Consider the following 72,089-nt stretch of genomic DNA (forward strand, 5'->3'; position numbering starts at 1 on the left):
CTGAGCCTTAGACAAGGATACCAAGACATTTTCTGGACCAAAAAGCTTTCACAGGCAAGCTCTCTTTGCACAGGGAACCTTTGTTTTGGCTTCCTCTTTCCACTCTACTTGGAGCTGTAGGCTTTCATCCGCTTACCTGGACACTAACTCTTACCCAACCCCTAAAACAGTCCTGTAGACTAGCTTCTTTTGAACCCACTTTTCCACTGCCCCAATCCCTATCTCATTTTCACTCTGCCATCACTGTGCAGACAGGATGTATTACTTTCATGAAGGAAAAGAGTAAGCAAAATGCATCATGCCCAGGCCCAGCTCCATATTTCAGTTGACCCATGATAGTTATTTATCTTTCATCTGACACTGGTCTCCTTCCTGTAAATTATACCATGCAGGAAATGCCTGGTTTCTGCTTACCAGTTTCAGATGATCTCCTTGTCTTCTGCCATGAGCTCATCCTCTAAGATTCAAGCTCCAAGTCTATAGGACCAGGATCCCATCTCCAGTTTCAGAAGATCCCTGTCATGCATTCAGATGCTCAGAGAATTAGAATATCTTAGCCTAGCCTTTAAGACAATGGAACTATATTTAAAATGCATTTACATAAATTCAGATATCTCCTCCTGGAAAGGTGGGCACAAAAGAAGTATTTCCAAGCCCAAACCTTGAAAGTCATGAATCAGATTAGCCAAAACTCTGGCTTTAGAAGAATAAAAGATTTTTCTATTTTTCATTTAGCATCGGTTTGTTATTATATTTAGACTGTGTTTTCAGGATTTTTTCCTAAAAAAATACGGGGATTAAAATGAATTTTGAAATGAAGGAAGGGATTTTCAGACACTCACATCACTGGCCTTTAACATGGGCATCACACATTCAGAATAAAACCATGACTTCCCAGAACTTCATTCACCTGCCCTAGGCTGGTGGAGCAGCAATGCAAGAGAGTGGAGGAGGCATTTTCTTCTCAAAAACAATGCATTAGTCTCTCAAAAGTTTATTTTTTCTGGCAATACCACATCATGACCTGAACTCCAAGAGGAATTTTCCTTTAAATTAGATACCTTTTTGAGGCAGGACTTTGGGAAATACACAATTGCTGCTCAGTTCCCACCTCCAATGACCTTCTTACCTTCAAAAGACTTTCAGAAATTGTCAAAAAGCCAAAGGTTCTGATTTGTATCTACTTACATGCAGCTGTTGACTGCAGCAACATTAATTCAGCCGCTAGGGGAAACAAATTCTAAAACACAAAATGTGGATGTGTGCAGAACATCAATGCAAAGGCATGAGCAAATATTTTTCTCTGTCTGCTGTTCCCAGTCAAGGAGCTGCAAGACATAAGCCTGCAAGGGGGTGCCGGGGAGAGGTGTCAGATGCGCCAGGCCCGGGCGTGGAGGCATGGAGGGTGGGAGCTTGCTGGAGACAGGAGGCCAGCAGAGGGATGCCCAGGTGAGTTGGCCATGGCCGTGTCTCTGCACCACCTCTCGGCTCCCTCATCTTCCCCTTCAGCTTGCGATCGTAGCCACCCTGCGAGTGTTTCAGCTTTAATGGGGAAATAAATAAGAGCCCAGTATCGTCAGCCATTCAGGCAACCACATCTGTAAGTGAACACAAGTGGGAGCAATACTAATACCACAACAGGCTCCTGTTCATTGACAAGAAAGTCACTAAATCTTTGCTATAAGCTGCCTCCCTTGTTCCTGAAGATCCTTGTGCTCTTTCAGTGACAAAAAGAAATGAAGTGTAAGGCTAACATACTGGTATATCGGGTTGCTTATGCTATTGCAAAAGGATTTTTACAACCAAACTCTGCTGGACTAGCAAAATCTTTTGTGAAGTAGGGCCCTGCTTTCTGTTTCATATTAGTGATAAGTAATGAGAGATTCAAGTCATGAAATCCAGCAAACACTAAAGTAAAAGGCTTTTTCCTTCCATACGTGCTTCCAGATTGAAAGCTGTATGATAAAAACAGGTTTGTATTTATTAAATGCTGAATATAGACATGCTTCTAACAATTTTATCTTAACTCTCAATGTACAAAATATATAAGTTACATGGCACTTTAGCTGTGACCATAAATGAATGCACCAAGTTTCCTAAGGGTTGTTTTTTTTTTTTTTTTTTTTTTTTTTTTCATAGCGTAAAGGCTGACAGTGTCTTAAGAACACAACAGCAGCAACATCTAGTGGCAAGTGAGACGGCAGCACCTATACCAGACCAGAATCTGTTTAATAGGGAAGGAAGTAAAGCCAAACAGACACGTATGTATACAAATAATAGCAACAGAAGATGAAGGTATTTTGCAAAAATTTATATTTAAAAGGTTTCAAATGTTATTTAAAATTTACTCATTTTTAATATATATGAATATATATCAAATATTAACTACTCTTGTCTTTCTCTTTACTTTGCATAGCTAAAGTTATTTTACACATCAATTGATTTGATGATAATATGTATCTTGTTTAGCATTCTTAGATTTTAAACATATAGCTGCAAAACAGCAGACTCTCAAGGGAAATTATATATGTAGTTACTGTTTTTTTAGGTATTCAGGACATGAACAGTATGACACTTTAACCTTGAAAGGAATATTAGATGTGTAATAAGATATTCAATATTTCTAGATAAGATATATAAGTGTATCTTGGCTTTTCTATGCAAGGTTCAAAACAACTCAATTTTTTCCTGACCCTCTCACACAACACCCCCCCACTTTCTGGCGCTGGTCATGTATTTTGGATGTCAAATACCTATTATTCTGGATAGATTGTTTTGAAGTAAAAAATGCATCTAACTTTCAAATTTTTATTATCTTATCTTTATACTATGTCCCTTGCTTTACGCTCCCTTTTTAATACTTACGTTACATCGTACCCAGAAGCGCTAAGTGAGATATTTCTCGGCGAGGCCCTGGAAAAAAAACAGACTAAGGACTCTCCTTCACAAACAGGAAAATTTATCAGTTTAAAACTCATGATGTAATAATATCTATCATTAACAAATATATTTGAATATACACAGTTATACACAGACCAACATTCTAACATCTGTTTTTTACAGTCACACAAAATAAACAGACTGTCCTTACCGTATTGTTTTCCTAAGGACTCTGGTCTGTCCTCGATCTCCCAAAATGTGCGCTGTAGAAATGCTGCGAGACCCAGCTTCTGCTATCTATACCTTATTTTTAGCTTCGTACAGACATAAAGAAAATTTTGAATACAGTATAATGTCCTATTCAACTAGAGTGAAGTGATGGCTGAAAGAATAAGAACATCCCTTGGGCCGTGTTGACACATTCTATTGCATTCAAAGTCCCTGAGCTGAAAGGTCACCAACACTTCTGAGAGATGATTTGGGCAACCCATAGCCTGTATCTGGACAGTGCCATTCAGCTGTGATGTCTTTGCACTTGACAGCAGTTCAGTACAGACTGGGTCTGTTTGTCTCCTGAAGTCTTAATCTTTCCAGCATTCCTCATGCAATCACAGAGATCCACAGCAATAATAAAGAATTAGAGCTGAGTGCTGAGAGAACAACAGCCTTCAAATGAAGCTCCCAGTTGAACTGAGACTACATGCTAAAAATAACTAACAAACTGAAGTAAATGCTGCAATAAATGAATATTTACTTTGCAGTATCAAGTACTCAAAATGTAGAGCATCAAAATTAAGGTTGTTTGAGCTGCAAGAATGGGAAAATCAAATCTTAACATGGAAATAGACCCCTACTTCTATTATATGATATTTTTCTATTCTGTGTTAAGAAACTACAAAAGTTGCTGCAGCTGCAACTACATGTGGCTTGAGCCACATGTTCAGAGCCTCACTTCCTACTACCTTCTCCATACAGTTCCTGCTCCAGTCCTCTGAGTAGACCTCCAATAGCAAGCTGCATTTCACCAACTGATTTAAAGAAATAGCAGAAGGCAGACAGCAAGAAGATACCTGCCGCATGACTGGATCCTCCACTCCTTAACTCCACCTCAGCTGCTCCACCCTGGGCTCTCAAGAGAGTCACTACTGTAGACACATTGTTGTGCTCTCAGCAGTCAACAGGCTGGGCTATAAAATTCTCTTTTTCACAAGTAAATCTGAAATCCAAAGGAAATATAACACTATTTTTCATACCAGCTTCCTCTGAGCCTTTTTGGTGACTCAACTTCTCTGTGGCTCTATCCTCAAACATTGACTTGACTATGAGTCGGTCACTTACTTACCACCAAAACTACCATACTCCATGTCTGCCAAAACAAAAACCAGGCTGGTCTTGTGTGCCCCTCTAAGTCCGTCTCATCATACAAGGGACTCTTTCCTTTTGCAGAAAGCGTATTTGCCATGGATGAAATGACTCACAACCCAAAGACCATCTTGTCTCTCTACCTAATTTCTGGCTGGTTACAGGGAAACTGTTTTCAGGAACAAGTTTCCCTCTAAAATCTGGTATTTATAGACTGTTCACATCCAGAAATTCAGGGCCTAAATCCTAAGAATTGGAAGAAGTATAGTTATTTCTCCAATAATAAATCACATTGCTGCCCTGTGAGTGTCCAATCCTTTTGTGAATCCTGTTGTATACCCTGCATGAATGTGTGTCACAGACTGTGGCAGGGGAAGGGGAAATGTTTTGCTTGCTCAGTTTTTTCTTTCCCACTTCAACTAGCACTGACTGCCTTCCTCATTCCTACCCTCTGAGACAGCATTACAAGTTCAAAAGTGACAAACCACAATGAGTTAGAACTTAGTCTATTCAGGGTACATTTGTCCCCGGGGAATATGAATGTATGCTTCAGAGCTCAGTGCCATGATTGTTCCTGTTTTGCAGGAAACCAATAAAAGTTTTTATTTGTCAGAGACCGTGCTAAACTAAGAAAGAACTAAGAAGGAGAAGAGGGAGAAGGAGGAGGAGAAGAGAAGGAGGAGGAAGAGGAGGAGGGGGAGGGCAAGGAGAAGGAGAAGGAGAAAGAGGAGGAGAAGAAGGAGAAGAAGAAGAAGAAGAAGGAGGAGGAGAAGAAGAGATTCTTGTAGTGGGGTTCAATGCCTTAGCTAGAGCTAAGCTGATGACTATTGCCTACAAAAAGTTTGTCACTTTTCCCACTTATGCACTAACAAGATAGAGGAAGACAGAATTTATTTCCCTCCTCAAATAACATCCTAGAAGATTCCATTTCTCTTGACTTGAATCTATATGAAGTCAGCTGCCTACAGGAGACTGCTGTACTCTGCTGGTGTTCACTCTTTCCCTTCAGTCTGTACCGGTATATGCGTAGAATACAGATGGCTAAATATAAATCCACTTTTATTTTCATTCAGAAGTAATTCAATCAGCAGCACTCCACCACGTGGTTCCATAAGGAGATATAAGACATGTTGAGATGTGAGAAGATAAGGTATTTTCACCTGAGTTATTAGGCAGGGTCCTAACCTTTGGTTTCAGTACGAAGCAGTTTAAGGTTAAGTGAGATTTTAACGTCATAGAAAACAATAATGAGCAAGCCCCAAAGGTTTATTGTGATGCTTAACTGGATTTCTACTATGACCTATCTGCCTGAGTACCTAAACACTGCCCAAAATCTGCAATTCTTACCCCTAAATATCTTGAAAGAGGAGATTTGTATTTGAGAGGGGCCTAGAATTGGAATACTAGATCGGAAGAAGAAATACTGAAATTTATGGCAGGCCAGAACTCAATATAGAGTATATGTGGTAGAGATGTTCTTGCTGCATTTAACTTTTCCCATTCACGCATATTTATGACCTGGGAGGTGAGTGTCACTAGATCTTCTTTTACAAAGTTTGAAAGGCAAGGAATTGGAAGAAGTAGAACTGGGCCCCATCCAACTCAACTGCACACCACTTAGGAAAGTGATGGGCTAAAACAAAAAACATCTACACTGAAATCCTACTGGCCAAATTGTCCATCAAGACTATCTATTTCACCTAACTGACAGATGAAACTCTCCTGGCTCTTCAAGAGCTCATGCTTACCAGTGTTGGAAACCTAGGGGACTTTTGCCAGGAACTGCCTGTGTTTATCATCATCCAAGTCATGCAGTATCTTTGCGAGCATATAGAGATCAGTTTCAGGAATTCAGTGTTTAAAAAGTCCTCTGTAAAGCAAGAGTATATATATTATATAAAATCTAGAAACTTAGAAAGCTAAGTTAAGCAAGTATTTTCATTTCATTGTCACAAGTTCTAAATGTTAAATAAAATATTTTAGGAAAAAGCCTCTTGAGGGAAGGCTAGCCTTCTGCACTGTTGCCTTTCCAACCAGATGCTTCACAAGGCAAGGTCGTACAAATGCACTGACAGCCACAAACTCCCAGCCTCTGCCAGGTGAGCGAGCAGGCTTACGTGGCCTCCAGCACCCAGGGCGCTCGCTTGCATCCACCATCCTGCAGCCATACGCTCCTCCAGCACACACCAGCACCCTCCCCGCAGCAGTCGGCACTTACCTTCGTGGAAAGCGATCCGATGCTCCTCCGAGGGAACAAACCACTCTTTGGCCACTTGCACGACTTTTGGCAGGTCGTAAATTGTGACCGTGGAGTTTGGGTACACAGAAACACACTCCTGCGCCAAAGCCCCTCCACCTCCTTTGGAGAGAGCAGAGGTGGTCAGTGCTGACACAAAACCACCCCGCTCATCAACATGCCTGTGCGGTGACGCAGGCAGCAGTGCATTCGGCCTCACGGCACCTCGTTCGCACGTTTGTCCCTCAGCTGTCATGGAAGCAGAGGAAGAGGGACAAGCGTGGCCACGGACTCCGTCTGCTCTGCAAGAAGCCCCTGGGCTCGTGGCAGCCAGGCCTGTGGGCTAAGCCCCTGGCCTTGGCAGCTCTTACACACCTCCTCAGCTAGAGCTGCTCTGGCAGCTGGAAGAGAGGAAATGGTAAGAAAAGCCGCTAAACCACGCAGTGGGAAGGGAGTGGATGGAGTCCGTGATGGAGACTCCCAGCTCCCATGAGTCCTGGCAGCGTTCAGCAGTGCTGGAACAACGAGGTCCTTTGCGGTGAGAGGCTACAGACAGTCTCCCTACCTAACATGACTGAAGTGGAAGAGGGAGAGATGCTGGCACCAGAGGGATGTACCAAGCAAGGAAGGAGAAGAATATCAAACCCTGCCAAATAAACAGGCAAATGAGCTTCTGCTTATACTTACAAGATGTTCTAGAGAAAAAGATGCAGCTTTCTAATATTCTCACTACTATATTTTCCTTTCCAACCCAACCCAAAAAGTAGAAAGCTCTATTTATTGCTGACAAGATTCTTGGATACATCCTGCTATTTTTCCTTTCAAACCTTGTAAAAGATCTAGTGACACTCACCTCCTAGGTCATAAATATGCCTGAAAGGGGAAAAGTCAAATGCAGCAAGAACATCTCTACCACATATACTCCATACTGAGTTCTGGCCAGCCATGAATTTCAGCATTTTGGCTTCTGATCTAGTATTGCAAACAGAGACAGCAAGTGAAAATGTAGCTTATAATGTCCTTGGTGATTCTCAGTGTACAACTCTTATCAAGAGTATTAATTCAAACACTAATCTCTGATTCTACTGCCATGCAACAAATCCTCTTTGCGTATAAAACCCACCTTAAAATGTACAGTTCCAGACAGGTACTGCAATGCATTCATTTGAATAGAGAATTAAGACTAGTGAATTCCAACAATGCGTGGCACTTTTTAGGCTTCCAAAGGATTTTTCCTTCAATGACCATTGTGAATGTGCCAAAGACATCTTGTGATATGTTTTTCAGAAGGTTGCATACACATTTATCTATTTCTAATCAAAACATCAGAGTGTCCAAAAAATGGATATTCTTGATGCTGCAAGATATTTCAGATGAGTGGGACTCTCACATTATCAAATGCAATTGTTCTGAGTCCTGTTTCAGAATAAAATCTTTATCTGCATTAACAAGTATAAAATTTCCAGTGCTATGTTAATTAATTATTTCTCAGAAATATGAGATGAATGTGCTACAGTGAAAGATTCTCAGTATGGAAAAAGAATGTCTCATTTTTTACAGAAACTTCTCTGGAGTGAAGGGGTGAAACTGGAATCTGCATGTGTCAGTGGTCAGGCTCATTAGCTGCGCAGGCTGGGAAAGTGAGAAAGTGAGCCTCCAGCCCCATCTTCACACCTTCTCTTCACAGCAGAAATATCTTTATCATTACTCGATAGTCTTTATTCTCCTGACAGGCTCCTCCTGTAAAAGCTACTGCAATGATGAAGTCTTCTCTGTCTGAATGGAAAGGTGGGTAAGTGGGATACTCAAGTCCCCAGAAAACATCATGCTCCCCACACCTACCCCCTCTCAGTGAACTAGGGCAGCCCTTTCTGCAGACAGACAAACATTCAAAGCACACACTGTGGAAATCACTCCTGCTTCCTCCAGTGCAGCCCCAGTGGCATCACCCACTCTGGTAGCGTAAAGGACCTGAGGCTTCAGCTCACACTAGGGCAGCAGCGTGATGTGGAGAGCACATCCAGATCCTGCAGGGCTACCCATGCCCCTACTTGCCTTGGGACAGGCCCAGGGAAGACATATAAATAGATGCAAAGGCTCATGCTGTTCTCCTTGCCACTGCTGGGCAGCTGCTGTAAGCCTTGAAACAGCTCAAGAGAACACAAGCCAGAGCAGGACATGAAACTGTCAAGTCTCTGGCTAGTCCTGATCAGCTGTCTGATGGATGCAGATTCCTTCCTGCCTACTTGGACTGGAAGTCTCAAGGGCCAGCTCAAGTTTGCATCACTCTCGGTTCTGACCAGCAACTTAAATAAACGTTTTGGAGTATGGGAAAAAAAATAACAAACAAAATCAAAACAAACTTTGAAATCATGACATTCCACATCTACTTTGGGGTTTGGTTTTGAAGTTTCAAATCGTGCTTACACATCAGAGTATTCTTGGGGCAAGCTATGTAGAGATAGTAAATATCTTTGTATGAGGTCACCTAAGGCTATTGCAAAAAATAGAAGTTTATGGCTATAAAGTTTTTTTTTTTTTCAGCCAAAGAAAGGCTGCTGTTCCCAAGCAATTATCTCTTTTTGCCACCTACAGTCACTGGCCTAATCCTGGAGCTCCTCTCTCCACACACACACCTTGCTTTGCTTTCAAAACCGTCAGACCTTTCAGTCTTTTGGCTTCTTCCCCTTCTTCTGCCATTATTACCTCCTCCTCTTGTCACCTCTACTGCCAACAGCTTCAGTCCCACGCAAGCATCCAGAAGTCTTTCTGTCCCGCTGGGGCTGCTACCCAAGCGTGCAGCAATGGCATCCGAAGACAGGGGCTCTCCTGACTCCAGCAGTAGATCAAACAGTCCCAACTCGCAGGCAGTAAACAAAACCTGGATGTCAAGAAAGGTGTCAGTGAGTGGAAGTGAATCAGGAGAAAGTGCCAAGGCCTATTGCATTTCTAATGCTGTTGTGTTGGAGAGAGCAGATATTTCTTGTTAGATGCTGGGGAGTGTTTTGTGTTTTGCAGTGATGTGAGATATTCAAAACCCGCCTAGAAATAATCCTGTCTAGGTGACTCTGCTTGAGCAGAGGGGTTGGACTAGATGATCTCCAGAGGTCCCTTCCAACCTCAACCATTCTGTAAGTCTGTGATTCAACTATGAAGAGGCAGTAGGAAGTCTGTCAGCCCTCCTTGGATAACCCTTACATGCATGACTAGTCTAGTTTCTGTAACTGAAATCCCTGGCTAGAGCAGCCTCTCCGAGGCAGCAGTTTCTCTCAGTCAAAATCAATGCCTTCTTCGGGTCAGCAGAAGCAGTTTTTCGAATGAAAGAAGAGTGTGAGTACCAACTCCAGAAACAAGCCAGCAACCTTCTGGCAAACAGATATAATCTCAGTGTACACAGTGAAAATATCCTTCTTTGACTGTACACACTGAAGTTCATAAATAATAGCATATTTGAGTATTCATACAAACTCTCCTAAACACTGACCCATGCACAAGCTGTAAACAACTGCGTATGTCTACAATGATTTGGTAACATCCACAGAGATTCCTTTCCCCTTTTGAAAGAACACTGTTGAGATTATTTCTCAGAAATATGAGATGAATATGAATTTTGAAAGCATCATAAATTGTAAAGGAAAAGTATGAAAACTGAATTTGCATAGAAGAATTTTATGCACACACACACACACACACACACACACACACGTGCAAACAGCATCAGCAAACATTAAGGAAATTAACACTGGCTCTCTGCCATTATTAGATGCATTCTGGAAAAGAGATCATGTTCCAGACCATGTTTCTTCCATTTGAAGTGATATAATAAACATATGTTATCAGCTTCAAGTTTGATTAGGGAGGTGGGAGAAAGAATTGTTCTATATGAACACATGAAAAAATTTGCTGTTTGGGTGGTATGCTAGCAAAAACATGGCCTTGAACATTTCAGTCTTAGACGTCTATCCAGTATCGATTTATATTTCTTACCTTTGAGACTAAAAATCTATTCATGCATTGGAATATGATTTGAGGGTAGTCAGGGTCTTCTGTGGAGCCCATCTTCCTCCTGTACTGAAGCACAGATCCTCTCCTCCTCTTAATTTAAATAAGCTTCTTTCCATCAGGCTCAGAGCACACCAGGTGATCCGCTTAATCCTATTGCTTCTGAGAAACACATCCGTTACAAAATACATTGGATTCAGTGGGTTTGAACTTCTTGAACTTCTTGAACTTGAACTTCTGCTAGGTTCATTGCTGTTTCTTCGGAGCTTTCGTCCTCAAGTACAGGGCTCAAGAAGCAGTGCAGACTAAAGTGGTATCATCAGTTCAGTGGTTAACTACTCAACCTACTATTTCAGAAACAATTGAAAGCTTGCGACAAGCAAATAAGAAATCACTGCAAAACAGCCTTTTTTTTTTTTTTTTTTTTTTTTTGCACAGCCTTTTTCAGGACTTTTTCAAAAACAGCTTTGCTCAGAGGGGCTGGAATTGTGACACTGAAAAAAGATCCTTCAGCTAGAGATGCTTGCATATATCAGCCAGTCTGATGGCCTCTGACACCAGAGGAATGAAGACAATTTGGCAACACGCTTCTTCACGTAGAAGTTGCACCTTTCGTGGAGGTTAAGGAGGAGGGAGTATGAGCTCAGCTGAGAATGGTCAGGGCACACTCCTGAACCAGCCTGTCTCCTCTCAGAGCACGCTAATGCAAGTCACCTCTCCCTCCCCATGAATTAGAGACATACGCACAGTGGTTGCTTTGAGCCAGCTACAACCCAGAGACATGTTGAGCCATGGGTTCTGGATCACATGTCCAAGGCCTCAGACCTTACCTGTGCAGGAAGGAGGATCAGCATAACTATTATGGAGTGAAGAAGAGCCATGGCGGGATGAATCTGAGAACAGAGTCCATACAAGGAGCTGGAGGAGAAGAACATACCCCACCATAATTAGGCCCATCAAGTCACCGGAATAGTCAAGACACAGAAGGATTTCTGCCTGGATACTAGTTTTTTCTATATGAGCAAACATTTCTATTAAGTCTTCATTTCCTAGATATTACTGAGTTTTATGTATATGATAGGGTAAGTCTAATTCAGCAGATTTTAAAATCCAGATAATTTTTATACACCAGTTTGTTGCTTTTTCCATTTTTATGTACACGCACATGTAGCAGTGTCCTGCTACATCCAGACTTTAGGGAACCTGGGTGTGCTTCCCACATTGGCTTGCAAGCTCTACCCCAGGAAGGGAAAAGGAAATTCAGAGGAGTAGCCAGTGGGGAGCTGAAACTTGCTGTAGCATGCGATGGTCTAGGTAACCCTGGGACTCGTTATGATATATACGCATATGTAAGTCCAGAAGCAGTCATTCTTAGGAAGAGGTAAGAGAATCTGTTCACTGTGCTGCCTTATTGCAATGACTGATTTGCTCTGACAACATTCACTCACATGAAGTCTACTAGGAATTAAATCTATTTTTTTTTCTTTCACATATTTTCCAGGTGCCTTTCCATATATCATGGAGACCATACCTGACTGGCATTTCATCAGAAACTTAAAACTCTGTATTCCTTTCCTTAGACCTTTCTGCCCTATTATTTGTTACTCAGGTTTGTAAATGTCTGTCATCTTCCTATCAATTTCTGTGTGCTAGCAGATGCACATATCAGTGAGGACAGACCTTTTCAATCAATAAAAGATGCTTTCAATGCTTTTACATTGCTTAGTGACCTTTCAAGTAATAACTTTAAATCAGATAATGACTCAGAGGATACAATGCTGAACTTGTGAGGACAAAACAGCATTTTTTCAGTCGTGACTTTTCTCCATACTTCAGTGATTAAGTAATCAAAGATGCAAAACTTGAGCAATATAACCTGATTAACATATGGTTCAGAACAGCTACTACGATTTTACATCTTATATAATTTAGCTAGGTGTGTCTTTAAATATTTATGCTTCATCTTGTTGTCCCAGCACAACATTTCTATTAAGTCTTTATTTCCTAGATATTACTTAGTTTTATGTATATGATAAGGTAAGTCTAATTCAGCAGATTTTAAAATCTAGTAGTAATTGATTGTGATTTGGGTTTATACCCTTGTGGTCTCTGGTACCATCCTGTGCTTGTACCTCAGGGGCATTTGAAAATGTTGTTGTGGGGAAGGGTGGTTCAGCAACACTTAGGATGAGACTTCCTGATAACTAATGTTTCATGAGTAAAACCTAGTAATGCATTCAGCTCTGTTTCAGAGCTGTAGAATAGCTGAGACTACAGAAATAAAGACCTATGAATGCAGAGAATGGATAGATGTGGGGTTAAAGGTTTCACCAAGATTGATTCATTGTTGCAATGACTTGTATATTATCAGAATTGTTTTACTACAATGGTATGCACATGCAAAATACTCACAAAACTGGTATTTGAGGGCGTATCATTGCTATTTCAAGAGAAGCCCTAGTTCCTGTTGAAAATATGCTTGCTGAGTCGCCTAGTGGGCACTGAGGCAAGGAGATCTGAATGAAGTCGCTGGCTGAAAGGTCTACAAGTGAGAAAAGCCACAGAGAGGCAGCAGCACACACTAGGATGGCATGCACAAGCTCCTGGAGGAAACTCAGGAGCTTTGGCTCACAGCTTTCCCACTCCCCTTCAGCTCGGACCCTGTTACAAGAGGTCTCTGTAGACTGGGATCATCATCTTCAAACACAGACAGGTCACACACTGCCTTGTATTGTTACATACTGTTCTGGACCCTAAACATCTTCAAGGATTAGGTATGTTCCCTGCATTTTCAGAAAGTTTCTCCCCTCTCTCTACCCTATGGTCCTGATGCCATGCATTCAGGAGAAAAAAACTGATATACAGGCTCCAACTTCTTAAATGCTGGACTAGCTGAGGGGAGAGGGAATAAAAAAGGTTTACAAGTTCCTCATCCAGACCCTCAGTAATCCACCACCAGTGGAAAACAAATATGTATGCTCCTAGTTACTCCTAGTTGAGAGAGACCTGGAAACCAACTGGAAAGTAGAATAAGGTAATTAACTGATACAGTAGGACAAGAATTAAATGTAAGCCATGAACAAACAAAAGTGGAGATAAATTGTGAGTCAGGTTAATACTGAAACTAGTCACTGAGAATTATACAACAGAAGTGAAATAGGCAGATAGCTGTACAGATATTCAAATATTTGTATTTCTGGCAACTAAGGGCCTGAAAGAAAAGTTTGCATAGTAGTATTAGACTATTTAGTCTCCAGATAAAAATGAAATTCTATCAGCATTTCAAAAATTCAATGTTTTAAAATTCATTTGTTTTATTTTTTTTTGGGGGGGGGGATAGTTTTTCAATAAGCTTTAAGAGCTAAACTCTCATCTCACACTAAGAGTTATCTAAGAAATGTCACACTTTGGCATCCTTGACATTCATATTATAACCTTAGACTGCAATCTTCCTTTTGCACTGTAAATATTGAAAGAAGAAATCAGCAGTGTGGTCTACTGGCATTGCTTCATTTATTAGACCAAACATTTGCTGATCAAAGATTGAATTCCATTTCAAAAAGTCATGCCTGTTTTAAAGCTACAAGAGATGGCAAAGGATGAAGGCTAAATATGTATCTTTCTAACTATATGAAGCTTAAATCACTCTCCAAAACTACTCTAAAACAAAAAAATATTGAGTTTTATCTGCTTTTGTCAGCTCCTGAAGGTCTGATAGCTTTAATTTGTAACACAAATAGTCTTTATTTTAAGCAACGTGTTTCATCCTGTTAGCAATCAAACCACTTTCAGCAAATCAGAACATAGATGCAGCACTTTTTTGGAAGATATAAAGTATTAGCATGTTCAGTTCTTCAGATGTACCTCGACTTTCTGAAAACCATTATAAACCCTATTGGCAGTTTCATTAAAATGTTGTTCCTGCCCAGAACTGAGTTGATGTGCAACAAGGCTTTATTGAGGGGCTAGAATACTAGGGAGGAGAAATGCACAGAGTTTGTGAGGGAAAATACATGCACGCATGCTCATACAGTGATGCATAGTCCCCGACGAGTGGCTGACCACCCCTAAATCCCTTGGGTGGCCAGGCAGGGAGCAGGCGAGGGAAGCTGGGAGAACCAGGAACCAGCAGGGAGTGCAGGGGGCGTGCTCCCCACAGTGCCCGGGATGACAATTTCCCACTCGTCTCCCCTCAATTTGTCTTTTTGTTAGATGTTTCCAGATGGTTTATAGCCTTTGTAACCTGGGTTACATAACAGCTCAGCCCCAGGAATGTTAATTTTCTAGGCAGAAGTCCCTTATTTTGCTTCTCCACTATTTTCTGTTGCGCAGCTGCTGCTTCTTTTGTTTGTTATATTTAAAGCAGTCTTTTTGCAGTGCTCAAGGCTATACTACTTCAGCGGTGACTATCAGTAACTTCTTTATGATCCTGGGACATCTGCTTTCAACCTGTGCCCATATTTTCAAGGCCTTTGTTATGATGGCAGATTTAAGTGTGGGATGGTAGATAGCAACAGACATCTGGCATCAAGGTCTGGTTCAAACTGCAGTTTCTCAGAACGTACTGATAACAAGCCTGATAGGCCAGAACTGGAGCCCTGCAAAGATAACTGAAAGCAAAGTTAGCATCAAGCCTGTGGCTCCTCACTAGCAAAGGCAATATTGTTTTTATTGAGCCACCAGGCATCACTGTTATGGGCAAATGTAGAACATCTATGCAGAGCCAAAAATCCACCATTAGTCTAACAAAATCCTAAAGGGCTGAATCAAAGAATTGTTATTAGTCCAGACCTAATTATCACAGCAAAAGAAAGGCTTCTTTAACAGAAAAAAGTCTGAATAATAATAACAATAATTTTAATATTGTTATACACACGTTCACAGATATTGACCCTTTTCTATGCTCACTCTTCCACTGTCATTCTAGGTCCAAGCATGAAGGACACCAGGGGTGCAAGTGCTGTGGACATGAGGCAGGCTACCCCCACGGACGCTGGAGAGGGCACTGGGGCAGGGGGAGCAGGACCTTGTAGGCCAGCAGGTCTGGCGGTGGGGATCCCTGTTAGGGTGCTGTGAAAGGCTTGGGGAACTGAGGAGTGGTGCTAGATGTGCCACAGATGTGGCACAAATAGAGCAAAAGTCACTGGGAAGGCGTTGCTTATTTGGGCAAGACTGGGATGAAGAAAGAGAGAGACAAGTATAGGTGGTAGGGGGGTATCAGCTGTAGAAAAACGGACAGAAGGGGGATAAAAGGTGGTAGTTTTGTACAAGCAGGTTGCCAGTTAGCATATCCATCTACTGAACCCTGCGTCTGATCACTGCAGTCTAGCTTACCTTCTTATTAAGTTATATTTCTGACTATTCTTTCCTATGTAATCTCACTCTCTATTCTCCATGTGAGTGCTGCAAGGTCTAAATGCCAGCAAGTGGAAAAGGGGATGGAGGTCGTAGGGGCTGTAAGTCTGGGAAGATCTTGGTGTGTTTGTATAGCTCTATGAATTTTAATCCTGTGTGTGTGTGTGTGTGTGTGTGTGCGCGCGTGCGTGCATCTCTGGAATACGTGCTGAGCCCTGCTGCTGGCTAAACTTGTAAATGGGAACAGCAGCAGCCACATCTATTGGACTGGGACAGAGAGACCTTCTGGGTCTGAAAATGCATCTGAGTGAGTTTCAGCAGACTTTAGTGTTGAGCAACAGTCTAGGTCACTAAGTGCTGTCGCCTGCTGTTCTGAGTGGTTATGTTGTACAACCTATTGCTTATACCTTCACAGTAACAACTACAATGTTTCCTCCAGATATGTAAAGAGAGGAGAAGGAAACAGTGGAGGAGGAAGCAGTCTTGAGAAATGTGAAGAGAGCAGTCAAGGGACAGTAAAAGTAAAGCTTTTAACATGCAGTTGTTTGAATTTGGGTTGAGAAAATTTCAAATCTCTGGAATTGTTGTTGGACAGAAAAAGGAACTCAGGCAGAGAGGTCACATCATTACATACACGCAGAATTAAAAAAAACCCACTATTTTATGGCTCCCGATAACCAGAATGAAAACCAAAGATGATAAAAACTAGAGGAATTTCTCTTATTTTAGTTAGGGAAACACTTCTTGATCACCTCCCCAAGGCAAATAGGAAGTTTCCAGGTACATTGTTCAGTCTTGCCCCGAATAGCAAGGGAAAACATGTTGAATCACCTAGGCAAACTAACAGGGAAAGGTGGGTAACAGCTTTGTGAAGCAAAGGGTATAGGTAGTCCCGTAAACAAGTCCAACAAAACAGATGGACCAACAAGGAATCCGTGAGCTAGCATCGAGCAGACATGAGCATCACAGCAAGGAACACAAGCAGCAGGCATGAGCAAGCATGCTGGACTTGGCTCCTATGCAGCAGGTATGCAGGCTGAAACTTTCCATAAGGGCCTGAAGGATTTGGAAAGATCACTTTGAAAGATCCTGGCTGTGGCATTTTCTGCAGTACTGCACTCAGCTGCAGTCATGGAACAACCTGTTACCCAAAGAAGTAACTAGTCAGATTCAAGCTTAAAATCTATTTTTTATTGGGAATAACTGGTAAGACTACAGGAGAGAAGTGTGCAGAATTCAGGAGGAAAATGTACTTAGATACACATACATATAAAATCACACTTCTGTTGCAACTGAGTGATTAGCTGCCTAGGCCACAGGCAGGACCAACAAGAGTCAGGGTTCACAAAAGAAGTGGTATCCTTCAGCTGGAACCAAACTTCTTTCACAAGTGTAAAGGAAGTGGAAAAACAGTGTGTCAACAAGACAGATTACCCTGGCTACCCCTGGGAAGCCTTCTGCCTTTTTATGTATCTCCTAGGTCAGATGATAAAAGCTTCTGCCCTACCAAACTGAGTCTTCTTGGGGACAGCTGTCCTCGGATAGCCCAGCTGTGCACAGGCTGTCTCAGTCTGGAGTTGGTTTCCTGCATGGTGCATTCAACCCTTCTGCTTTTTTCTGATTAACCCCAAATTTGGTCAGGTTTTACTCATTACTCCTAAGTCATTAGTGGGAGACAGAAAACTTATCACAGCCTATGTGGCAACAAACTCCATAGCAGGGGGGATGGAACTCTGTCCACAAGAGCCATGTGCATCCATTGGAGAAAACTTCCAGCTCCAACACTGTGAAAGGGCCTGAATTTTAGAACTGCCTGCACTACATGGGCATCATCCAAAACATAGAAGTCAGTATCTTGTAAACCTTCATCCTATTGCTTGGTTCCTACAGAATCTCTTTAAACATCACAAAGAACAATAAAATTCCCTTTACTTCTCCTGTTGTGCTGCTCTCAAGAGCTCAGTCAGTTCAGACCACCAAGAAAAACAAAATAACACAGAATAAGTGGGCATAAGTCATTATTCTCATATGTCCAGAGAGAAGCCCAGCAAAATGCCTGGCCTCAAGTCTGTCTGTCTGTCTTGCAGAGGACCTTTGCATAGTTGACCTCAGATTTCTCTGCAAAGGCTATCACTGCTCTTCAATCTCACAGCTGGAAGAGCAACACAGCCAAAAATTCACCAGGTGGAAAAACAAAGAGCTAATTATCAAGCAGCGAAGATGCTTTTTGTGAGAAGTCTGAAGATTGTATTATCCAACTATGTGTAGCAGCCTCACAGATCACATTCCTCAAAGTTTTGCTAGAACAATGCTAAACAGTGCTGGTGGCAAATTACTTACAGAAAGGTTAGAGGATCACACAATCACAGAATAATTGAGGTTGGAATGGACCTCTGGAGATCATATAGCCCAACCTCCCAACCTCTTTTACAGGGGAGCCTAGAACTGGACGCAGTACTCCAGATGTGGCCTCTACAGGGCAGAGTAGAGCAGCAGGATCACCTCCCTCAACCTGCTGGCAACACTCTTCCTAATGCACCCCAGGGTACCACTGGGCTTCATGGTACATTGCTGGCTCATAGTCAACTTCTTGTCCATCAGGCCTCCCTGCTCCTTCTCCACAGAGCTGCTGGTCAACCTCTATCATGTAGTGGTGCATGGGGTTATTCCTCACCAGGTGCAGGACCCTACATTTAGCTTGGCTGAACCTCATGAGGTTCCTCTCTGCCCAGCTCTCCAGCCTGTCCAGGTCTCTCTGAATGGTAGCACAGCCCTTGGGTGTGCCAGCCACTCCTCCCAGTTTGGTAGCATCAGCAAACTTCCTGAGAAAGCACTCTGTCTCTTCATCCAGGTCACTAATGAATAAATTGAAGAAGATGGGAGCCAGTATTGACCCCTGGGGGACACCACTAGCTATCGGTCTCCAACTAGACTCCATGCCACTGAGCACAACCCACTGAGCTCTGCCTTTTAGCCAGTTCTCAATCCACCTCACTCTCCACTCATCTAACCCACACTTCCTGAGCTTATCTAGGAGGATGTTATGGGAGACAATGTCAAAAGCCTTGCTCAAGTCAAGGTACACAACGTCCACTGCTCTTCTCTCATCTGCCCAGCCAGTCATTCCATCATAGAAGGCTCTCAGATTGTTTAAGCAGGATTTCCCCTTGGTGAATCCATGCTGGCTACTCCTGATCACCTTCTTTTCCTCCATATGCTTAGAGATGACATCCATGATGAGCTGTTCCATCACCTTTCCAGGGGTGGAGGTGAGGCTGACTGGCCTGTATTTGCCTAAAAGATGCTGGGAGGATGCAACTATACCTATTGCTGAATATTGCTTAATATTCATTAAAATATTCAAGAAACCCTTGATCTTTGGGTCAAGGAGAAGGAACTCAACAGATGACAGAAAGGGGAAAGGCACACTAGAAAGGACAGAGACTCAGAAAGAAAAGCAGACTAAAACTGTGTAGAAAATACGAGAAGTAGAACTGAGGATACAAATAAACATAATCCATCTGTAATAGCACATGAGACCTGCCATAATATTATTCTATGGTTTCGAAGCTCTGGGTCTCTCAAAATGCATATAGAGAAATGTTTACTTTTGCTATCCTAATGTTTTTTCCTATTCTCTACTACACCATTTCCTTAGCCATCTAGCAAGAGAGGGTGGTTTGTCACCATCTAAACACTGACCGCTCTCAAATTCTGCAATCACTATTCTGCACTTGATTCATTTCCTTGTGTATTCCAGGTAATGATGGGTCATGATGGGCATTCTTTAAACCTGCAGTGTCTTTCTATTTTGTTACAGCTAAAAGATATGTCAGAATCAAGTGAGCATCTTGCCTATTCAAATTTTTTTTCCAAGCTACTAAGTAATGTCTAAGACATGCAGACCAGGGCACTTTCTCAGAGTTGAGAACTAACACACACAGGTACTACATTTGAGGAATTAGTTTTGACAAACCAAAATGACCTGGTCTTGCTCTTTTTCAAGGGCAGAATTACCACTGGCATCAGCTGAGATGGGAATTCTCTGACTCATCAAGGTTATGCAGCCGCACACACAACCCGACACATCACAGCATACTGACCAGAACTCGCCTGTCTGCTGGCTCAAGAAACAGTGCAGCCACATAAGCAAATGACAGTCCACAGACATAAGTTTTCTCGAGGGGAAAAGATGTATAGGAGAAAGGTCAGGAAGGATTTTTCTTTTTCTAGAACACAACACAGGCTGTTTTTACTGCGCTCCTCATTCAAGGGTAAAATTAATATTTCCTTGGTGAAAAAAGCACAGGGTTCACGTTTAGCCACTTAGTTGATTCACTTAAAAGGGTAATTAATTCACAGATTCCACCGCTTCCTTCAGGCTATTTTTAGCATGAAATAATACTACTGGTGCAGCTAAAGAAGCAAAATCATTTCTCTGAACTCTTTTTTTAAGGATGGGAGGGTGGGAGATCAACAAGGAACTGAGCCAGCCCCACACATCGCTGCTAGCTGCTTGGTCAACCTCATTTCTTCATTTTGTGCTTGTGTCTGGCTGCTGCAGGATGTAACACCTTGCTTTGTCTAGAGAGCAAGCGAGTGTTCAGAACAAATTACTCACAGGCTGCAGCTCCTGGCAAAGTCACCTTCATGCTGCGTAACCCACAGGTAGCAGCGCTGCAGAGGGACAGCAGCTTACAAGGGAACTAGCTGAAACCCACTGCCCAGCTTCTGGCCTACCCTGTAGATACCTGTACTGTGAGAACCTGCTTGGGCAGAAATGAGCTGCCTGCTCAGTGGCTCAGGGACCGTGCGCTGTTGCTTTTAAGGATGAAAGGACCATTGAGGCCTTGCCACGTGATTTTGTAGCTATCACAGAATATGACAAAAGGCCAACTTTTCCCTGCTGAGGCGGGCTGATCCCTCTACAGTTCTTTCTACAGTCAAAGAAGAGAGAGGGCTCCTTTAGACGGCTGCTGAGGAGTCTATCTCAGCTTCCTCTAGTAACCTAGTCAATATGCAAGGGCAACTAGCCTTCAAGTCACATCTCTAGAATATGACCTTTTGGTGCCTATTCCAAATGTTTCTCACTTCAGTAATCTAGTTTTCTACTTCCAGAAACTAGGCAGGTTATTGCAGATTGTACTTCACCAAATGATTTAAAGACATCATCAGAGGTAAGTAGGAAGGTAGCAAGCATGTTATTGAATTCATTGGCTGCTTTGTTCACCCACTCAGTTGATGTCTCAAGGTCTGTATAGAGCATTGCTGTGCTCTAGTCACTCATCAAGCTAGGCTACAAACTTCTATTTTTCAAAAGAAATTTAAAACCTAGGGAAAAAATTGTTTTTCATATGCAACTTATCCGGGCTCAGCTTTTTCTGAAACTCAGAAGTGTCAAACTACAGGGGGTTATAACTTAGCCTACTTACGCTATATCAGTCCCAGAGAACATGAATGCATGTAGCATAACAGAGCTTAGTTTTATTTTGCAAGAGGTGGAGTACAAATTAGACTGCATTTGTCAGGTACAGTGTTAAACTTGGAAAGTTGGAATGAAAAAAACTTAAGTACAAAAACGGCAGAGTAGGAAGTACACACTTTCCTTGGTAAATTTCTTTCATGGGCCATTCTCAGTGGAACTGCTCTTGATTCCTCTCTTCCCTATTCAGGGCCAGAGGCAAGCCATCATCAACCTGCCAGACTCGCAATCCATGCACACTCGAACTGCACCAGTAGAGAGTCTCATAACAGCGTACCAGCTTACAAACGAGTTCAATGCCTTAGCTAGAGCTAAGCTGATGGCTGCTGCCTAAGAAAAGCGTACCATATTTGCCCACTTATGTACCTAACAAGACAGAAGAAAGAAGATACGATTATTTCCTTCCTAAAATAGCATCATAGAGCTTTCCAGTTCTCTTGACTTGAATCTCTGTGAAGCCAGCTGCCTGCAGGAGATTGCTGTATTCTGCAGGTGTTCGCTCTTTTCCTTCAGTCTGTACCAACATATTCATTGAATACAGTTGGGTTTCTAAGGGTCCACTTTTGTCTTCATTCAGAAGTGATTCAACCAGTAGCACTCCACCGCCTGGTTGAATAAAGACATATAAAACACATGCTGAGCTGTAGGAAGATAAGGTAATTTTCAGCTGAGTTAGGCAGGATCCTAACTGTTAGTTTCAGTAAAAAGCAGCCTTTAAGTTGTATCACAGAAGACAATAAATGAGCAACAACCTCAGAGCATGTCTCTGCTTGACTACTTCAGGTACTTCAGTACCTTCAGTACCTGAAGTGGATGTTAAGGCTGGGATTGAAATTCTTGTCTCTCTCAGCTGAAATCCCAAGAGCTGAGATTAACAATTTCACTGAAAACTACATCCTATTGGCTGTACTTTGAAAGCTCCAAAGGTTTGATGTGATGCTTAATGGGATTTCTTCTATGACTTGTGTATCTTAACACTGCTCCCAGGTCCCATTCATGTGACTTTTTATGCACCTAAATATCTGGAAAGGATTCCAGATTCACTGTGCATTCACAGAGAAGATGACTAAACCTAGAAGCCGGATATGAGCATTTGCAACTGGATTTGGCCCTGTCTGGTTCAGCTGCACACCGGTGAGGTGAAAGGCTAAACCAAAGCACATTTGAACAGAAATCCTGCCAGCCAAATTGCCCATTACAACTGCTCTGTTTTGTGTAACTGATAGAGGAGAATCTCCCTATTTTTCAAGAGTTCAAACCTACCAGGTTTGCAAGCCTTGTGGACTTTTGCCAGCAGCTGCTTGCATTTGTCATCGTCCCAGTCATGCAGTATCTTGGATAAAATGTAAAGATCAGCTTCTGGAATTGAATCTTTAAAAAAATCTCCTGTAAAGCAAGAGTACATGTATTACAGAATATCCCAAAATATAGAGGGCTGAGTTAAGCAAATATTTCCAGTTCTGTTCGGTCCCAGAGATTCTAACTTGCCATTTCAATGACTCAAGTTAGACAGTTAATAAAGTTACCAGGTAAAAGTCCTTTCATGACATTGCATAGGGATTTTTGTTTTGTTTCATTTTGTTTTGTTTTGTTTTTTTGTTCCTTGTCCAGCCTGTAGGAGAATTGAAGTGTTTAAACAGCAGTTCATTTGAAATAATTATTGATGCACAAGGAAGCACTGGAGTTTGATGTTTCATCCAAAGACATAGGCCTTCAGTTTCATAAAAAAGTAAAAAAAAAAAAAAAAAAAGATTCTCATAAGTCGCACAGAAAAAGGAAGAACTTCTCTTAGCTATACATGGTTTCAGTTCTTAAAAACCTCCAGGAGGCATTGAACCACTGTAAGTCCACAAGGAAAAATGCAAATCTCGCACTTCCTAGTACTGGCTACATGGTGATGCCTTTTATTCAGCACCTGGCATATTGAATTCATACTTTTATGTCTGCATCTTCACTCTCATTTCTTTGTATCACTGGCAGACGTAGCACTTCCCATATATCTCCCTCTCCCTTTTATATACTCCTTCCCTTCCTCAAAGCCTTCCTTTCACTCTCAGAAGGTGAAGCATTATTATGTCATTCCAACATTTTGGCAACTTTTGAAAACATCAAAACCCAGATCTGCCTACACTCAGTTTCAGAGATGGTACAAAGACCATGCAAGATCTGAAGGCTGAGCAAAAGGCATTAGACCAGCTCACCCATGTTCAAAGCCTCAAATGTCTGGGAACTGGAAAATATAACAATTTGACTAGAGAAGCGAAAATCCCTTGCTCAGAGCAGGCCTGCTGTCCCATATAGCTACTGGAGGTCTGCACAAGAGAAAAGGGAATGTATATGAAGCTTTGTAACATGCATGACAACTGTCCACAGTTGCAGGGGTTGTTTTGCAGTGTTCTTGTTCTGAAGAAATAGAGTAATTTGCAGGAGTAAAGAGTTTCTTAGTCACTCTGTAATTGTGTGTCTCTCTTGAGGGAAGGTAGCTGGAGGTGCACAACCAGGACAGCCATCCTGTCATGTTCTGCAATGAGTTGCAGATATGGGCTATGGAGGATGCTGTCTGGGGAGAAAGAACTAGGAGATCCTCCTCAAGTAAGGGGCAACTGGAGGCCTGAGCTTCAAACGAGAGACTTCCAAGAAGACACAAGGGCTCAGAAGCAGCAGTTGTGACAATACAACTCCAGAAGAATTCCTTTTGAGAGTGCCCAAACACATTAGGAGCACCTCTGTGCACCCACCTTGGCTGCTAGTACTCCTCCATTCTCTAAACACACAAATAGCTCTTGAGGAAAAAGGCTATGAAAACTGCTAGCCTTCTGCACTGTTGCCTTTCCGACCAGATGCTTCACAAGGCAAGGTCGTACAAATGCACTGACAGCCACAAACTCCCAGCCTCTGCCAGGTGAGCGAGCAGGCTTACGTGGCCTCCAGCACCCAGGGCGCTCGCTTGCATCCACCATCCTGCAGCCATACGCTCCTCCAGCACACACCAGCACCCTCCCCGCAGCAGTCGGCACTTACCTTCGTGGAAAGCGATCCGATGCTCCTCCGAGGGAACAAACCACTCTTTGGCCACTTGCACGACTTTTGGCAGGTCGTAAATTGTGACCGTGGAGTTTGGGTACACAGAAACACACTCCTGCGCCAAAGCCCCTCCACCTCCTTTGGAGAGAGCAGAGGTGGTCAGTGCTGACACAAAACCACCCCGCTCATCAACATGCCTGTGCGGTGACGCAGGCAGCAGTGCATTCGGCCTCACGGCACCTCGTTCGCACGTTTGTCCCTCAGCTGTCATGGAAGCAGAGGAAGAGGGACAAGCGTGGCCACGGACTCCGTCTGCTCTGCAAGAAGCCCCTGGGCTCGTGGCAGCCAGGCCTGTGGGCTAAGCCCCTGGCCTTGGCAGCTCTTACACACCTCCTCAGCTAGAGCTGCTCTGGCAGCTGGAAGAGAGGAAATGGTAAGAAAAGCCGCTAAACCACGCAGTGGGAAGGGAGTGGATGGAGTCCGTGATGGAGACTCCCAGCTCCCATGAGTCCTGGCAGCGTTCAGCAGTGCTGGAACAACGAGGTCCTTTGCGGTGAGAGGCTACAGACAGTCTCCCTACCTAACATGACTGAAGTGGAAGAGGGAGAGATGCTGGCACCAGAGGGATGTACCAAGCAAGGAAGGAGAAGAATATCAAACCCTACTCAGACTTATGAGATGCTCTAGAGAAAAACAAGCAAACAAAAAAAACCACTACTTATTTTCCTTTCCAACCCAACCCAAAAAGTAGAAAGCTGTCTTTATTGCTGACAAGTTTCGCAGATCTATTTGCCTTTACATTGCTATGCACATCTTGTAATGCAGGTGCTGTTTTGCTTTTCAAAGCTCATAAAAGATGACAGTTCAGAGGCTTGTAAAAGAAGATCTAGTGACACTCACCTCCCAGGTCATAAATATGCCTGAAAGGGGAAAGGTCAAATGCAGCAAGAACATCTCTACCACATATACTCCATACTGAGTTCTGGCCAGCCATGAATTTCAGCATTTCTGCTTCTGACCTAGTATTGCAAACAGAGACAGCATGAGGAAATGTAGCTTATAATGTCCTTGGTGACTCATAGAGTACAACTCCCATCAAGAGTTTTAGTTCAAACACTAATCTCTGATTCCACTACCGTGCAATAAATTCACTTTGCATATAAAGCCTACTTTTAGACTTACTGTGATGTATTCCTTCATTTGAATAGAGAATTAAGACTAGTGAAGTCCAACAGTGTATGACATTACTAATTTTTAGGCTTTCAAGGGATTTTTCATTCAACTACTATTGCGATGTGCCAAAGACATCCTTTGATATGGTTTTCAGAACAGCAATTTCTGTTTTTCTTTTCAAAATATCAGTGTCCCAACAATACATATACATAAAAGGAAACACTGTAAAAAGGAAATACTTAAAATATTTCAGATGAGTAGGACTTACACATCAGCATATTTAAGTGCTTTGGGTCATAATTCAAAATAGATATTTTTTCTATGTTAAGAAGAATGAAATTCCAGTTTATATAGTAATGATTACCTGTACATTGCTCCAAAAGGATCTTTAGAGGAAATGCCAAAAGCTCTTTCATATTGGTTTCTTCCTTCTCTAAAGGAGTAAAACGACAAAAAAGCATATTAAAGTGGATTTCTTTTTCTTTGCCCCTGGAAAAGAAGTTGCAAATTTAATTCATCACTGTGCATAGGAACTACCTTGGGCAAGATATATGCCAGTCTGTTTGTAATAGCTGAGATCATTCTGACACCCTTACCTGCTATCCACAAAAGGATAAAACAAAAGGTTTTTTTAATGTTATTATTTTGAACAGGAATATCTGATTCTTTATGAGACCACATCTGGAGTGAAAGGGTGAGACCATGGTACCCCCATGCATCATGGTCATCAGCTGCACAGACTGAAACAAGTGAGACTCCATCTCCATATTAACCTACCCTTGTTCTCACTTCTTTTGCAACAGAACTATCCTTGTCCATTAGCCCTTACCATTTACAGGTATCTTCCAACAAGAGCAGCTGTAATGATCAAGTGCTATCGTGAGGGCCACCAAACATTCAGAAATCTGATTCCTAAATTTGCTCTACAAACAGCAGCCCCACTGCCCTCAAGAACACGCGATGCAGTAATGACAACACCATACTTCAGCCATTCGTATTTCTTTCCAAGAACCAGCCAGTGTCTTTCTTGTGTTCTTCCCCCAAAACACTCTGCTCACAGCAGCCTAACTCATGCAGCAAAGCAGGCTGCAATAGGCAGCACACAACACACACTCTCCTCCTTACCTCACAGCATCGGTCAGGTAGTGCCAGCACAAATAGACTGTGTTGGAGTAATACATCATAATATGATACTGAGACTTGGGACTTGATTTTGTAAGGTAGAGGTTGGAAATTTCTGTGTTTCTGTAGTAAGCTAAAGAGATGAAATGAATATATTTACTAATATGTATACTATCATCTTGCTCAGCCTGTCGCACAGCATGATATTTATCACCAAAAAAAAAAAAAAAAAAAGATATTTACTTGCAGATAAAAAGAAAAGAAAAGAAAACAAAACAAAACAAAAGGTATACAGCAGAGTATACAGCAGTAGCATACAGGCAGAGACAGAAAAACATTGCATTTATAATCAGTTCTTTCAGGTATTATATTCCAGGGTAGGTGAGCAGTAGTGAAATCTGTGTTGCTCCATTCACCGTAGGTAAACACCATGTCCCTACACTTACCCCAACATCAAACATTTCTTTGAGGAAGAGAAAGAGGAAAGTCTTATGATGAGTGTCATTATTTATCTATAATTTTTCCTTTCAGAGAAAGGTCTGTGCTCTATGTAACCGAAAAGCCTTTGCAGAAAAGTCTTTTTTTCTAAATGGTAAAGTAGTCAAGTGTGGACTCTCATCCCCAGAACATTGTACTCGCCCCTTTTATCCCCTCTCCATGCACAAGGGCAGTCTCTTTCTTTGGGCAGACAGACCAACATTCAAAGCACACGCTGTGGAAATCACTCCTGCTTCCTCCAGTGCAGCCCCAGTGGCATCACCCACTCTGGTAGCGTAAAGGACCTGAGGCTTCAGCTCACACTAGGGCAGCAGCGTGATGTGGAGAGCACATCCAGATCCTGCAGGGCTACCCATGCCCCTACTTGCCTTGGGACAGGCCCAGGGAAGACATACAAATAGATGTAAAGGCTCATGCTGTTCTCCTTGCCACTGCTGGGCAGCTGCTGTAAGCCCTGAAACAGCTCGAGAGAACACAGGACAGAGCAGGACACAGAACTGCGCTTCTTTTACATCTTTAGTCGTGTTGACATTTGCTGCTGCCCTTTCAGCCAAAGAAAGGCTGCTGTTCCCAAGCAATTATCTCTTTTTGCCACCTACAGTCACTGGCCTAATCCTGGAGCTCCTCTCTCCACACACACACCTTGCTTTGCTTTCAAAACCATCAGACCTTTCAGTCTTTTGGCTTCTTCCCCTTCTTCTGCCATTTTTACCTCCTCCTCTTGTCACCTCTACTGCCAATAGCTTCAGTCCCACACAAGCATCCAGAAGTCTTTCTGTCCCGCTGGGGCTGCTGCCCAAGCGTGCAGCAATGGCATCCGAAGACAGGGGCTCTCCTGACTCCAGCAGTAGATCAAACACTCCCAACTCGCAGGCAGTAAACAAAACCTGGATGTCAAGAAAGGTGTCAGTGAGTGGAAGTGAATCAGGAGAAAGTGCCAAGGCCTATTGCATTTCTAACTTTGCTAAATTTGAGAAAAAGAAAAATCTATATATTCTATAATGATTTTGATGGAAAGATGTTCCTTCTGACACTCAAGTGCAATGATTAACCTAAAGTTCTTTTGAGTACTGAATATACCATACACTGCTTGCAGTGCACTCTTTTCATTTCTCTTTCTTTAGTGGCTGTGATACTGCATTTGCAAAGGGCCACATTTTAAGACTAGGTTTTGTGTGCAAATGCTACTGCCTGTACCTTAGCTTCAGAGCACATTTTGACAACAGTCTCTCTTGCTTTCTGCCTGGAGAGCACAAGCACAGCACTGTGTGATCTTTTGGCTAAAGATCTAACATGCATTACAGTGAATCCTGGGGACTCCAGAGTGGCTTGCAGTGGGAAGCATGTCAATCCTCCCAGGATAAATTCCACATGTACCAACTCCTGGAACAAGTCTGCAACCTTTGGACAAACATACATAACCTAAGTTCACACAGTGAAAATATCCTTCTTTGGCTGTACACAGTCAAGTCCATAAATAATAGTTGTCCAGTTCACCACTCATACAAACTCTCCTAATACACTAAGGAACACAGTTCGCGAATTGGCTGTCTGTATTTATGGTGATTTGGTAACATCCATGGAGCTTTCTTTTCCTCTCAGTAAGAACTGTTTAGGCAGGATCTCAACATTACTGAGATAATTTCTGGAAACATAATACCAATGTGAATTTGAAAAGTATTTGGGCACCCATCTTTCACCCCAAATAAAAAAGAATTGTCCTCATCCTTTTTTGCCACTCTTCGCGGACAGCTCTCCCTTTCCAGAGTCTTTGAGTAAGCAATATTTGCACACCTCAGCAGAACATTCCTTCTATTACCATTTCTGCCAGGGTTACAATGAGGAAAAATAGTAACAACAATTAAATTGTGGAATGAGGAAAAAAAAAAAAAAAAAGCACCAAATAGGAGTACAAGACTTTTATGCCCTTCTGTGCGCACAGACACACACACATGCACAAACATCATCAGCAAACATTAAGGAAATTGAAATGACTAGCTCTGCGTCTCTCTCAATTAGATGCTGTCTGGAAAAGTGTCATTATACCAGCCTATGTTTCCTACACCTGAAAAGTAGGTAATATACGGAAGTTACCAAGTTCAGCCCACCGCATAATGCACGCAGCCAAGCCTGAGAGGGGGAGGAAATTATTCTGTGAGAACATATTTGAAAAACCTTGCTGTTTGAGTGGTATGCCAGCATGGAAAAAAAAAAAAAAAAAAAAAAAAAAAAAAAAAAAAGTGATGTAAGCCAATCTTCTGTTTCTCAAACTGAAAAATATAGAAGAAATCCCACTACTTAAGGAACCTTGCACAGCTGAGACAGTAAACATCAAGCCCTAAGCCATAACCCCCTGCTTTTTCAAAGCCTCAAGGAGACAGTACTTCTGCACATCCAAGCCCCCAAAATCTAGATGGGTACCAATAAATGTTATGTCCATTCTGAGGGGTCAAGGTCTCTCTCAAACCTCTTTCCTTTCCAAAATTCATCCATTAATACAACTAATTTAAATCCAGTGTACTATTAGGATGCTTTCTTATCAGACTGTTTTTTCTTCAAAGAATTACACTAAGGATATGAAGTGAGACTTTTGAATATTTCTTTCTGCATAATCTTAGACATCTATCCAATACTGACTGATACTTCTTACCTTTGAGACTAAAAATCCATTGGTGTATTGGAATATGATTTGAGGGTAGTCAAGGTCTTCTGTGGAGCCCATCTTCCTCCTGTACTGAAGCACAGATCCTCTCCTCCTCTTAATTTAAATAAGCTTCTTTCCACCAAGCTCAGAGCACACCAGGTGATCCGCTTAATCCTATTGCTTCTGAGAAACACATCCGTTACAAAACACATTGGATTCAGTGGGTTTGAACTTCTTGAACTTCTTGAACTTGAACTTCTGCTAGGTTCATTGCTGTTTCTTCGGAGCTTTCGTCCTCAAGTACAGGGCTCAAGAAGCAGTGCAGACTAAAATAGTATCATCACTTCAGTGGTTAACTACTCACCCTACTATTTCAGAAACAACTGAAAGCTTGCGACAAACAAATAAGAAATCACTGCAAAACAGCATCCAGAACCCAAACTCAGAGTGCATAAACCAAAGCACAGCCTTTTTTTTGCACAGCCTTTTTCGGGACTTTTTCAAAAGCAGCTTTGCTCAGAGGGGCTGGAATTGTGACACTGAAAAAAGATCCTTCAGCTAGAGATCCTTGCATATATCAGCCAGTCCAATGGCCTCTGACACCAGAGGAATGAGGACAATTTGGCAACACGCTTCTTCATGTAGAAGTTGCACCTTTCGTGGAGGTTAAGGAGGAGGGAGTATGAGCTCAGCTGAGAATGGTCAGGGTACACTCCTGAACCAGCCTGTCTCCTCTCAGAGCACGCTAATGCAAGTCACCTCTCCCTCCCCATGAATTAGAGACATACACACAGCGGTTGCTTTGAGCCAGCTACAACCCAGAGACATGTTGAGCCTTGGGTTTTGGACCATGTGTCCAAGGCCTCAGACCTTACCTGTGCAGGAAGGAGGATCAGCATAACTATTATGGAGTGAAGAAGAGCCATGGCGGGATGAATCTGAGAACAGAGTCCATACAAGGAGCTGGAGGAGAAGAACATACCCCACCATAATCAGGCCCAAGGTGAAACTTGCTGTGACATACACAGGTCGAGGTGACCCTGGAGCTGGCTATGGGGTACACCCATCTTTAAGTCCAGATTGAGCCATTCCTTGGAGAAGCTAAGAGTCTGTTTGTAGTGCTGTCCTGTTGCAGCAATTAATTTGCTCTGACAACACTCACTCAGGTAAAGTCTACTAGGAATTAAATCTACTTTTGCTTCCTTTCCATATTTTTCAGGTGTCTTAAAAAGCAGTGCTTATCCCTGGCTGCCAACACTGGAAAACATATCATCCTTGTGATTTTCCCTGTTTTGGCAAAGCAGCATGCTCAGTAGTGTTCTACATTTTCCTTCTGGCTAGCATAGCCTTGCTCTCCCTTCTTTTCAAAACTAATGAGGGACATGCAGAAAGTGCATGTGGGGAAAGAATGAAAGGGCCGTCAAGTTCCAAATGTGAATTTGAATTAATCTGAGAATAGATTACTCTTCATGGAAAGGACACCTGATAGGCATTTTGTCAGAAACTTAATGCCTTTAATTACTTTCACAAGACATCTCTGCCATAGTATTCATTAGTCAAGTTCATAAATGCCTGCAATTTTGCCCTGAGCATTTGTGGGCAAAAGCATCAACTCTCAAGAAAGGTCAGACCCTTTCCATCAAGAAAAGGCTCTTTCATAGTTTTACATCATTTAGTGATAATTCAGGTAGCAACAGTAATTCAGACTGTGATTCAGGTGGCAAAACCATGGCAAAACATTAGAAAACAGCTGTTTTTTAGTGGTAGCTTTTTCTCTATGCTTCAGCAATACAGTTAATACATGAAGTGAAACTTGAGCAATACAATGATTAATACATGTGTCACAATGTTGTGTGTGTCTTAACTTGGTTTTAGCTTTATCTTTAAAGATTTGCACTTCTCAATGTTGTCTCAACACAATATTTAGGTACTTTTTTCCTTTCCTAGGAAACAGAGTTGTATATAAGCTACTATAGAAGGTTGGTTGTATGATTCTCTTTTTATCCTGACTTGTTGTAGAACAATCAGGCTAGTATGAAGTTTTCCAGATGTCCTTTCGGACAACACTGTGGATGCAGGGAAAGTTTCTCATCAGGTAGGTTCCATTATGTTATCTTGTTGAGACTCTTAATTTTCTATACTGGTCTTTAAATTTCAGCCAACTTTTTAAAAAAATTAATTTAGCCAGTAATGAAATAAATCTACTTCACAACTAATTAAGTTTGTTGTAGAAGTTAGCTAGTCAAATGCTATTCAACCTTTTCCTCCTGCATAGAATTCAGAAACAGTATTTTTTCTGTGTTCTAAAGCCATAGGGTCTCCCACGTTACTGAAATATTAGGTCTGAACACAGAAACGTTACAGCAAACCCCACACTAAAAACACTTAGAACCACTCCTCTTGGACGATATAGCCTGTAATTACATTGCAGCTGCCTAACTAATGCAACACACTTCACAGTTCTGTGTAGTTTAGATGCTATTATTCTATTTTGTACTGTTGGTCCTGGACATCACAACAATTCTCTCCATAAGAGTGACTGTCAAATCTGTGCTTCAGTAACTGCGTACCTTACACTTAATGAGACAAGGTTTCTCTGAAAAACCTGGACTACAGGTTCAAATGCATGCCTACATTAATAAGGAACCTCTTCCCCACCTATCCTCATGTCTAGGTTACTGCACTATCACAGTTCCTATTTAGAAATTTCCTTCTGCATATGCATTAAGCATGATTTTGCAAAGATTCATTTATTTGCTCAAATTTACTACCCTTCTTATTGAGTATGCTATAACTCTTTCAGTTCATCATATCCATCTCAAAGACAATTCTGTAGGGAAAGAAACCTCCAGTTTTCACTAACTCTCTATCCATACAGAGAACAAAATCAATGCTTTCCCCAGCAGTTTTTTCTGTCCTCCAAATACAAAGAATAAATTGCTCTGAGATTAAAAGTTACTAGCCAATATCTTAGAAAGTTCTTGGAAGGCAAAAATATTTTTCTGACAAAGGCCAGTTCTGCAATTCTGTCTGCTACTGAGAAACTTCACAGCAAATTGGTGGGATTTTACACAAAAATAAAGATTCCCCATTCCCAGGATAATTAATTTCATACCGTCCATTAAGACCAGGCCATCAGCTGCACTGGAAATAAATACTCTCAGAACTTAAGTACAGATTTCTCTTCACTTGAGCTAAACAAAACAACTCCAGGAAGAGCTACCTGCTGCTCACCAGCTTATAGATTGCTTTCTTCAAATGCACAGATGCATAAGCAGATATTAGTGACATTTAGTACAGCTGCATTAAAGATTCATCTAAGTATGAAAATGCTCAACCCTTAATTTTTACAGCTTTGTCTAAATAATCAGATGGTTAAGTGTACAAACAATAGACTAGGGTGTTCCTGTAGAGCATAAATTCACTTTACTTAAGAATAAGGTATAGAGTAAAAGAGGCTCTGGTTATAAAATGACCACGTAGTTGATTAAACCTGCTTGAAGTACTTTTTTTTATTATGGCTAAATCTGTCTGTTGAGGACATTAGATGTAATCATCTAATGGGATTACTACCAGTAGTGAGATGCAGAGAAAGACAGTTGCAGACAACCCACACCAGACTGATGAGAAGCCACACACAGTATGTTGCTGATTCCAAATAAACTGTTGTTGAGGCTTAAAGTCTAAGCTTCTTTTAACCTAGAAATGCATTTGTGAAGATGAAATTGCAATTGATTTCTTTCTCTGAAAATCCCATCAAGGTTTTTTGTCATAGCATTTAAATCATGCACAGTCTAAAGCTGTTACTTTATTACATCTCAAGATTGTTTTGACGACTGAACTCATCCTTGCTTCAGCGACTCATTACAAACAGACATTACATTAAAAAAGTTACATCATTTTTGCATAATATTACAAAGTTAAAAATGATCTAAGAACAAAGTAGATTTAAAGTGAAATTAATGTGCCTGCCAGTGAGAAATGACAGATAATACCACATTTTTACATGTGTAATTTTCCTTAGAAGCAACAAGGACAAATCTCAGGGAAGTGGCGAGGGTAATGAGTTTCAGTTATGTCAGTATTGAAACTGCTATGCCCACTATCACTACTAAGCCTCTAAGCATGTCCAGGGTAAATCAGTTGCAAATACATCAAAAAGTTCATGAAGATGATTCACTTTGTGCCCCTTGATTTTTAGGATCTTAACAAACAGTAGCATATTTTTGACATAGAATGTCCAGTTCATACAAATTTTCAATTTTCTTCTTTATAATCCTTCTCATGTTTAACAATAGATGTTTCCTAGCAACATGAGTAGAGTTTCTGTCAGATTTTGAGACTAATTTTATTTTTTATGTTTACATCAAATGTACTACTGGCAGACATATAGGCAGAAAATCCCATATACCCAACTCAATATCTGAAAAAAAGTCCTCTCTTGGCTTCAGTTTCCCTTTAGTAAGAACTCTGACTGAGAATGTCTTAAGAGTAACACCAGTCATCCAAAGATATCCTTAGGTTAATTTCCCGGCTTGCAGAGAACCCCTCAACAAATATTTCAACCAAATAGCCAGTCATTAAGATCCATGTCAGAACAAGGCCCTTGCAGAAAAGAGGCATAAGCTACATGAGGTTAGACAGGTTTGCTAGCTAAAAAATGGTACAGGTTGAAAGTTTAAAGAGAGAGAGAGAAATGCAGAAAGAGACTCAAGTGGGACAGCAGTTGAGGCAAGCTCTCAGGCTGGAAACTACTTCCCTCTATCAAATATGTCAAGGGTAATAAGGAGATACACACAACTGCCTTTTCATAGGCCATTTCATACTTGCTTATCTGTCATTCCTCTCCTTTGTTGCTTTGAAAAAGAACTTCAGGGGAAAATCTCACTCCAGCTTGGCAGGGGCAAGCACCCCTATCACCCTTTCCCTTGGTAGATCACCTCAGACATTTGTTACAGCCCTATGCTGCTTGCAAGCTCTGCCTGGTACAATGATGAGAAGAGACCTTGACAGCCCTTCACTTTCCCAGTTAAGGTAGAGAGCAACAGAATCAGAGAATGAGTAAGTTTGGAAGGGACCTCTGGAGATCTTCTAGTCCAACCCCCCCTGCTCAAGCAGGGTCACCTAGAGCATGTCAGATAGGGTTGCATCCAGGCAGGCTTTAAATATCTCAAAAGAAGGAGACTCCACAGCCTCTCTGGGCAACCTGGTCCAGTGCTCTGTTACTCTCACAGAAAAGTTCTTCCTCATATTCAGGTGGAACTGCCTGTGTTTCAGTTTGTGCCTGTCGCCTCTTGTCCTGTTGCATAGCACTACTGAAAACAGTCTGGCCCATCTTCTTGACACCCTCCCTTCAGGTACTTGTAGACATTGATCAGATCCCCCCTCAGGCTTCTCTTCCCCAGGCTGAAGAGGCCCAGCTCTCACAGCCGTTCCTCACAGGGCAGACGCTGCAGTCCTCTGATCATCTTCATATCCCTACGCTGGACTCTCTCTTACAGGCATTGCTAGCAATTCCTTGTACTGGGCAATTTCTCAGAGCACTTGCATGTGAACAGAGTTGTACACAGAACTGCAGGGAAGACAGAAGTGACCAACTCTGTCTTGGCAGATGGAGTCAGTTAGATGGAAGTGACTGTAGCACCCCAACAAGGTTATCCCTTCATATTGTCCTACAAAAAGTCTAGTTTCAAAGACAGCATCCTGCCCAGACCATCTAGCTGTCACTTAGCAGTTGCTGCAGTTCAATGTGACTATATTAGGTATCAGTTCAAAAATGGTTCTAACCAGGCAATCTAAGGCCTGCAAAAGTTTTTTTAACCTACCCCTATAGCAAAACATTTAACTGAGCTAATTTATGAATTTATTGCGAGGCTGCAGGAAATACATTCAGGGGATAAGGAACGAGAGAGAAAACAAGGCCAAATTTATTTTCTGTACCATGATTAAAGAAAGAACTGTACATGCAATTCCAAACAAGCCTTGAGAACACAGTACCAGACCAAGTACAAAACCAACTGAAACATTTGCTTATAAAAGCAATAAACCAATACTTACTCATGTAGGAATATAAGAATACAAGATACCAGAGGGGTCATTTCTGCGTACCCAGTTCTGAAGTAAGGATCAAGTGCAATTGGTCCCATTGCTGCTTTATATACTCTACAAACATCTCTAAATTTATTGTGTGAAAGAAGAAGATGCATTCTGCGAATGACACATTCACAGATCAACAGAATGCATCATAAGCTTAAGGAAATGGGTGTTGCATCTGAATTATTTTGCAGTCCTCAAAAGTAGGACATCAGACCAAAAACTCAGGCAATAGAGTTTTTTTAATTATATATTTCATTATAACTTTTTAATTATAATGCAAAAATACATAGTGTATCATTAGTGAATTCTGCATAGCCAGTTATGAAGGCATCTGCCAAATTAGCTTGTTTAACTGCTCCCTTGCATAGCATAACATCTCTGCCTATGCTATCAAACATGAGAAGCTGTAAAAATTTCTTACGCAATCCTACACTTACTCAAGTACTTCCCTAAGGCTTCCACTAGTCCAATGTCCAGATAACACTAATCAGTGATTAGCTATCATTGGCTTGTATTTACGCTTTGGTTCCCCGGGGCAATCCTGTGTTTGTAACTGGCAGCAACTGCCAAAATTTAGATTTTCTCTAACAAAGAGAAAATCTTTCAAGATGACACTTCCAGATAACATGTCTAATATTTTATTACCACAACCTATTTATACATATATCCTTGTCCTAAGTCATCAAACAGCCTACTCTACAAAAGTAACAATCAATTAGAAAAGGTATGGATAGGATCATGGCTTCAGTAACTACTTGTTAGTAATGTACTAATTGTATTGCCAAAAGTAATTGATATTATCAACATTTCTTTACCACAGAATTAGCAGCTGGAAAGTACCCACAGCAATAACCTAGGAGGGTTTGGCTTTGCTTTCTGTTGGGAAACTCTAGTTCCTGTTGAAAAAAGCTGCTTTCTGAGTCATCTAGTGTAGGTTGAGGCCAAGAGATACAAAGGAAATTGCAAACTGAAAGGTTGGTAAATGCAGAGACACAATAGCCCTCAGACAGAAAGGGGAGGAGGCGTTCTTCTTTAAGAGTCAGAACAGGAATATATGATAACACTATCTATAGCTATAGGAGCTTGGATTTCCTACCCCCTCTAAGCTGATGTTTTTCTTTGTTTCAGAAGGACTGAAGGAAATCTGTCACAAACTGCAAGCACAAACAGCCACAGAGAGGCAGCAGCGTGCACAAGCTCCTGAAGAACACAGGGAAGCTTGGGAGCTCTGACCTACAATCTTCCCATTCCCCTTCAGCTCAGATCTTGCTACAAGAGCTCTTTCTTGACCGGGGTCATCATCCTCAGAGACAGGTCACATTTTGTCTTGTATCATTAGATGACTTATAGTCTTCAATACACCACACATCCTTGCAGACCAGGTGGTTCCCACTGGCAGTACCCTATCCTCTTGGCACTGCTATGAGGACAAAAGGGTAACGATTGTTCTCTTTTGTGGTGACAGATGTTAAATCTCTGCTAGAGCAGAGCACAGGAAGAAAGCTTCATCTTTACAACCAAAAAAACTCTTCCCATCTCATTCCATCATTGATTTTCCTTTAGTCTCACGAGAGGAACTAGAGCATCAGGGCATGAAAAAATCCTGAGCCATTGTGGGGAGTAGGTGGAGTTGGGCTCAGAGGTTTTATTCACCACTGCTAAGGTTTTCCAGCAGTCAACAACAGTGCTGTACCATGCAGTTGCCAGATCCACGGTCTAATGGGAGTCACCTAGAGCATGTTGCACAAGATCGCGTTCAGGCAGGTTTTGAATATCTCTAGAGAAGGAGACTCCACAACCTCTCTGGGCAAACTGTGCCAGTGCTCTATTATTTTACAGTAAAGAAGTTCTTCCTTTTATTCAGATCAAACTTCACGTTTCCGTTTGTGCCTGTTGCCTCTTGTCCTGTCACTTGGTGCTGAGAAGACTCCAACCTCATCCTCTTGACACCTTCCCTTAAGGTATTCATAGACACTGACAAGATCCCCTCCAAGTCTACTCTTCTCCAGGCTAAACAGGCCCAACTTTTGCAGCTTTTCCTCGTAAGAGAGATGCTCCAGTCCCCTAATCACCTTTGTAGCCCTATGCTGGGCTCTTTCCAGTAGCTCCATGTCTCTCTTGTACTAGGGAACCCAGAACTGGATGTAGTACTCCAGATGTGGCCTCTACAGGGCTGAGTAGAGCAGCAGGATCACCTCCCTCAATCTGCTGGCAACATACTTCCTAATGCACCCCAGGGTACTATTTGCCTTCTTGACCTCAAGGGCACATTGCTGGCTCATGGTCAACTTGTCCATCAGGACTCCCTGCTCCTTCTCCACAGAGCTGCTGGTCAACCTCTATCATGTAGTGGTGCATGGGGTTATTTCTCCCCAGGCGCAGGACCCTGCACTTGCCCTTGTTGAACCTCACGAGGCTCCTCTCTGACCAACTCTCCAGCCTGTCCAGGTCTCTCTGAATGGCAGCACAGCCCTCAGGTGTGTCAGCCACTCCTCCCAGTTTGGTAGCATCAGCAAACTTCCTGAGAAAGCACTCTGTCTCTTCATCCAGGTCACTGATAAGTTGAACAAGACAGAACCCAGTACTAACCCCCAGGGGACACCACTAGCTACAGGCCTCCAACCAGACTCCGCACCACTGATGACGACCCACTGAGCTCTGCCTTTTAGCCAGTTCTCAATCCACCTCACTCTCCACTCATCTAACCCACACTTCCTGAGCTTATCTAGGAGGATGTTATGGGAGACAATGTCAAAAGCCTTGCTCAAGTCAAGGTATACAACACATACTGCTCTTCCCTCATCTGCCTAGCCAGTCATGCTATCAGAGAGGGCTATCAGATTGTTTAAGCAGGATTTCCCCTTGGTGAATCCATGCTGGCTACTCCTGATCACCTTCTTTTCCTCCATATGCTTAGAGATGACATCCATGATGAGCTGTCCCATCACCTTTCCAGGGGTGGAGATGAGGCTGACCAGCCTGCAATTTCCTGGGTCTTTCTTGCCCTTTTTGAAGACTGGAGTAACGTTGGCTTTCTTCCAGTCCTCAGGCACCACTCCTGTTCTCCATGACCTTTCAAAGATGATAGAGAGTGGCCTAGTAATAACATCTGCCAGCTCCCTCAGTAACCGTGGGTGCATCCCATCGGGGTCCATGGATTTGTGGGTGTCAAGTTTCCCTAAATGATCCTAAACCCAATCCTCTTTGACCAAGGGAAAGTTCCTTTCTCCAGAATTTCTCCCCAGTGTCCAAGGCCTCGATCCCCGAGGACTGGCCTTAAGAGTAAAGGCCAAAGCAAAAGTGACATTCAGTATCTCTGCCTACTCTGTATCTTTCATCAGCAGGGTACCCATTCCATTGAACACTGGCCCTGCATTTTCCCTAGTCTTCCTTTTGCCACTTACGTTTTTGAAGAAGCCCTTCTTGTTATCCTTGACAACCCTTGCCAGATTTAATTCCAAATGGCCCTTAGCCTTCCTTGTTGCACAGTCTGACCACATTCTTATATTCCTCCTAAGTGGCCTGTCCCTTCTTCCACACTCTGTGTACTTTCTTCTTCTATTTGAGTTTTGCCAGGAGCTCCTTGCTCATCCATGCAGGTCTCCTGCCCCTTTACTGTAATTCACTCATGAAATTTGCTTAACACTTCTGGAGGAATTACTTGTACTGAGGATTTCCTACATCTTCAAGGAGCTCTTTCTCCATCTCTATTCTGAATTCCTGGGGCTGCCATGTCTTCAGTCAAGATGAAAGCTGACACCTAGGCTCCCACTCTTCAAACAGTAGACCGAGGGTGAAAAAAATGAAGATTTACTGTCTTGCTCATCCAGACCCTTGATTTTCTGATATAAATCGTGAATAAATATATGCTCCTAGTTACCTCCCAGGAAAAGAAACCTGAATATTGACAGACAAATGCAATAGGTTATGCAACTTTGCCAAACGAAAAGTAGTAATATGCAACTAATAGGAAGACCAAGACATTAACTGAGAGTCAGATTACTACTAAAATTAGTTGATGAGGATTACATAATTGATGCAAAACATTCAGGTACCTTTGCAGACATTCTAATAGTTGGATTCTAGCAGCTAGCAGCCTGAAAGCAAAGATATCATAGGTTCTAGCCAGACTAATACTCAACCATGTGTTCCAAAATTATTTGCTATTTTGGTTTGTCTATGTAAGTATTAGTTGCTAAACTTTATACTCTTCCGCTTCCTTGATTCACAGTGGAACCTGTCACTGCAATACTTCAAATGCTGTAAATTTACTAAATAAAATATCTAATTGTGTGGATTATTGGAACTGGTTCATTAATTAGACCAATGTTTGTTGATCAGAGTTTGAATTATATTTCAAAAAAGCCATTGTTTTAAAGTAACTAAGATTGCTTTAAAAAGGCATTAAATATTTATCTTTTTATATTAACTCAAAGTAACTCAACAGACATATGCCGAAATAGAAGACAATAAATCTACTAATTTTATTCCCTTTTAGTTAGTCTGCTCCTGAAAGTTATTCTTACATATCCATGTAATCAGGTTGAATTTAAGAATTCAGCATCACAGTATTCTTCCAGAGCAGGAAAAATGTCAGTAACCTAAGTACTTAGGTTTCTAGAAGTCAGTATGCAGCCTTGCTCACGTGCTAGGTGCTTTTTTGAAAAACAGACTCCCAGAAAGTATTTTGTAGAGATGCACTGACTCACAATCACTATGGAACAAAGAACAGTTGATTACCACTAGAAATAATAATCTTCAGCACAGCACATTTCATCAGTGAAGTTCTTGCGGTAATATAAACATGCACCTCAGTCAAAATAAAAATCTGAATAAATAGTGTTGGGCAGGGCATAATTTGTATTTGTGAGGTAGTTTTAGAAGAGTTTAAATTCTTTTCAAGCTTCCTTGCAGTTCAAAGCCCATCATTAACACAGACTTTGGAAACAACGGAGGACAGCCATGGTGGTATTCAGTGGTATTCCAGAATACAGCCACACTATAGGCAGCAAAAGGACCTGGAATGTGGAAGACACCTAAATGGCTTTTAAATTGACCAGTTGGTCTACACTGTAGCAGGCTACTTGCAGCATGACAGCATTGAACTATGGACATAACTATCAAACCCACACATGACCAGCTGAACTAGAACATGTGTAGTCCTGGGTTAGTAAGAGAAAGAACGTAAGTTTTAGGCACAGAATAGACAAGGGACTGTCTGAAAAAAATCACCACACAAGTCAGTGAGCTTACACACAGTCATCTTGCAGCCCAAGTCACTGTAGGAGCATAATTTTTGAGAGTCCCCATCACTGTGCATCTAAGTGACTAACAACCTGTACCTTCATGGAATGGTTAAAAAAAGAAAAGGTGAGTTTCAAGTAGAGTGGTTGTATGATTGTAAAGCAGTTCATTCATATTTGGCACTAAGTCAAGGGAACACTGACACATCAATGAATTTGCTTCTGAAATCTCTAAAGTAGCAGTTTGGAAAACTCTGGAAACAGAGAAACTGCTAAGTGTTAGACTAGATAAAAATACAGTGAGCATTTACTGGTCTACTTTAAGAACTAGGAGCTTTGAAGGATTTTGATTGGATTGAGTTGGCTGGCCAACTGAAAGATGACTTCTCCCACATTCCCTCTGCATTTTGAAAAATAAGCATTTGCAAGTATCTTTTTTGGCTTTTCCCAAACCTGCCATGAAAAAAAAAAAAAAGACAATTAGTTTGGTTGAGCACTATAGAAAAAAAAAATCAGTTACATTATATTACTGCACTTTCAGGATATTATATGCAGCCAGCACTGGATATGGTGTGCTAGGTTAAATGATTAAGAATCTAACAGCTAAGACTGTCTCAGTAAGATGCTACTAGGAAAAGAACCCTCCAGAGCCTCTAGTCTAGATTTATCTTCTCTGGCTTCAGCAATTGCCTTAGATAACTTAAAAGCTTGTGGAATAAAATCATTTGGAATAGGGGGGGAAGATTATCAAACCCGCTCTTAATAGTCTTTCACCCCAGAAGAGGCACCAGACACTGCCTTTTTTTCCACATAAACTAACAAAGCTGTTGGATTTTTCCAGCAAGACTTGTGAACACTTTCTTTTGACTGCTACTGCCTTCACTGCTTCCAGACTTGGCAATGGCACTACGTTCATGCCTGCATGCCAGACATTATAAACTAGAATCTCCCTTGTTACTTTTATTCAATTTATTTTGCATCAAGAGCCCCACCCAACAAGTTGACCCCAGGGAAATCCACACAATACACTGAAATACTATACTAGTAAGACTCCTAATCCTGAGCTCAAAGACAGTGCCATTGACAGCCATTAGCACCGTCCCTGACAGGACTGCAGAGGGAACGATACACCTTTTCAATAGGTGGTATTTAGCAAGAAGTTACCACAGGCAGTGCGTCAGTACTTAAGAGCAGACTAAGCAGCATCAGAAACAGGTGTCCTACAAGCCTTATCAAATACTCGCAATCAATATTAGATTGGATTTTAGCTTAATCATTAGCAAAGATGAACTTCTGTTCAGGCGGATAGGATTTTAACATTTAACAAAGATTGTGGAAACACTATCCACAGAGGGCAACTGCTTAGAATTCAAGAATTGAATGGTGTAAAAATGATTAGATAAATCAACCCAGGTCTCAGCCTCCAACATATTAGTGCAGTTCACAGAAGTCTACGAAAACTTGAAAGGTGATAAAATTAGCTAGTGGGCTTTAAAAACATGAATTACCAGAAGGAGAAAAGAATGTCTATCTTCTTTTTTTCTTGCAGATAGAGACTACAAAGATTTCAGCAGAATAGTCTGGTAAGAAGTAAACTCCAAATAGATTCTGTGAGACCAGCACAGTCAAATTCAGTCAGCTGTGAACCAAGCTGAGGAACATGTGCCACTCAGGCACTCCACAAAAGGGATACACCTTGAATTTTTTGCATCAGTGTGAGGAAGATGGCATTTCAAGGCTGTACGTAAAAAACACAGACCCTGCCAAATTAACATTTGACATAGCTGTACATCACAAGATCATCAAGAATGGCTGAGCCTAATTACTCAAACATGTTATCAAGTGTTTTTTTTCAAGAAACACCAAGCAGGTTTTTCATATGATACTTCTGCAGATTTTAATATATTCACATATGAAAACAGCCATTTCAGTTCACTGGAAACAGATTTTTTTTTTTTTAATTTTACCATAAAAAGGCAAAATAAACTCTTTCACTATAACATTATAGCTTTTAATATTCCTGAGCTGCATTTTAGAAGCAACAGTATTCTTAAATGGATTTAACAAGAGACACTGCAGCCTTACTTTCCAACACTGCAAGTAAAAATAATTTAGCAAGAAGGCCTTTTTTAAAAGCTAATTGCTAGCTCTGTATGTACCTGAAAAAATGCTTCAAGTGACTCTCTGCCATCTGAAGTAATTACAAAGCCAAGTCAGTCAACAAAACAACAGAACAACTTTTCAACTATTTTACCACTGCTTCTTACTTCCCATATCAGTGTGCCTTTCTTACATGGAAAGAATTGTTATGTAAATGGCATTACATGCCAGAGTAATTTGGGCCACAAAGTTTGGCACCATGCAGATAAATGAAGGAATCGTAGCAGTTTAAAAGATATCCTGTGCATCTGTATAGTCAAATTTTAAGAAAAATACAAAAGTACAGCTCACTGGCTCAATCAGCAAAACCTCTACTTTGTTACATGCGATTTCATTGAGTGCACCAGAAAGCATTTTATACTAAATCTGTGTGTATGCAACAGCTCATCATGCCTGGAGCTCCTATAACTGGCATCCATGTACCTTTTGATCCCAATTAGGGGATGAAGAGATGAAAAACTAAATGAACTAAAAAAAAAAAAAAAAAAAAACAAGAATTGAAAATCAAGAAAACAAGTTGGCTTTTAGCACTATAGGAACTCAAGCACAGGTGGCTATACCTACATTATGGGAAAAACTTAGACAACAAAGCACAAAAACTTCAACAAAATCAGGTATCTATTTTCTTGGTTTCAGGAACCAGATGCAAGTTAGACACTGGTTGAAACTAGTGTTTTCTATAGTAGTCACACTGATGAGGTCTGGTTTAGAACTTTCTGGCCTTTGTGTCCAACCACAGCCTTTCCAAATGGCCGAGGCCTCTACTATCGACTCCAAGTACTTCTTTGTTTACTCAGTGATCTCCTCCGATATCTTCGTTTCCTGCTGACACTTCTACGACTACGACTTCTCTCTCTTTTGTCCCTTCTACGTTCCCTACTGCGAGTTCTTCTATAACGGGAACGTCTGGGGCTTACACTTCTTCGTCGAGGACTATAGCTTCGTCGAGGACTGTAACTTCTGCTAGAGTGTTTATAAGATCTCCTTTCTTTCCTGTGCTTTTCATCCCGGTAACTCATATCTCTTCTGTGTTTGCTCCTCTCTCTTTTACCCTTACCCTCATCAGTGTTTATGCTGCTACATGAACGGCTCTTTCTTCTCCTTGACTCTGTGCTACGTTTGCGCTGCTCACAGTGCGAGTCTTTCCTGCAGGTATTCTGGTCATAGCTGGAGACACTCTTCTGCTGCTGCTGGTTATTAGCAGGAATACATGAAAGCACTCCTGAACTTCTTTTCTCAGAACATCTCTCAGAGTTTGCAGTATGAAGTTTCTGGTCTTCCTTGACATGACCTCTGTCATGAATATTGCCATTCAAGTATTTGCATTGAGTATTTATACTCTCAGGGGATACTGCTTTTCTCTGACAGCCTGGAACCACTTTGCCTGCAACAGGTTGTCCTGAGGTAGAAGTGATGCAGCTGGACGACACAGTATGTGGAACACCACCAGCAGTTTTCAGCATACCAGACTGAGATGCTTCTGTTTCTTCTTTGTTTTGATGAGCTGCATCCATTTTCTTGCTCAGAAGATTGTTTAGTAGTTTCTCCCTCAGTTCCTTTTCTTTTCTCTGCAATCCTAGTGCTCTCTCTTTTTCCTCTTCCACACGTCTGAGTTCAGCCTCCTGTAGCTTTCTTCTCTCCTCTAACTGCTGAAGACGGATCTTTTCTTCATTATGTTCCTGCTCCAAAAGCTTTACTGTCTGAAAGATAATCAAAAGGAAGGTGAGAGTAAATGAGAAAGTATTTGTAAACCTACTGGTCTTTCCAAGTTGCACCATAATATGAAGGCAGTAATTTGGTAATATAAAATGTCTTACATAAAAAACTTAATCTCTCAAAATAAAAATGTCCCCGTGCTCCCCCCTACAACAAAAAAAAGAATGCTCTAACATACAACCGCTTTTAGGGGAAATATTAGTATTAATCCATAATCTCTTGTGTTAAATTCTTTTGGCAATTTCACAATGCAAAGATTAAAGAGCCACAAAGACCAAGCTTTATCTGACAAGTGTAACACACAAGCTAGAACAACATATGAAATTTGAAGTTTGAAATACATTTCTCAGGGTCAACACTTGAAGGTGTTAGTCAAATTTAAAACATAAATTTCTCTTAGAGCTCTGCAGTCTGTGATTTACAGACCACTTTACAGTGTGTCCAAAAAAATGGAACAATTAAACACATGCACCTTATAAAAAAAATGATTTTCATTTTGTCAACCATTTTAGAAGCTCATAATGCTAAAAAACAAGGTATAAAAATTTCTTTTTTATTCTGCCCCAGACAAACTGGCTCAGTGCATTCCTCAGAATTCTGGGAGTGAATGAAACACATGACTATTGCATCAGTCTATTTTACAACTAGAAAGTTACAGCAGCTGCAGTGTATTTCTTCCTTCTCCTAGCATATAACTGGCCACATAACACCATATGAGCTCTAATTCAAAACTAGTCCTGAGATACACTGGCATCAAGAAATATAACTATGTTTTGCCACACCCTTTTGCATTACTACAGCAAAAATACTTAACATGCATTACACTATCTCAACATGACTTCATAGTCTTAAGTAAATTATATCCTGTTCTAGGGAAAGACAACAGCAATACCAATGGAGAGAAAGGATTGTAACATTCAAACCCTTAGCTGACAGTACTTTTTGTACAGAAAAACGTACATTCCGCACATTTTCAAACATCAACTAATGAAACTTCATTCTCTCTAACCAGAAAGAATACTTAATGGAACAGCTGAAGGTCACAAAGGAAACACCATCAAAACTGAAATTAGAAATTGGGCATTTCACATCTTATCCTCTGTGTTTGATTGATTTTACCATGCTTACACATTCTTATTCTGGACTTGAGAGCATGCCTGCCAGTTAGTTTACATGCTGAAAAAAGTTTTTCAGGACTATAGGCTCAAGTTCACTCCTCACTTTACGTGCATACGCATCTTTTAGAAAGGGAGAAATACTATTTCACTGCATGGCTTTGTGGTCTAAGGAATAGCAGTCGGAGAGGCACTAAGTCTGTTGTTTAATGAATAGCACTCTCTCTGCTCCTCCCTCAAGCCAATAAAAGGCTTTGTTCTCCTGTGTTCTTAATTAGCTTCTGAAATAAATATTGAAGTTACCTTTGCTCTGCTTAGCAGTTCTGCAATTAGTCTAATGGACTGAAGATTTCTCTGAGCTAACAGGAGCTTCCTTTCTTCTAGCTTTATCTTCTCTTGCAGTTTTTTCTGTTCTTCAGCTTGTATTTTTTCAAGTTGTTTTTTGTTTCTTCGAACTTCACGATCTTTCTGTTTCTGCTCTCTCTTGCGCAACTTTTCTTCTCTTTTTTTCTCTTTCTCATACTCTTCAAGTTCTCTTTGCTTCCTAAAAAGAGATTTGTATTTTTACTTTTTAAACAATTACTTATGATGGTGAAATAAACATAATTATCAGCCTGTCAGTATTTTTAAAAAAGTTATAACCAAATATGAAACATGGCTAAAACAAAAATATATTTTTTTAATTGATTAGATCACAACAGTGATGCATCAGGCAGCTATGCAATCAATCATCAACAGGAAAATTAAAAACGAAGCCAACTAAATGTATGGGGTGCTGTTTTTATTTCAGTCATTAACACAATACGGTAGCTTATGCAAAAGACTAAGGATTTTGAAGTCAGGTGTTAAATGATGTAATTTTTAAGAATATTCAGTATTTTGCTGATTTAAGATTTCCAAATGAACATAAGCACAGTGATAACCTCAATAACCTTACTGAGAAAGTAGTTTTGCTTCAATATGAAGTTTACATCAAACTTTCTGAAAGTGTTTAGTATCTAAAACCTAGGCAATAAGAATTTGTACACATCAAGGCAACTTGGCACCATACAATCTCTGAAACAATTTGCTCTGTTTAAGTTTATATTCTGAATATCTCTAGCTGTCTTACAGAATTTGCAAACTCACATACATTGCTCACATAATATATTGTAAAATGTACTTATAACCTACCCATCTCCTGGGAAGAAAACATCAATGTCATGAGCAAATAGGCTTTATAATAAAAGCAGTCTAGGAAGTTACTTATTAGTAGAACTAAGGCATAATTTTCTATTTTCCATTTACAATGCACATGATCTTCAAAACTATATGTATTTAATTTTCCAGCTCTTGGGGTTACATTTGCATACACATAAGTTGTTTTCTTAAAAAAAAAAAAAAAAATCTTGTTTACAACTTTATCTCCAAGTCCAGTAATCCCTGAACTCTTCTTCCTCAGAAAGATCACACTGTTCTCACCCAGGTTTAAGTGCTTCACTTCAGCAAATGTAGCAGAATTGAGCTTAGAGATAAAACAACTTCCAAGCAGTGGAACTTTCAAGCAGCACAGCTTGCAGTCTTGTAGCCTCAGAAATCCAGTACAAGCCAGGGTCTGAAAACTGAATTCCTCTCACCCTTACAAGTAGTCCCTTCAGGTCAGGTAGAAGCACATTATGGGACAGCATATGGAAGTTCGTGCTGCTTCTACCTACGCAGAACTTTTCAGAATTTAGAAGACTTCAGCCTTCAGACCTGAAAATTCAGTGCTAGCCTTACTAAACTCATTTTAGAAAAAAAAATCATTAACCTGTATTATAATCACGTCTATTTTGCAGGGGCGATACGCTTGTAAGACTTACGGAAAGCAAACTAACTATGCTGGTGATGTAATCTGTCAATAGTTAAGCGATATTTGCATGCAGACTAACAAAGAACCACAGTTAATAGCTAACAAAAATCCCAACAAACCTTTTATTTTCTAATGCAACTCAGAAGCAGAGGTAAGCAAGCAGCAATCTTGTGATCTTTTTGCCACATGTTAAGAAAGTGAATTATGAATTATGAACTATCTTGTAAATAGTGGAAAAACCTGAGATTCCAATTATTGCAAGGTAATTAATAATTGTTTTTTTTATTCCCTTTTTATATAATTTTACTACTGATTCCTGCATAACTGGTGATATAAAAAAGCAAATATTAGCCACTACCTTTAATAAGACAAACTAAGAGGGCTTTATAACTGTTTGCAAATATATTTTGCGAAATTACTTATTTTATTGGAAAACTCAAAAGGCAACTAAGACAACGGGTTACTTTACATGGGATTACTAGAAGACACAGGTATTATGATAAGGGCTATTTAATTCAACTGAAATGCTGAAATTAGTTTTGGTCACCTCAGCTCCAGGTTACACTACCTACAGCCTGAAAAAATACACTGCAAATTTGCAAAAACTTACATCATTTAAACACAGATGTCCACAGCTACTAGATACAAGTGCATTTGAAAGAAAAGATGTGGAGGAGAAAATAGGTAATTTTTGAGAATTAGAAGTCTGCCTTTCGACATTAAGTTTCATTAAAAGGTATTTCTGAATTAGAGTCCAGATGACCTGGACTTTATCTTTTTTTTATGCTGAAATTATAAATTCTTTTAAGTCAATAAATGTATTTTGTGTCAGAACACTCAAGATAAAGGGCTCTTAAGTATTATCCTCAAAGACGACTGTGATTTTCATTTAGAAAGTGAAATTAAAGCTAACTGTACACACTTGCTTATTGCAGTGTTTCCAGATCTATAATATTTTCATTATACTTAACATCAAACTACAGACTACATTTATTAACTTAATTACTACTGCCATCTTTATTTGCTTACTATAATTGGAGCTTTGTAATACAGGCTTTCAGAAGAGCTTTAAAGATGACAACTTCCTTTGAAAAAGAAGTTCTCCTGTTAACAAGTCTGTACTTATACATTTACAGTATCATTAAGAAACAGTTTGCTTTATTATGAAAAATATATCAGAGTGAAAAGCAAGAGTTACCTTTCTTCTTCTTTTTGTTTTTCCTCAGCTTCTTTCTCTTTACGTTTTTGTTCTTCTCTCTGCTGTTCGAGCTCCTGAAGCTTCTGCCTTTCAAGCTGGCGCTTCTTGATCGATGCATCACTCAGGTGTTTTGTTGAATCAAAAGAAACCTTTATAAAACAAAATTCAAACCAGTGTTAAGTTGACAAAAACCAACCAAACAACAACAACAAAAAAACAGACCCCTAAAACAATACAACAACCACATCTCTGTCTAGTAGAAAGATATCAAACCACAGGACACATACCATCAGAAATGCAAAAACTGCTCCAAAACAGAGGGCACTCCAGAGCGCTACAGACACCGCAAACTGTCTCTTAATTTAAATGTCTGCACACTAGCACAATTAGGTACCAGCTTACACTTTTTTGTGTGTCTTTTAAATGTAAACTCTACACGGTTTAGGCCCTGGCTGGCTAACGGTTTCAGCTCGTCAGAATAAGAACACAGTTCTCTCAATTCATGTATATAATTGAGGACTGTGCAGTACTAGGTAGGACTGGGCCTTAAAAAGGTCTCCCTTTTTGTGTCACACTGTGATCCTTAAGTTCAGTAGGAGGAGGGAAAAAAAATTCTAAAAGATTTAACATCTGGTTTAGCACCTCCCTACCAATTTTAACACAAAGATTCCCAAACTGAGGTATGCTGTGCTGTTGTTTGAAGCCACAGGTTTGAGATAATAGGAATATAAGTGAAAGGAAGGATAAGTATCTCTGGACTGTAAGACCTGGGCCTTCTAAAACCTAAGAGCACACCCTGGCCCTGTTCGATCATGTACTGGAACAGGATCTCAGGGCACCATTACACTCTCGGTGTCCCGACTTCCCATACTAGATATCAACTACGTGCAGGCAGGCAGGGATCTGTAGGCCGACAGACCCCCTCGTCAGTGGAAGACATGAACCATGGGGTGCAGCACAAAGAGTATGTACTCCACAGTGTAATTCATTCAGATTGTATCTAAAAGGATGTTCCACTAACAGGCTAAAAAAAAGGTAAACAGTTGGAAGGATCATACAGCACTGTATCCTCCTTGTATGAAGGAGATCTGTCCTGACAATGCAGTCACAAACATTGCCCTCTCTTTCCTATCAATGCCCAGGGCAGCTGCCAGGAAGCATTCTTCCTCCTGCATGGGCAAACTAAAACTGGGGACCCTGATCCAGTGCATAAGTGACAGTCTGAATTTCACATCCCCTTGAAAATGAGAAAGTTAAGGCCTAAAGAATTCTGCACTCCAGCTGACAAGTGCTGTAACAAGACAGATTATAGAATTATAGTAGACAGTAGTATTACAGTACTTAATAATATAAAACTTACATAAGCATTTACATGTTCCCATATTATAAAAAGAAATTGTCAATTTTTTTCCTGAAATACATGATTTGCAGAATGACTACTAAGCCCACTGAAATAAGTAAGCAAACATTTCACTCAACTGATATGTAACTGGGTGGACAATCTCCAAGCATATCAGAACAAGTCTTCTTTAGGCCATACTTTCATAGATATTACATCAGAAGAGACCGTGTTGTCCTCTCCTGTCATAGTTCTGTTTTCTAAGACAATGGGATCACATAAAAAGAAAAGATCTAGAAACCTCGGTATAAAAATACTACGAACTCGACATACTGCATTCACCAACTATGCTACAGTTTAACATGTGTTTTATTTATTTATTTTCGCCTTTCTGTACATGAAGTACAGTAATCATGATTAATGGTGTATCCCACAGGTCTTACAGGCCAGAGGCCATTAAACTTCAGAGTGCTGACACTTGTCTGATAGACCTCACTATCAATGCAGGAGGCTGTGAATTTCTCCCCCAAAATTTCCATTTGTGGTGTACACAATTCACTTAAGTCAGTCTTCTAGCAAAATATGTCTGAACTTATTCAGAATTAAAATTTAAGTGAAATGACAATACTTACAGATACATATTAATTTTCAAAAACCACTAATCATGGAATTGAACAAGTCATGTTTATGGATTCGGTCCTTTAGCAAAATAAGCAAAGGAAAATTGAGCAAAAACATCCCACAAAAACAAAATAAACCCACTTCACCCATTTTATGTCTAACAGAATACATTTTTCTTCTTGCTGTCCTTAGACATGCATTCCATAGAATGTTAAAAGGAATTCTATTATGACTGTTCCACAGGACTTCAGCTGTATTTGTTCTTTAACACGGGTTATCACATACAAGCCTGCAGTTCTCACCTTTATATTGCAAGCCACTGCTTTGCCATCATCGCCTTTGTACATCAGCTTCATCCCACGCAGGGCATTCATGGCCTTAATGAAACCTGCATACTCCCGATATTGAACATAAGCTTCAAAGTTTAAATGGCCTCCAAAACTGAAAGTGTGAAAATTTCTGCCAGTCATTTCTTCTCTGTAAGGGTCCAGCATAGGTATGTCCACATTACGTATCTCTCCAAATTTCTTGAAGACTTTTATAAGAATTTCTTCACTTGGCTTTTCTGAACCAGAATCCTTTGCTGCAAACCATTTACAAGGTAAGCCCTCCAAATGAATAGTATCTGGTCTTTCCCCTGGCAAAGTTTCATTCATATCTTTTGCATCACGAAAAAATGAGTCCCAGTCATGTCTGGTAGGAAAGTCAATCTTATATTCTGCGGCACGGACTTTTAAAATGTCAGAGAAGCCACTCAGCTTTATTGTTTTGCCATCAAGGCATGCCAGAAAAGACTTCACCAAACTTTTGTTTTCAACTTCTCCTTCAAATCGGATGAAATCCATTGTGCTTTTAGAAATCCGCAGAGTGGAAAACTGATGAGTTTGCACCATACTTTTCAATCTTTCCATCACTTCCCAGTTCGAAATGGATTTTCCTGGTTGTTTCAGCTGAGGAAGTGCCACACTGATGGTCATTTTTGTAATGGGTTTAAGGTATAACCCACAAGGAGCACAGAGCTCTACAGCTTCTGATGTATCATGAACTATCGTTGCAGCAGCCATAACACAGAAAAAGCATAGGATAAAAAGAATAAAGATGCAAGTTTAAGCTGTAGGCCAAGAAATGTCAAATATAACAGCCCTTATACATAAAAAACTTAACTGCTTGGACATTTAACCATTCTTAAGTAAAACCAATGTCTCTTAATATAAAAGTCAATTACAGAGTTAAAACTGAGTAGCACAAGCATTTTAAATTACTTTATAATCATCTGAGCCCATAATAATTAAATCTCAGTAATGCCTCAGAAAAAAAAAAAAAAAAAAAAAAAAAAACAAGAAGCCGAGGTCAATCTAGGAATAAATGAAGTTGGTATGCGATGGCTCAGAGAGCAGCTACCGTCTTTTCAGGGAGGAAGGCACAGGAGGAGCGATGCCACACGGCCTCCGAGCCTACTGAGCAACAGACAAACCACAGCAGATTAGCGCTGCGGACGGACTCCACGCTCTCCGGCATAAAGACTCGTTAGGAATCTGCAATGAGAGAAGAACACCGCCTTTATTCCAGCCAGAAGCCTCACGCCCGGCTGCGCAACGAGCCGCCCGCTCGGGCAGACGGGGCCCGCGGCCAGCGGAGGAGGCCGCAGCTCCGGCGCGCCGCGGCCGCCGCTGCCCCCTCCCTTGCCGGCCTCGCGGGGGAAGCGAGGCGCCTCGCCGCGCCGACCCGTCCCGTAACCCGGCGGCGCGGCCCCGCCACCCTCCGACGCCCACGGGGAGACTCACCACAGCCGGCGCCGTGGCGGACCCACAGCAAACGGCCAGCGCGCCGCTGCCGTCCGCCCACCCGCCGCCCCCGCCGCGCGCGCCGCCAGGCCAGGCCAGGCCAGGCCAGGCTCAGGCCAGACCCGCTTCCGCTTCCGCATACACCGCGAGCGTCCCGGCTGGCAAAGCGGCGGGGCCGCTCTCTATGGTAGCGCCGGGGCCGCCGCGCCAGCGGGCGACACCTGGCGGCGGGGCGGGGGCGGGGCGGGGGCGGGGCGGGGCCGCGCGCGCGCAGCGCATGCGCAGTCGCAGTCGCGCTGCTGCCACCGGGCAGGGTGGGCTGCTTGTGATGGCGGTTTGTGTATGTCTGCGGGTGTTTAAACGAGGCCCTTTCAGAGGAAAGAGGCAATTCCCGGGAAGGACGGTGGCTCAGGGAATGGGGTCCTAAGGCTTCCCTGCAAGCGTTGCTTTTGCGTTAAGGCATATAGGAACTGTGTTTCTGTTCCATTGCCCAGTTCTCTAGACAGAGGGAAGGATCGTGCCTGTTTTGCCTCTCTGACCTCCTTTTCTTTCTCCAGCTGTCACCCTGCTGGTAGTGAAAGCTTCAGCGCCCGTTTTCTGTTTGCTCTGGAAACTTACAGGCAAAATGGCTCCAGTGCTTTTCTGTGGAAAACAGGTGCTTGCTTCATGCTTTCCCTCTTAGGGAAAAGCCAGCTTTAGCCAGCCTCCCATGGATAATTGGTGCTTTTCTGGAAAAAAAGAAACCAAACCCTGTATAAAAGTCTCAAAAATCAGCAAGACACAATTTGGTTGTATAAACGCAGGTGCCTAGTGCTATTTAGGATACTGAGCTACGTATACAGGGCTAAAAATTATACCGCATAACCTACAGGAAACCTGCCGATACTGATGTGCTATGCTGATAACTTAGAGCATCCCAAATGGCTATAGGTATACATGCTGAGACAAGCAAATTGAACCTTCAGTATCATCTCAGGGGCTGAGGGGTCTGGGGCCTCCTTGGCCTCTGGCTGCTGCTTCAGGAGGGTGCGAGTCTTCTCAAATCGTGGGTTGACAATATCTCAGATACCCTAGGGCACCTCAGTAGGTGCCAGATCCTCTTACCAGAGAACAGAATCCTGCCCCTAGTTCATAGGTAGACATCTAGATGTAGGCATCTGACTTCAGAGGTCTTAGTCTTTAGCTGCATCACCTCCTTGGTGTTCTCAATATTCAGGAATTGTTCAATCAACTGGCATATGCATGGAGAAAGAGATGGAAAAAGGAAATGAAAATATATAAAGTATTGATGTGTGTTTATATAATTATTCACTACTAAATATATTCAAGGCATACAAAGTATCACAGAGTGGGTAAGACTGGAAGGGACCCCTGGAGATCATCTAGTCCAACCTCCCTGCTCAAGCAGAGTCACCAAGAGCATGTTAGCGTTGTATCCAGGGGGTTTTGAGTATCTCCAGAGAAAGAGACTCCACGACCTCTCTGAGCAACCTGTTGCAGTTCTCTGTCAAAGGAGGGCTCATCTAGGACTTGAACCTGGGACCTCTCACATCCTAAGCAAGGATCATACCCCTAGACCAATGAGCCAGGCAAATACCTAGTGTCTTGAATGTGCCCACTTCCTTCCCTGGTCCTCAGTTTATGTTAGTGCAAAAAGGGATTTAAATTGTAGTAGTGTGGCAGGAGACGGCTGTCTGTTCTGTGCTCGTCTGGTTTTTATATCTGTTTTGCCCAACATACAAATGAGGTAAAGAAGTTGATAGGCCAGCAAAACCTGAAATACAGGATTTTTATATGGGCTTATACTATTTTACAGATAATACAGCGTATCAAAACTTCCCACTGTAGTTTTACCATCAGAGGTTTGCTCATACTTCATAGCAAATAAGGGATGCAGAAGTTTCCCCTTGGCATGGTGCAGCACATATGCACAGCAGAGGTCTTGCTTCCATTTGCTCTGTCACTGCCCTCCAATTACATGATTGCATATTCTTGACCCCAGTTTCAGCACTAGGACTATAATGGCATGTCCCTACCTACCTCCCTCGATTTCCTGCTGTGCATCCCTAGCCCATAAGCAGATAATGCTTCCAGCCTCCTGACATCAGCCAGTGACTTACCCATTCTCTCCACATGGCCTTGCTCCTCCTCCTACAGCAGATCAAAGCAGGCACCTGATCACATCTTAGATAATCTCCCACAGGCTGAGAAACTGGGACTGCAACTACTTGTGGCAGCAGACTGGTGATAACCACTGTGTGGAAATAATGACTCCAAGTCTAGCTCAAAACACTCAAAACAGGAAGTTACTACCAATCCAGCAATCCCCGTGAGACCTCTGTTGTTGTGTGGAGGTGTTATTTCACATCACAGATGCTGATAACTGCTGATCCTCCTCTGATTTCTTGTATGGAAACATTAATTCCATGGTCTAGTTAAGTATTCGTACAAAGACCAAATGAGAAGCTATTGCCACTGTAAGCATCTTAAAATAGCTCATGTATTATAGTTTGAGAATACCTGCACGGTATATCAATATTTTCTCTTAAAATCTCAGAAGTTCATTTAGGAGTGCACAAAGCAGTCACATTCCAGGTAGTTTCACAAGGAGTGGAGTGAGATGGTATGTATTGCAACAATTTTGTATCCTGTGCCTGAAAAGTTACAAAATACGAGAATTAAGGTTTTCCATGTTGTGCTACCAGGCATAACCATAACAACTTTCACAGACTATTTTTCTGATATACTCTGGGCTGAAAGGAATGTTACAAGTATATAACATAGTAGGAGAAAGAAAAAAGGAATGCAGATTTATATTTAATAATATTTTAAAGGCTGTGGACAAGAGGAAACAGTTGAAATGTATATAACATTTTAAAAAGATAGAAAAGAAAATCAGTTAAGCACCAATATTGCCATGTGGCAAGGATAAACTTTCTATCTGCACAAATACAATTGTGCAGATGTGTATTATTGTTTGTTTTATAAACTATGTTGAGATACCTAAATAACTGAGTGAAATTGCTCCCTTCAGGTTTCAGCGTCTGAAACGTACAAGTCCGTAAAGCAAGGGTATTACATATACCTGTAAGAGAAAGGACAAACAGGCAAGGTAAACATCAGGAAGTGACAATATCCAAGCACAACAGTGCAGTAAACCTGTTTTTCACTGTAGCATGTTCCCTTTCCCCAACTCTGACAAATATGTTGTGCTACAGACTTGAAAAATGTCTTGTATGTCTAAAAGCATCTGTCTTTTTTCAACTCCAGTGGATGGTCTAATGGCAGATAACACTTCTACCTACAGACCTTGTCTCATTATATCTTTAGAAGTCACAACTACAACACTCTGAATCCCTTAAAAGTTCACTAGAGGGAGCCCTTGTTATTTATTATATATATTAATATATGTATATAAATATACATAAAATATATCTATATATGTATCCACAAACAATTAAAATAAGCTATATACAGCAGATACATGAATACAAAACTTAGTCTTAATGAATACAAGCAGGTTGTTCTGCTTTTCTTGCAGGAGGATACAATTCTCCTTACTGTGCTTGGTCTTATCTGCCTACTTGTTCTACTGTTCATTCTGTACAACGCTCTTACCTTTACTGGTCACTTGTGGCAATGAATGTAAGAAGTTACATGTGTAATACATAAAGTGGCAGTGCTGCTTCCATTCCTTCTAAGCTGCTTCTTCTCTGAAAAATACCAAAGAAGAAGAGCTCTTTTAGTTTAGAACTTGGATGCTTCTCTTTGAGACTGATTTATCTTAAGTGATCATCTAAATTTTCTCTGCTGTATGAAGTCCAGAAATACTGCTAGTATATATATTTTTAGAAACAGCTACAGTACTATTCTTTGATTACTTTCAATATGATTTCTGTTTTCTGTTGTCACTTAACAGAGAACATCTCTTTGCTCTCCTACTAAAAAAAAAAAAAAAAAAAAAAAGATTCACTGTGCCATTGAACTGTTTATGGATAGTAGCTGGAGGTGGATGCAGCAACAGCACAGAACGCTTGGATTAATAGATTACATAATCATTGAAGAGAAGTAAAAATGCTATTTTCAGTCTTTAAATAGCCTCTACCCACAAAACAAAATTAAGTCCTAATGCCCTGAAGCCCCTAAATTGGTAGGAGCATAGAAATGCAAATGAATGCATTGTTTTATTTTCTATGGCAAGAAACAGTTCTGTTTGTTTCCACAAATCGTTCACTTCGCTTTCATTTGCTCTGCTTGATATATATATATATATATATATATATATATATATATTTTATCTAACTGGATGCTGTGTGTCAGTAAAAAGTGTGAGTATGAATGTCTGCCTTGGGAATAATACATATCATTGGAAGTAATTATCTGCTGATTGGGGCAATTTCAACTAAATGGAATTAACCATCACTTCCTGTGACTGGTTCTCCACAGGCTTAATTGTTGTATTCTATTTAACTAAGTAGAATATGACAATATATAAAGACAAGTTTACTGTTTTTTATCTCATCTGTATAGCAGGGAATTTGTCTTGTTATCACAGATTAAGAGTATTCAATGCAGAGCAGGGTGGTTTTTCTAATTTATCTCGATACACAGTGCTTACTAGCATCTATGTTTCAATTAATATAAATAACAAAAAAACCCCACTTTTTACTTCTGCGAAAGAGGAATTAGCATCTGCAGCAGAACTGATTTTTGAGCTGTCTGGCTGAGCCATAGCATGTGGTAGTCTGTAAAACATATATGTTAGATTCAAGTTGTTAAGTCACATTGTATTACGCTTTCAAGCGAGATTTATTTTTTAAATAGTTCTAGTACTATGATGTCAGATGCACTACTGATTATTTCAATTTTATACAGGTATTCATGTGAGATACTTTCAAATACTGTTATTTCAGACTTCCATAGCTATAACTTCCAATATAAGTCTAAATCGAAAAGATTAGGGTTCTTTTGTCCTTTTTGCCTTATCTATTCAGAGGAAAATACTTGAATATGATCCAAAGTAAGCATTTTAAATTTCCCACATAGTTACATATTAATACCAGTCATAAAAGAGTTTGATCTTTTATGTACACTTTTTAAATGCAAAATCTTTCTTAGCAATTCATGAACTGAACTGCAAGAGCTGTTGGCCCATCTATTTGTTTCTGAAGCAGAAAACAGCAATGGGTTAATACCAGTAATCCTCCACAGAACACATTTCTCCTTTGAGAAGGGGAAGAGTGGCATAATATCCAGTACTAGTGCAACTGGTGGCATTCCAGATATTTTTCAAAACAGATGAAATTAGATTTTCACAATCCTAAATCTATGAATTTCTGAGAAGTTTTTAAGCAGATAAGGTTCCCTCTGTAGGTTCAAAACTCCCATTATGTTTCACCTAATCCTGAAAGACTGCAGATGTTTCAGTAAATCTGGCATAACTACAAATAACTAGAGTATCATTTCCATGTTTTGGTGACCATGCCTGTATGCAGTGCTGCTTCCCAACACCCACATTGACAGAAGTCAGGTGAATCAATGGTAGAAGGCTGTGCTGTGTTTTTGTTCTTACTCCTTTTGCTCCTGGCAATCCTTCTTCCTCGTTTTCCAGGATCTAATTGTGAAATATGAAAAGCTAAACAAAGGGAAGATGACCAAACTAGAGCACATCTGATTTAGTCATAACATTGTACTTTTAATACTGACAGATACTGTCAATATATCTCAAGATTAGCTGCCAGGACTTCGTACATCCTAAGAAGTGACCTAACGTCATTTGTGTCTACCAGATAGTGGGCTTATCCTAAGATTCATTTTAGACAGCTTCATAAAATGAAATAATCATCAGGTGGCCCAAACACCCGGTCAAGTTTTATCAGTTTGCCTGTGGCCTGTAATATATATTTATACATATATACATACATACATACATATATACATATATATGTATATATACGTACACATCCATACCTCCATATCAGCAAAGCACTGATATTTTTATTGCATACCCATAAGAATTGGTCTGAAAATATTTTCCCTAACTCCCTCTATAGTCAGTAAAGACAGGCAAGTTTTTGTAGGAAATGCCTAAGGTGTCTAGATGACCCTCTAGTATTCATTTGATTCTGTGCTAACGGATGATGAAGCATCCTAGGGTGAATTTGTAAATACTCTCTTCCTTTTGTGTCCTGATGTCTAAGTAGGTAGAGAGACCAGTTTAAAATGTTTAAATATGAAAAAAGCCCTTCTAGTCAAAACTAAACTATTCATTAAGTTATGGAGATACCACACATGGCTAATAGTGGACAGCAATCAACTTCCAGACAGAGGTTTTCTCAAAAGGATTAGACTGTGTGAACTTGCTGCAAATGAGTAGATATTCAAGTACTATTGCTCAAACACATTTCAATGGATGCAAGGCAGCCAAAATTGCCTACACCTAAAATGCCTTCATCAACATAGATATATACAGGGCTCCTGACCAGATCTCTGACCATACATTTAAGGGGCACTATTCTACCTGTGGGTTAATTCAGGAGTATTGTCCTATGACAACTATTTGATACAGTTTCCTAAGCCCATCTCCTTCAGGTTTAGCAACCAGATCAGGCTGGTAAATGTGATGCTTGTAACATGTTTCTGTGCTAGACAATGCTCAAAGTAGCATGGAAATTAGATTCACCACCAGGATGTGAGATCTGACAAAGATCCTTAGGCACATTTCTGTTCTAGGTCTTCCCATTAAATCTGTGGGAAGAAATAAGTGATAACTTAGGCTTCATATGATTTCATGTCTTCATACACTGAGAGTGAACAGAGTTTAGGGTAAAGCCAGTTATGTGTTCCCACTGATTTTGCAGGAGAATCAGGATTCTTAAGTAAAGCCCATACAAGTGACAATCTCTCTATAAATCTTCTCTTTCTAAGCAACTTACAGTAGTTAGATAAACTAAATCAACAGTGATAGGAGAAGTGTGAAATTCTGTTTAGGGTAGAGCCTCGTGCGTCTGTGACATAAGAGACTTTTGGGTTTATGTAATATTTGTATTTTATTGTGAGAAGCCATTCATATTGCTCACTAAAAAAAGACTGCTGTGAGCACTTTAAAGAAATGTGATGCATCTTTGGCCATCAAACAAAAAGCCTTACACAGGAATTTAGAAAATGCAGATGGCCTTTTTCAAACCTACTTAGGAACTTTGTCAGGGTCCTGAGTGTGCCAACAGACCTTCACTGCCCTGACCAGCCTCACCTGAGACTCACGTCCATGCATCTTCTGCCTATAGACTCATGTGCTATCCTGACCTGCTGACTGCATTCCTGGATTGAATTGACTTTGACATGATTTGTCACCTCATCCTATCTGATGACCACTAGGCTGTCAAAGGAGCCTCTCCCTGTCACCAGCTAGTCCCTCTTGGGCTGCTGTGTGATAGTGTCCTGGTTTGTGAAGGTGCTGCCCTGCATGTGCTGTGGGCACTCTTGGTTCACCTTATCTCATAGAGCAGCCCGATCTTGCTTCTCGCTGACAGCTGACTTGTTTTGCATTTGAAATAAAGATGAAATTCTTGATTCTTAGTCTTTTCCCAAAACTTGCAATTGTTCACAAATTTCTATATAAGTTTTGCAGAGAAGTTGACTGAAATTGTGCTCTGAGGATGTCTTCTGAGCCTTCCGTTTACTGAGAACAGCATGAAGCAATGACTTTGCTAAATGCTTTTTTGTAATACCAAATTCATAGACAACCACTTTCTCTTCAGCTCTTATTATTGGGATCTTTGCTATATTGCCCACATACAGATGATTCCAAATAGCAGGTAACAAGTCAAAATAGGATTTGTCAGTTTTCTTCAGTGCCGGTGTAACTATCTGGCAGTATTCTTGGATTGACCTCAGACCTAACTTGTCACCTTGGCTTGTCTGATGATCACCAGATGGTTGAAGAAACCTGTCCCCAGTTCAGCCATGTTCCAGCGCTGTGGGAGAGTGGGAGAGTGTGCAGCTGGTGAGGACACTGCCTGCCTGTGCTGTGGGCACCTGCAGCCCATGCCTTATCTTTCCCCGTGGAGCAGCCCTGCTTCTGCTGCTCCCTTACAGGCTTGACATCAGACCACTCAGAGACCTGCATATTGAGTCAGAGTTAACATTGGCCACTTCAGCTTTATAAAGAAAGGTCTCAGGGCTTGTCATTCTGAATCAGTTTATCTTTTTTTTAAATGATTTAAATTAAGACGCTGGCACCACGCATGGAAAGACATTTACAGAGAATGACAGAAGATTCTACAAAGCTTAGGCACAATTCCACCATACTACTGTATGTGAAGTAGCTCTCACCCATGCTTCTAAGTCTCAACAACTAAAAATTAGCTAAGAAGTGGTTATCATCTGTTTTTTGTTTGATATGTAGCAATAGTAGTGTTATTTCTGCAATATCAGGCAATATCATCTTCTACAAGAAAGGGTTATCTTCCTTTTCCTGTCTGTGTTCTCAGACCTGCCTTCTTTTTTTGGTTGATGTTCAATCAAGACTATGGAAAAATAGCTTATATTCCAAGTCTAGTGTATATTTTGGGATATATGGCTTAGAAATACAGAAGCTGATAGTGGGAGCTGCCTAGCTGCAGAGCCTAAGACAATAGCTTATCTGTAGCTTTGATTGCCCATTTTAGCTTCTGCTGGTAGTATAATAAATTAATCTTAATATCTCCAGAAGCTTTCAATGATCTCTCTCTGGCTTCACAAGCTTGCTAAAATTCTAGGAGCTTGCTGCCTTTCTTAGAAAGCTTTTGTTTAGTGAGTAAAGGGCTAGATTTTTCATGTTTTTTGCTTTCTGGTTATGTATTTAAACCTTTATGTCTGTATAGCTCATTGTCTGTTATGGATTATGGTACTGTAAGAGAACCTGAAAAATTTAAATTCTCCCTCTATAGATATCTCAATTCATTCTCCTTCTCTATAGAACTGGGCTTCCTTTTTTATTTCATAGAGAGAACTATAAGATCAACCGGGTATCAGGAGTCACAGCCCTAGTTAAGCAAGCTGTGCCAATCACAAGCTTGCAGGAGAATGTACAGTTTCAGACAAACCTTGCAGCTGCCCTGACTCTCAGCTCTGCACTCTCCTTTCATGCAAATGCAGAGCAACATGAAGCTGATCTTAACCACTAGTGAGCTGTTCCTGGCAGTCGGTATAAGAGGTAGAGAGTGTTGGGCAAAAGGCTGCCTTCGCCTTGCCTTTTTCCTATTAGTTATTCTTTTTTTTCAGTGAAAATAAAGAACAGATGGGTTCAGGCACTGCCAAGTGACCTGTTGCTGCAAAATAACCCTTTGCAAAATGAAGCTCTAGTAAAAGAAACTGATAGGCTTTGGCAAACCTTGTGTTGCAGATAGCACAATACTGATCTAAAAGCCTAGGAGGTCTGCCTCAGGAGTTTTCTTAAATAGTAGATAAGCTGCAATTTTTTCCTTACTTTGTTCCTGTAAGGAAATGGAAACCACTGCCAAACTAGTTTATTCTTTAAATCTAAAATGTATTGGTGATTTTTTTTCCCTGCCTTGATGGAAAGGGAGATGTCTAAATAGGGATCGTATATATTTAAAAGTATATAGCATCTGCTTCCATCTACAAGGAAGTGTCTTCCATGCTGCAGTACAGACATAGCCACAAATCATCCAGAGACTGCTGGCAATTTCTGCCTTGAACTCCGGCATAGAATATTCTGCTAAACTTACTGCTACAGTTCCAGAGACACAAGGTTCATATATGTACAAACAAATTCTGTTACCAACTTTCAGCAAATACTGTGTCTTACTTGAAAGAGCACCATGAAAATCCATTCTGAAATCATTATAGGTCAAAAACTTAACATACTCTAGCAAAAGGTAGCAGTCTCCACACTGGGCTTGATGTAAGAACGCTCTGAATGGGTATGTGGGAACTGCAATTAGAAAAGTGTTTCAGCTGCTACTGTGGCACACTTGAGCAGCTGCTGGGAGAGCAGAGGTAGGTGTGGTACAAAGCCTTGAACGGCAAGAAAGAAAATTGCATCTATGTTCAGCAAGCATTCTAGAGTCAAAACTTGGTTGACTAAAACTGTCTCTTGTCTGTTTCTGTATGCATCCTACTTCTGCAAATGATTTTTCTTACAATTAATTTTTACATTTCATGTAATTGCCTAATTAGAGGAACAATATGTATGGGTGTCCTGACTGGAAATTGAAAGATCTTCTGTATTAAATATGATCTTTTAGATTCAGATGATTTTTTTTTGGTGGGGGGAAAGGGAGGAATTTGCAAACAAAAGAAATTACCTGATTTAGCTATAAGCTGCTGTATAGCTGTTGCACTTCTAAGCCTTTTTGTCCTTCCATTGTTCCTTCTTTATCAGTGCAGTCCCAGGAGACAACTTTAGAGAGCAGATCTGCTTGCTAGCATTTGCTGCATGCCTGAATTGACAAATTGTGTCATTTACACTTAGGAGTTCCTCAGTCCTACTTTTGTGCATATGTGTTTTAGCTAATATTCACTGTTAGTAATTTAGTGAGTAAGTGTAAGAATGGCAGAAGGTGTCACCACATTTGCACTGAAAACTCTTTTATCACAAAGACCCAAAAAATCATTGATAGTCAGCTCCATAGGTTCCAAGGGTTCTACAATCATCAGCTAGTGCTGATAAAGTGCTGAAAGATCACTTCCTAAAAATCGCGGCATGGAAAACAAAGACAGATGGAGATAGAGATTTTTTTTGAGATCCGGCATAGTGGTCTGAGAGAACAATGTCCTTGGTAGAATAAAATCTCAAAACCTGCCAAGTGCAAGTGCAAGATAGCTGATAGTAACTCTCCACTGTAAACATAAGAATACAGTTTGGTAATTGAGGTCCTTAACCAAGAGACTGAAATTGAATTTCTTTCCCTGTCTAAACTGCTGTATGAAGTCATTGTGGCTAAAGGCATTAAGAGCAATGATACATAGATTTTGACTGTGAAACCATTGCAATGTGTGGACCTGCATATGGAGGGAGTTAAACACTTTCAGTTAGGTTGTAAAAAGCCAAGAGTAGATTTGGAAAGAGCCTAATGAGTCAAAAGTGGTCAGATATGGGTCTAACACTCTTCCTTCCAAGCTCTCCACAGGAGGCGAGTGTTGGAGCTCTTTCAAGCGCTTGCTCTTTTCCGTAGAAGCCTTCTGGTGAGATGATCAGGACCTTCATGGTTCAGAGCCTCTCTCAGGTGAAGTGGGAAACCTAAGCTCATTTGCCATTTCAACCTGGAGGGCATCAAACCCATAACTAAAATAGTCAGAATGCATTTTTAAAACATTGTTACAATATGGTGCTCTTGACATAGAAGTAACTGATCACTATTCATGTATCTGAGGTCTTCAGTTTCTAGCAAGCTCAGCCTTTCTGTCAGGGCTCTGGGTATGGAAAATAGTTAGTGTTTACTGCTGCTCAAATGGATGAATTTGAAAGAAAACGGAAATTGGTTTTGGCACCTGAACTGCCCCGTGTGCAACAGGTGACTGAGGTGTGACTCCATTTGTTGTTATCTAAGTATCTAAGAACTGGAACATATTCTCAAGCTAGCTGAATATTTAGCTAAGAAATATATAGATTTCTTACATATGCATTGTTTTATACTAATTTTCTCATCTTTTCATCAGTAGCTCTCCAGCCTTTATTATACGCTGCTTATGTGCCTGTTGCAGAAAATGCAGGCCAGGATCTCCATTCTAGAAACCCTGAGTTATACAGCTTTGTGGTGTAATGTAACTGGACTTTAGCAATGTTCCTGGGCCTAGAAGAATCACATGTTGAATATAACCTGGAGAAAATCCAGTGTGAATGTCTTTCTCAAAGATCTGTTGCTCAGCCAACAGTTACTAACCTCAAGGCATGAATCACTGGGTGAAATGCTATGGTCCATGTGATCCTGAGGTCAAACTCCTCGTGACACTGTTTGTAAGAAGTACTTAAGGAAATTTTCATTCGCATACAGAATATATATAAATTATTTTCATATCAGTTGCATCTCTTATTCAGGTACTTCATTTTAAAACAAGTACAGACACTCTGTTGAACCCTTCGATGCTGGTTGAAGACTACCATCTCTGCTGATCTGTCAATGAAGCAGTTCATATGAATGCTCTCCCACACATAAGGCAAAGATGAGTCAGTTAGCAATGGCCTAGCTGACCTGCTTGATTTTTTCTGTAGTTGACTGGGATTCTTCCCCCATATCCTGTCCCTCCCCCAGCTACTGGTCAACAGTGGGCAGGTAGTAACTTACTCCCCAGCCAGAATCAAAAGATTAATTTCAGTTGGTGAAGTTTTTCAGAGGCTCTGACAGAAATTGTTACCTCAGTTTAAAATGTTATCAGCTGCACCAAAAACAGCAGTTTTGTCCCTCTGCTGGAGATATACATAGCAGAGGCAAAAAAAAAAAAAAAAAAAAAAAATGTTTATTTATTTACAACTCTGCTGCCCCCATTCACAGTCCAGCATATTTAACCATGAAGCAGCTGGGGCAATTGCCACATTTTAGTCTGCTGCAACAAACTCTGCCAGAGGTCATCTGTAAGAAACAACTTGAAGAAAAATATGGAGAGTAATTGAGGTCAAAGCACTGTATTAAGCCTTGAGTTTTGCACTGTTGCCTGATGTAAGATCACTTCGATTTAACTGTACACTAGTTTAAAGTAGAACTTCTGAGAAACAGAAGCAAGACAAAAGAATAAAACTTATCAAAACTTACCTGTTCTTTTTCCATGTGTTTTTCACTGCTTATCTGTGCAGAAAATTGGTTACAAATTTTAATTTCACACAAGAGCAAAGAAAATTGCTTGTATAGACTCCTTATAGGTAGGCATTTGCTCATAGAGCATATTGCTCTCTTTCTCGACCTCTTAAACTTATAATCTAAAACACATGTGTTCAGGCAGTGTATCCCAGAGTAACTAGTCTCTCACAACAACAGAGGAAGAGGATAAGTTAAATCAGAGTTACAATACAACAGGAAAGTGAAGAATAATGAAATACAAAGAGTGCATACAGAATTCATATACAGCAATAGTATATTTAGATTATATGGATAATGGCTAAGAAAGAAAACAAACATTAATATTCAAAACTGAATTTTCACTTTGAAGTTAACTAATGGGAGACCAGAATAATAGAGGAAAATCTAATGTAACATAAATTAAGAGTCTAAATTTCAGAGAGTCTTGAAGAGTGCTATGTGTGGGCATTGTAGAATAAACAAATTCAGTGCAGGGGGAGGGGCATATCTCCAAGTAAAATCCCTCTTTTTTTCATTATTTTTTTACTAGACCACAATTGTAGTAGTTAGAGCAGATCATTATTATTATTACCAAGTTTTCCTAATCATTGTCAGGATTAACACATATGAAACCATTAATATGAAATTATCTATTCTATATAAAGCAAACTGAAAATCTGCTGTTTTTAATCATCACGCTATCTGACTTCTACTTCTTGGAAAGCCCCAGCTCATTTCACGCTTCTGAATCTTCTCACCTCTGATGCTTTCAGATCATTATATTTCTTATTAGTATGACAAAAGCCAAGCTGGATGTATAATGGTATTTATTTTTCTTAATGATTGTAAGCTGCTGTGTATATTTTTATCCCAACCTGTTTTGCAGCTATCTTCTGATACTTAATACGCTAGGCCTCTTAGAGGAAGGGAGTTCATGCTAAATGACAGCTCTGCTAAGAAGTGAATGAACAGCTGATATAATAACTTCTTCCAACATCAAAGCTGGACTTTGAAGAGGACATCCTGCTCCCTATCTCAGAAGTTTGCAGCAGTCAGATGGAGCATTCTTAACTGATGTGATTAGCCTGGGGCAATAATACAGAGCATTACTGCTAATAGAGCTAATACAAAGTTGTTTATACCCCTGGTGTAAACAAATAGAAAAACAAATGCAAAACCTATCTTTTAGGAAGAAGCCCTCGCCTAGGAATGGATTTTATAGGGACAGGAGGAGCCAGCTAAGGATCCTGTAGCCACCGTTGGCATTACTGAATTGAACTATGCTATCGGTCATGTAGGAGCTTTCTTGCACAGAGAAGCTCCAAATGTTAGTCAGACTGGCTGCAGAGCAAGAGTCTCAGTGCAGTTTAGAACATCCTTGTTTGGATAATCTCATATGTATAGCACTAATAAAAAGAATAGTCATGAAGGAAACACTATATATATGTGTGTATATATATATATATGTATATATACACACATACACACACACACATATACATATACACACACATCTATATCATCTAACATTTCCAAACATGTAGCTGATATTGAAAATAGTTCTTACAAAGAAATGACAGAGATGTGTCAGGCTGGTAACTTGCAGACAAAAACACGTGACTTCCCTCAAACTTGTTTTTTTTCCTTATACTTGGATTGCACTGAATATTTTAAGAAATTTCACAGCTTTCTCTGCTTTATACAGAAGGTGGATATATGTTAGCATGTTAGGATTACAAAAAATGTATCTGTTCTGGAAAAATATCTCGGATAATGACTCAAGCATTTATGATGCAAAGTAAGAGAAATAGCAGTCCAGTGTTCCATAATGCATTTTCCCAAAATGGAGTTTCTTAATTATTGGGAAAAAATATGTTGCCTTTTAGAAAATATTCTAAAATAGCTTTGTCAATGGTTAAACAAAATGAAAAGAGGAAGTAGGTGTTACAATATGACACGTTTTTATTGTCATACTGCAGCAGAAATGCATTCTGTTAGTCAGAAAAGACTGAAGAAATTTGATTGAAATTACAAAATCGGGTAAGAAAAATATTTTATTTACAAATCATTGGGAGCAGAAACAACTACTACTTCTAGAGTTTATTTGTTTATGATAATCATATTTGATTTGTGGCAGTATTTATTCAGTCTTTGTGGTTTGAACAGACTGGGTTTTCTAACCTGGAGAAGAAAAGGCAGAGGAGGGCTTATATAATGATGAAGGTAAAGGAAGGAATTCACTGTCTGTGTCAAGTGTGGATGAGACAGGGAGTCAAAGGCTTAAGACTGAGTAAGGAAGATTCACATTAGGAAGATTTCTTTTCCTCCCTCTAATTTAAAGACTTGAACAAATTGCCTGAGGAAATTAGATTTTCCATCTTTCTAAGAAGACATTAGACATTATTTTTATTTTTCAATATTAACTGTATAATTACAACTATGTTGAACTGAGTACTATAATAAGTATATATATATATATTTCAAATACTAGTTTACTAGAGAATGTGTTTTCTTCAGATATATTGTTCTAGCTACCAGTACAGAAGATACTTTTTATTGAAAATGTCTGTGGAATTCCTGCTTGATTGTGGTTACGTAGAGGTGTGAAAAACTTCTGTGTTTAAGGAAACAATGCTGTTTTAAAAACAGACTTTCAATGTTTTAATTACTGATCCTGTTAATTTAACCAACTATATGTTTAGCCCTTGTTCAGTTATGTATTTCCACTCTGTATCTTTTAATGCCAGCTACTTTACATACATATATTCATATCAGGAAAATGGTCAGATTGTCAGAACTGTCTAAGTAATTTAAGAGCCCAACTGAGATTTGGGTTCTGAAGTCACTTAGACATAAAGGAAACATTTTACTTAGCAAATATTTCCAGAAGACTGTTAGTGTGAAATGCAGACAGGCTGCCTGTGAGAGCAGAAGTGAATAGGATGGAAACAGGGTAACAACTAAAACCAAAAGGAAGGTATTTACTTATAGTTTTATAATACGTGCCTTTCATGGGTTTGCTGGCTGGAGGGGCACAGTTCTCGTTCAGCCGTGTGCATGTATATTCAAAGAGCCAATGAAAGGGAAGTGAAACCTGAGTGGTGAGAGTGAGAGAAGGTGAGTGAGCTGTGGACGTTGGAGAGAGAGTGGAAGGGAGGAAGGTGGCCTGTACTGGTGTCAATGTGCTGTGACTACCAGGTAAATGTAGGGAGAAAATGGGCTCCCCTGCCCACCTTTCTATTCACTGTCCTGAATAGACATCTGTGGTTTTAGACACCCTCAAGGGACTTCTGCACATTTGTGCAAAGTTGGTGAAGATATTACTCAATTAATACTCAGTTTACCTTTTAAGGTTTACTACATTCAAAGCTTATGCATACTGAGGTTGTGAAAAAATGTGAAAAAGTCTGGTTTCTGTCTTCCCTCTACTGTTTTCCTCACAGGGCAATTATTGGACAGCTTAGAATAAACCCTTGGGAGCCACTGGAGAAGCACAATATTTTCCTCCAGTTATTATATGACTTTTTTGAGAAAGATAACATATAATAGAATTGCTATTTTCTATAGAAAGTCCCATTAAAAGATTAAATAATGCACAACATAATGTCTGATATCTTTTGCTCTCCAGTTCTGTTTGATATGACTCTATAACCAAGGAGTTCAACATTACAGGCTGCTAACTGTGCCTCTCTACTGTAAGAATATCTCCTCATGGGAAATAGTGAATCATCAGAAATATGCTAAAATACTGCCTCTTCAGTTGTGCTCTTTTGATTAAGTGCTTGTATCTACACACAATAGCTATATTCTGCTTTTTATCTGGCTTGTACCCTGACTTTTTTCCATGAAATATCACAGCATATAAAAGCAGTTATGCACACACATTAAACGGGTAGCTGAGAAGCAAGCAGAATTACACCCCTGTGGCCTGTGCTGTCCCGGAGGAATGTGTCAGGGTGCCGCGCAGACTGAGATGGCCGCAGGTAGGAGCAGGGAGCCAAGGTGGCAGTGAGGCCAGTAAGGAAATGCCCTACTCAACTAGCGCTGCCCCACCACCCCCAGCAAGGTGACTGGGGCCGGAGTGGGAATAAAGTGGCTGGATCCCATCTGCTGCTCTTCAAATCCTGGTGTATGGGGCCAGCAGTGTGAAAGGGAATGGTAGGGGCTGGCATGGCCGAGCCTGAAGTGCCCGTAATGGGGAGGTAAGGCTTCGAGGCACTGGCACAAGGAACCTGTGCAGGCTCTCCAAGGCAACCTCAGCGGGCTGAGGTTGGGCATTGGGTGCACTCAGTTTCTCAGTAAAATCTTTGTGGGTTTTCTGTAGCAAAGAAACATGAAATTGTAAAGGGTGTCAACCTCACGGAACAGCTGCAGGATCCAAAGTGGATCACTTGAGGAAACATCATAGTTTCTCAGAATTGTTGATTAGCAAGAAATTCTGTAAAAAAATATATACATATATATAGTTTGTTCTGACTCAGACCAAACCCAATTTTCAAAGGTGCCCAAATTTCCCAGAATATTCTATATTATTTTTGATCAACTCTAGAAGGAATTGTATCTGTCAATGTATCACTGTTTTGTTTCTTAAAACAGAAAAAATTTGCCTTGGCCCCAGACCTGCCTTCTCACTATGAACTAGCTGGACAATGGCCAGCTGGGTCTGACCCTGATCCCTGTCTCCGGCCTTGCTCCTGACCAGACTTACTGCTTCATGTCCCAGCTCCTTACTGGTGAGGTTACTGCTCCCGCCTGCCACCCTCACCCTCTGCTCCTGGCCCACTTTGCAGTGTGGAGGAGCTGGCCCTGACACATGCTATTCCAGTCACACAGCAAAGAAAGGCATTAAACCTGTTCTTCCTGTCCTGTATCTGCAGCAGTTCCTTGGAAATGGATGACTGGGGTTTTCGGCAGATGCCACTGATTCAATCTCATGAATCCAAAACTGACTCTGCACAGTTTCTCTTGCTATGACCCAACTCAACCCTGCTCAACTTTCTTTTTAGTACAGACAAGTGCATTTCTCCTCCTGCCTTCAAGCTTCAGACACCTCCTTTACAGGCTCTCCTCTGACATGAAGCCAAGCTGCCTGTGCTGAGCCCCAGACCTGATAGCTTGTCAAGCTCTGAGGCAGGCACAGCTGTTTTGCTTCCAACATCTGGAAACCCTGTAACCCTTCACCATCTTTTTGGAGGCAAGGAATATATCCTTAACCACAGACTCTCTCCTGCTCCACAGTCCCTCCTTCCAGTCCTCCAGAAATCTAGCCCTCCTTTCTCTCTCTCTCTCTGATTTTTCTTATCAAAAAGAAAAAAATATTGCTAATATAGAGGGCAGGACTCTCGTGGAGCTTTGGTTCTTTAAAATCTTGCTTAACTGGGCATTTTAGGATCCTACTTTAAAATGGATATGTTAGTGTCATCCCCATTGCCTTGCATGAAGACTGGTTCCTAGTAGTATTTCTAGGCAGAACTGTAGCTCATTTTTAAGTTATTCATAGGACACAAAGCTTTTTAAAGCTTTGTGAATGTTTTTTCAGGGCTATGTGAGCAAAACCAACAGGATTCAGTAATAGTTTCCAGCTCTCTTCCTCTCACTTACATTAAGAAAAACTGCCAAACAACAACAACAACAAAAAAAAACCTCCCTAAAATACAAAAAGCAAGATATATAGAGAATCCTTCCCCACTTTCTCCCTATACTGCACTATTTGTCTCCTGCTTCCCAAAGTGCTGTGTTTGAAAAGCTGCTCATTGCTTTTTCAACTCTGCAGATGAGCTCCATGCAGAAGAGAAAAGTTAGACAAATTAGATATCTTGGCAGGGATGAGTCAAATGGAAAAGGAACAAAAGGAAGTCAAATGCTCGGTATAGATGAGTAAACTGACCTTCTCAGGCAGTAGAGGAAGGAGACGGAAGGCCAAGGAATGGAGATAAACTTCTTTTCAGTTTCATATTGTCTAAAAAAAGATTGTTCAAGATATTTATGGGGAAAAGTATGCTAGTAAAAGTAGTTGTGAAAACAAAGAGAAGAAAGAGAACATTACTGGATGTCAGTGTGGATGTCCCACTCTAGGATAGTAGTTATACATAACTCCATCTCAGGGTGTTTGCTGTCATTTTTTGTATCTGCTGACTAAACCTGAAATGTTTTCTCTGCTGTAACACTGATTTTCCTTATTCCTATTTCCTTATCAGCTTATTGCTGATAAATGTGATCTTTTCAACAGTGAAATATCAAGTGAAACTTTTATCTCAAAACTGAATACATGCTCTTCAGCACTGAGGAAGAAAAAAGTCAGGAGAGAGAGAGAACATCAAAAATATATGAATTATATTAATACACTCCTTTTTGTTCTTTCCTTCTTGTTCATTTTCTTTATGATGTTTCTTGAAAACTAGAATACATCTCTAAGGAGCAATGTAGCAA

At 40.7% G+C, this 72,089-nt stretch overlaps 2 protein-coding genes and 1 pseudogene across 3 annotated transcripts; all 3 read right to left on the minus strand.

Annotated features, from left to right (window-relative positions):
• Window positions 1–5,156: 5,156 nt before the first annotated feature.
• On the minus strand, window positions 5,157–11,361 carry LOC134141532 (acetylserotonin O-methyltransferase-like; annotated as a pseudogene).
• A 10,350-nt stretch (window positions 11,362–21,711) lies between these two features.
• LOC134139961 (acetylserotonin O-methyltransferase) lies at window positions 21,712–29,856 on the minus strand. Its single transcript, XM_062574768.1, has 8 exons — window positions 29,785–29,856; window positions 27,847–28,021; window positions 26,640–26,769; window positions 25,879–25,947; window positions 25,242–25,360; window positions 24,339–24,479; window positions 22,581–22,703; window positions 21,712–21,923 (listed from the first exon to the last, which is right to left on the minus strand). Exons 1-8 carry the CDS (start codon window positions 29,854–29,856, stop codon window positions 21,712–21,714), a joined length of 1,041 nt encoding a protein of 346 aa, XP_062430752.1.
• A 13,156-nt stretch (window positions 29,857–43,012) lies between these two features.
• Window positions 43,013–52,948, minus strand: AKAP17A (A-kinase anchoring protein 17A). 2 transcript variants are annotated; one of them, XM_062574788.1, is made up of 6 exons: window positions 52,882–52,948; window positions 52,499–52,632; window positions 51,400–52,142; window positions 49,138–49,286; window positions 46,412–46,652; window positions 43,013–44,977 (listed from the first exon to the last, which is right to left on the minus strand). In XM_062574788.1, exons 3-6 carry the CDS (start codon window positions 52,072–52,074, stop codon window positions 44,042–44,044), a joined length of 2,001 nt encoding a protein of 666 aa, XP_062430772.1. In that variant the 5' UTR covers window positions 52,075–52,142; window positions 52,499–52,632; window positions 52,882–52,948; the 3' UTR covers window positions 43,013–44,041. The 2 variants fall into 2 exon arrangements, with proteins under 2 accessions (XP_062430772.1, XP_062430764.1); XM_062574780.1 differs by having other exon boundaries at window positions 51,400–52,632.
• Between the last annotated feature and the right edge of the window lie 19,141 nt (window positions 52,949–72,089).

The sequence above is a fragment of the Rhea pennata genome, chromosome 1, assembly GCF_028389875.1.
Source record: "Rhea pennata isolate bPtePen1 chromosome 1, bPtePen1.pri, whole genome shotgun sequence".
NCBI classification, from domain to species: domain Eukaryota; kingdom Metazoa; phylum Chordata; class Aves; order Rheiformes; family Rheidae; genus Rhea; species Rhea pennata.

Bases quoted from the DNA above. Each gene is read 5' to 3' on its own strand.
- LOC134139961 (XM_062574768.1), bottom strand. From the start codon at position 29,856: ATGGGCTCCACAGAAGACCTTGACTACCCTCAAATCATATTCCAATAC. The intron at 25,361-25,878 runs GTAATCATTACT...TTGCAATACTAG, and splicing joins CCTTTTGGAGCAATGTACAG to GTCAGAAGCAGAAATGCTGA. The intron at 21,924-22,580 runs GTAGGTTTGAAC...TTATTCAACCAG, and splicing joins CCACAAGGCTTGCAAACCTG to GCGGTGGAGTGCTACTGGTT.
- AKAP17A (XM_062574780.1), bottom strand. From the start codon at position 52,161: ATGGCTGCTGCAACGATAGTTCATGATACATCAGAAGCTGTAGAGCTC. The intron at 49,287-51,399 runs GTGAGAACTGCA...TGTTTTATAAAG, and splicing joins CAGTGGCTTGCAATATAAAG to GTTTCTTTTGATTCAACAAA. The intron at 44,978-46,411 runs GTAACTTCAATA...ATTATCTTTCAG, and splicing joins AACTGCTAAGCAGAGCAAAG to ACAGTAAAGCTTTTGGAGCA.